At 37.9% G+C, this 62,521-nt stretch overlaps 9 protein-coding genes across 11 annotated transcripts; 4 read left to right on the top strand and 5 right to left on the bottom strand.

The window, feature by feature from the left end:
• Positions 1 to 11,078: 11,078 nt before the first annotated feature.
• On the bottom strand, positions 11,079 to 11,865 carry LOC106452150 (WPP domain-containing protein 2). Its single transcript, XM_013894178.3, has one exon. The coding sequence runs from the start codon at positions 11,744 to 11,746 to the stop codon at positions 11,246 to 11,248; it is 501 nt and encodes a 166-aa protein (XP_013749632.2). The 5' UTR covers positions 11,747 to 11,865; the 3' UTR covers positions 11,079 to 11,245.
• Positions 11,866 to 12,258: 393 nt separating this feature from the next.
• LOC106452151 (cyclin-A3-2) lies at positions 12,259 to 14,462 on the top strand. The gene is made up of 7 exons (XM_013894179.3): positions 12,259 to 12,836; positions 12,961 to 13,193; positions 13,293 to 13,445; positions 13,548 to 13,581; positions 13,672 to 13,821; positions 13,906 to 14,040; positions 14,125 to 14,462. The coding sequence occupies exons 1-7, from the start codon at positions 12,522 to 12,524 to the stop codon at positions 14,194 to 14,196; spliced, it is 1,092 nt and encodes a 363-aa protein (XP_013749633.2). The 5' UTR covers positions 12,259 to 12,521; the 3' UTR covers positions 14,197 to 14,462.
• Positions 14,463 to 36,235: 21,773 nt separating this feature from the next.
• LOC125578939 lies at positions 36,236 to 38,524 on the top strand. Its single transcript, XM_048742089.1, has one exon. The coding sequence runs from the start codon at positions 36,236 to 36,238 to the stop codon at positions 38,522 to 38,524; it is 2,289 nt and encodes a 762-aa protein (XP_048598046.1).
• A 9,039-nt stretch (positions 38,525 to 47,563) lies between these two features.
• Positions 47,564 to 49,650, top strand: LOC106452153 (cyclin-A3-4-like). Of its 2 annotated transcripts, none has more exons than XM_013894182.3 (7): positions 47,564 to 48,040; positions 48,117 to 48,349; positions 48,451 to 48,606; positions 48,700 to 48,733; positions 48,817 to 48,966; positions 49,051 to 49,185; positions 49,276 to 49,650. In XM_013894182.3, the coding sequence occupies exons 1-7, from the start codon at positions 47,732 to 47,734 to the stop codon at positions 49,375 to 49,377; spliced, it is 1,119 nt and encodes a 372-aa protein (XP_013749636.2). In that variant the 5' UTR covers positions 47,564 to 47,731; the 3' UTR covers positions 49,378 to 49,650. The 2 variants fall into 2 exon arrangements, with proteins under 2 accessions (XP_013749636.2, XP_013749637.2); XM_013894183.3 differs by having other exon boundaries at positions 47,569 to 48,040; positions 48,454 to 48,606.
• LOC106452152 (metal transporter Nramp2-like) lies at positions 49,094 to 52,830 on the bottom strand. 2 transcript variants are annotated; one of them, XM_013894181.3, is made up of 5 exons: positions 51,171 to 52,830; positions 50,889 to 51,025; positions 50,164 to 50,816; positions 49,678 to 49,953; positions 49,094 to 49,402 (listed from the first exon to the last, which is right to left on the bottom strand). In XM_013894181.3, the coding sequence occupies exons 1-4, from the start codon at positions 51,404 to 51,406 to the stop codon at positions 49,720 to 49,722; spliced, it is 1,260 nt and encodes a 419-aa protein (XP_013749635.2). In that variant the 5' UTR covers positions 51,407 to 52,830; the 3' UTR covers positions 49,094 to 49,402; positions 49,678 to 49,719. The 2 variants fall into 2 exon arrangements, with proteins under 2 accessions (XP_013749635.2, XP_048599495.1); XM_048743538.1 differs by lacking the exon at positions 49,094 to 49,402 and adding an exon at positions 49,469 to 49,567.
• Positions 51,443 to 52,819, bottom strand: LOC125579456 (metal transporter Nramp2-like). Its single transcript, XM_048743539.1, has one exon. The coding sequence runs from the start codon at positions 52,817 to 52,819 to the stop codon at positions 52,298 to 52,300; it is 522 nt and encodes a 173-aa protein (XP_048599496.1). The 3' UTR covers positions 51,443 to 52,297.
• A 1,113-nt stretch (positions 52,831 to 53,943) lies between the features above and the next one.
• On the bottom strand, positions 53,944 to 54,516 carry LOC125578938. The gene has a single exon (XM_048742088.1). It carries the CDS (start codon positions 54,514 to 54,516, stop codon positions 53,944 to 53,946), a length of 573 nt encoding a protein of 190 aa, XP_048598045.1.
• A 999-nt stretch (positions 54,517 to 55,515) lies between these two features.
• On the bottom strand, positions 55,516 to 56,527 carry LOC125578937 (glutathione S-transferase T3-like). Its single transcript, XM_048742087.1, has 3 exons — positions 56,238 to 56,527; positions 55,880 to 56,105; positions 55,516 to 55,662 (listed from the first exon to the last, which is right to left on the bottom strand). Exons 1-3 carry the CDS (start codon positions 56,525 to 56,527, stop codon positions 55,516 to 55,518), a joined length of 663 nt encoding a protein of 220 aa, XP_048598044.1.
• Positions 56,528 to 60,374: 3,847 nt separating this feature from the next.
• LOC125579454 (proteasome subunit alpha type-1-B-like) lies at positions 60,375 to 62,164 on the top strand. The gene has a single exon (XM_048743537.1). It carries the CDS (start codon positions 61,581 to 61,583, stop codon positions 62,052 to 62,054), a length of 474 nt encoding a protein of 157 aa, XP_048599494.1. The 5' UTR covers positions 60,375 to 61,580; the 3' UTR covers positions 62,055 to 62,164.
• Positions 62,165 to 62,521: the final 357 nt, after the last annotated feature.

Raw genomic sequence — 62,521 nt, 5'->3', positions numbered from 1 at the left:
TAATAATAATTAATGGAATATTTTACAAGAAAAAAAACGAAAGAATTGTACAATAACTAATTACTCTGTTTGGTCTGTCTTTATTTTTGGGTTGCGGCCCAGATGTTTAAAATACGTAGTGGATTTGGGCGAAAAAAAGTTTGCTTGTTCTTCTAAACAGTTGTTTTTTGAGAAATTATCAATAATAGTACATTTAAGTATTACTTTTCATGTTTACACTAATTATTTTTAGCCTCACTTTTAATAAAGAATAAAAGACAATTATACTCTTAGTATTAACTAATCTAGATTTAGAGTTTAGAGTTGAAGGATGAGGTAGGTTTTTGAAATGTGAAATATAAGATTCTAATAAATATATAAATAAATACTTAAAAGATATATAAAAAAATTTTAAAAAATAGTTTTAAGCATAATTTTCGTTTTTCAAAAACAATTTTGAAAAAAATAAAAAAAAATTCGAAAAAGAGTTTCAAAAAAAAATATTATAAAAAAGTTCGAATTTAAAAAAGAGTTATTTATTTTATTTTTATTTTTTTTTCTTTTTATTTAACTAGTGATTTATTATATATATAAATAACAAGGGCATAATAGTCTTTTGCCACTTAATGAAAAATGTATTTTTGAAAATGTCTCTTTAGTGGTGGTAAAAATGAAAAATGGTACCATGAAAGTGGTAAAGACGTAATTTTCCCTTATATTTTTGGTTAAATATATTAAAATTTATACTACCGATTACGGAATTTGCATCTCATAACCAAAAAAATTAAAATTCCGCTACACATATCAATAAAATGGGTCTGATATGTTATATGTTATGTCAACACTAGAAAAAATGACCAGTTTTTACTATCCACATATACAAACTTCGACGATGTAAGATATTATTTCTTAATTTCTCGATCAATTATATACCAAAAACATATAATATAATGATAGACAAGATTACACGCTGTGCTTCTCAAAATTCTCTTTTTTTATAATATGTTGATTCCATAATCTGTATTAATTTTCGGAATCAATGGTTGCTTCTTCCTAGTTTAGTTACTGTTGTAAAAAATATATATATTATGTTGAAAGTTGACAAAAAAGTCACTCTGACAAAACCACCTATAGATTATTTAGCATCATAGGTCTCTTCTCTCTCAAATAAACAAGGAGCTGATGTCATAGTTCCCTCTGCTGCTCCATCGGTCGGGGACCCTCACCACTGCCGGGAGAAATCTTGCTCTGTCTCTTTCTCTTAGTATTGAGAGTCTCTTGAATTCAGTTTTCAACATCCTTGTTTGGTGACTGGTACATATCTAGTTTTGTTGAGAGGTTATGCTTGATCTTGCGGATCTATGCTTGCTCTTGCTGGGTAGGAGAATTGGCTGGTTGAGATCGCTCCGACTTATGTTCGGTGGTCGTGGGCTATTTGGTAGGGTTCATGCACTGGTGAAGTACGAAGATCTCGATATGATATTGAACATCATCTGTTTATACCACTCTTAAGGTGTTGAATTAAGTGAAGCTTTTCTTTAGTGTGCTGTGTTTTAGCATTTGTTGGACTGGTGGTTAGTTGTTTAGAGAACTAGTTTTGTAACCACTCTCTGGACTCTAAAAAAAATTTATGGTGCACGGTGCATGTTAAATCAGCTATGATGTAGTGGGTAACTCTTTCATTGATTCTGTTGTGGTGGCTCTCAAGTCAGTGGTGGTCTATCAAACTTGTATCTCCGTCTATGATTCGGCTTTGGTCTTTTGTAATTTCTCTTAGCCTCAGTTTTTAGGTTGTGTTTGTGTGTTGGACAATTTAATGTCTTTGATATGATGGTGTCTGTTTAGTATGTCAGCTTGTTGGGAAGGTGAGCTTTCTTGGGCCATCGGTTGGTGTTCTCTATTGTGGTCTTTGGTTTGCTTCTTCTTCTTAGAGACGTTTGGTTTCTGCTACGTTGTGGGTTCCAGTATGGTTTTGTCGTTCAGCCTCGTGGGTCATTTAAGATTTCATTTGGTGAAGCATCGATGCTGAGAATTTGTGATGTCCATTGGTTTGCTTCCTACGAGTTCTCTGGTTTACTTGTTAAGGGGATGTGGAGCATGTGCTCCATCGTGATGGTCTTGGAGTAGTCAATCGCCAATCATGTATGTCTCATCGTTGGCTGCTTGGTCTGAATAGTGTTTCTAGTGTGGCTTATTTCAGTTGAAGCATTTGTAAGGGCTTGTGTCGTAGTTCCTATGGAAACGGGTTTGGTAGATCTTTGTTCAACTCTAATAATTTAGGCCTGTTTCGCTTTCTCGAACTATCCTGCTTCATGTATTGCTTAGCCTCGTCTTCCTTGAAGTCCTTTGATATGCTACAAAGAGTGTACGTGAGGAGGAAGAGAGGAAAGGAGAATGAAGAGTAGAGAGAGAGAAGAGGAGTTGTTATGAGTTTAATAAATGGTTACACAAGTGGTATAGAGTTTGTTACAGTTTTTATTGGGCCTCGCACTATATAAGAGGACCCAAGAGGAATATGTGAGTCAGTTAGTTGGTGAGTCTTGAGCTTGCTTCTCTTTGTGAGCAAGATCGTATTGGCTTGAGTCTCTGGTTTGTAGAGATCAAGAGTGGGAGGTTGGGCGGTTCTATCAATATACACCTTTGGTTCTATCAAATTGGTGCGGTGAGCGTGGATCGAACACGCGACCTTCAGATTATTCAACATTATCACCAGCAGGGTTGCTTCAACCTATTGAATTACTGGTAAAGATTTGGGAGGATGTGGCTATGGATTTCATTGAAGGATTACCAACTTCAAATGGCGTCAATGTAATCTTGGTGGTGGTCGATCATTTGAGCAAATATGGTCATTTCATTACGCTTAAACATCCGTTCACAGCCATTGACATCGATCAGAAGTATGTTAAAGAAGTGATCCGCTTACATGGATATCCAAAATCGATCATTTCAGACAGAGATAAGATCTTTTTGAGTTCGTTTTGGAAGGAGTGTTTTCGAATGTCAGGGACACGTTTACGGTTTAGCACAGGCTTTCATCCTCAATCCGATGGGCAAACGGAAGTTCTCAACAGATGTTTGGAGACATTTTTGAGGTGCTTTGCTTCAACTCACCCGAAAACGTGGTCCAAATTCATTCCATGGGCAGAGTTGTGGTACAATACTTCGTATCACACAGCTTTGAAGTGTACGCCGTTTCAGCTAGTTTATGGGAGAGAACCACCTTCTTTGTTGAACTATGAGATGGGTGCGACGCAAAACTTTGAAGTAGAGGCGATGTTGTTGGAAAGAGAGAAGTTCTTGAGTTCCATTAAAGAAAACCTGTTACCAGCTCAAGAAAGAATGAAGAATAATGCAGATAAGCACAGGAGGGAGTTAGAGTTCGAGGTAGGGTCTAAGGTTTTTCTGAAATTGAGACCGTATCGTCAACAGTCGGTGAGTAAACGGTTGTTTCAGAAGTTTGCTGCGAGATATTATGGCCCATTTGTGGTCACGGGTCGAGTAGGGAAGGTTGCTTATCGGTTGCAGTTCCCTGAGACATCACGGGTCCACCCGGTTTTTCATATGTCCCAGTTGAAACCGGTGATCGGTGATTCTATGGTCACAACAGTATTGCCCGAGGCTATGGAGACAGAGCTGGTGATTGAGCCGGAAGAGATACTAGAGACCCGTTATAATGAGACAGGCCATTTGGAGGTGTTGCTGAAATGGAAGAATTTACCGGACCATGAGACGTCTTGGATGAAGGTTGGCGAGTTGAAGAATCAGTTTCCAGGATTTTCACTTGAGGACAAGCTGAATCTTGCGAATGGGGGTATTGATATGCTACAGAGAGTGTACGTGAGGAGGAAGAGAGGAAAGGAGAATGAAGAGTAGAGAGAGATAAGAGGAGTTGTTATGAGTTTAATAAATGGTACACAAGTGGTATAGAGTTTGTTACAGTTGTTATTGGGCCTCGCACTATATAAGAGGACCCAAGAGGAATATGTGAGTCAGTTAGTTGGTGAGTCTTGAGCTTGCTTCTCTTTGTGAGCAAGATCGTATTGGCTTGAGTCTCTGGTTTGTAGAGATCAAGAGTGGGAGGTTGGGCGGTTCTATCAATATACACCTTTGGTTCTATCAAATTGGTGCGGTGAGCGTGGATCGAACACGCGACCTTCAGATTATTCAACATTATCACCAGCAGGGTTGCTTCAACCTATTGAATTACCGGTAAAGATTTGGGAGGATGTGGCTATGGATTTCATTGAAGGATTACCAACTTCAAATGGTGTCAATGTAATCTTGGTGGTGGTCGATCGTTTGAGCAAATATGGTCATTTCATTACGTTTAAACATCCGTTCACAGCCATTGACATCGCTCAGAAGTTTGTTAAAGAAGTGATCCGCTTACCTGGATATCCAAAATCGATCATTTCAGACAGAGATAAGATCTTTTTGAGTTCGTTTTGGAAGGAGTGTTTTCGAATGTCAGGGACACGTTTACGGTTTAGCACAGGCTTTCATCCTCAATCCGATGGGCAAACGGAAGTTCTCAACAGATGTTTGGAGACATTTTTGAGGTGCTTTGCTTCAACTCACCCGAAAACGTGGTCCAAATTCATTCCATGGGCAGAGTTGTGGTACAATACTGCGTATCACACAGCTTTGAAGTGTACGCCGTTTCAGCTAGTTTATGGGAGAGAACCACCTTCTTTGTTGAACTATGAGATGGGTGCGACGCAAAACTTTGAAGTAGAGGCGATGTTGTTGGAAAGAGAGAAGTTCTTGAGTTCCATTAAAAAAAACCTGTTACCAGCTCAAGAAAGAATGAAGAATAATGCAGATAAGCACAGGAGGGAGTTAGAGTTCGAGGTAGGGTCTAAGGTTTTTCTGAAATTGAGACCGTATCGTCAACAGTCGGTGAGTAAACGGTTGTTTCAGAAGTTTGCTGCGAGATATTATGGCCCATTTGTGGTCACGGGTCGAGTGGGGAAGGTTGCTTATCGGTTGCAGTTACCTGAGACATCACGGGTCCACCCGGTTTTTCATGTGTCCCAGTTGATACCGGTGATCGGTGATTCTGTGGTCACAACAGTATTCCCCGAGGCTATGGAGACAGAGCTGGTGATTGAGCCGGAAGAGATACTAGAGACCCGTTATAATGAGACAGGCCATTTGGAGGTGTTGCTGAAATGGAGGAATTTACCGGACCATGAGACGTCTTGGATGAAGGTTGGCGAGTTGAAGAATCAGTTTCCAGGATTTTCACTTGAGGACAAGCTGAATCTTGCGAATGGGGGTATTGATATGCTACAGAGAGTGTACGTGAGGAGGAAGAGAGGAAAGGAGAATGAAGAGTAGAGAGAGAGAAGAGGAGTTGTTATGAGTTTAATAAATGGTTACACAAGTGGTATAGAGTTTGTTACAGTTGTTATTGGGCCTCGCACTATATAAGAGGACCCAAGAGGAATATGTGAGTCAGTTAGTTGGTGAGTCTTGAGCTTGCTTCTCTTTGTGAGCAAGATCGTATTGGCTTGAGTCTCTGGTTTGTAGAGATCGAGAGTGGGAGGTTGGGCGGTTCTATCAATATACACCTTTGGTTCTATCATCCTTATACTCCTGTATGCTTTTAGATTTTATTCTCTCCTTTGACTTAATTAGTCTATCGAGTTTGCTTTAGGCCATTATCTTGTCTCCGGCTGGTAGTTTATACCACACTGTCTTATGGTTTTGTATCTGTTCAGATCATTTCACATCGGGTTGTACCGGTTCTTTGAAGATTTACTAAACCCGATCCGAATCCGAACCGATCCCGAACCAAATTTTCATATAACCTGAATGGGGCTGATTTTAATAAGCCCAAAAAACCGAAACCCGATTGGACTAAACTGAAACCCAATTGGGACCCCAAACGCCCATGCCTACTCAAAACACTAGAAATTCCCTAATACATACTGGTTCTCCATCCAAACATCAAAACCAAAATAATTTCCATGTTAATTATATATATTTTGCATACAATATTCAAAATTATATGTTGCGTTTTATTTTATTTTTTAAGCTTTATTAGGATTTTTTTTTTATTTTTAACATAATTTAAATGGATATCTGAATCCAAACCAAACCCGTAAATATTTGAACCAAACCCAATTTGTTTTTATAAACACCTGAATATGGCTTAAATCTTTAACGGATACCTAAATGCCCACCCTTAGACAAATTTCTGCATCAGTGAGGAAGTATAACTTCGTCTAGGGGTGGGAACAAACCGAGTATTTGGTATTTTCGGTGTATTTGGTACTCGAATTAGCTTGTAAGGTAATAAAATTGTATACCTGTACTTGTTTCAGTAAAGGAGAGTACTTGCACTTTCAAATACTTTCTAAAATTGTACACTTGTCTTGTCTTATAACTTGTTAATTGTAAACTATTTGTAAGTTACTTGATAATTATTTGTAAGTTATTTGATAACTCATTGGAATTCCAAACTAAATAAATTTTATTATTTATAAAGAATATCTCATTGCTTTTTATATATTTTAGTTAATGTGAGGGACAAAATATATATGAAAGTGAAAACTTCAAGATGCGTAAATAAATATTTCACTATATGTTTTAAAAACAAATATTTATGTTTTATAGATTCAACCCGAAAAATTCAGGTGTCGATTACAAGGCTTGATTTGAACAAAATTATCTAAATCGAACATTACGACACTAGCTATGTTCGCCCACCATACTGACACGTTATGCTAGAGCACTCTGATGTCTTTAGACTATCATCAACCGTTATGTTCCATCGATGATAACCACTAAAAGGGTGATGTTTACCTCATTGCCTCAGATGCCAGTTCTTTATGTGTCATCGATGGAGTAGCTATTCTTTGATGATTGCTTCAAGCTCGCTTTCTTCACTGGCCTTAAGTGCTTAACCCAAAACAAGGAGAGAAGAGATAGCATACCTAAGTAGCCAACCATCCTTGCAATCCAACGGAATCATGGATGAGAACCGCCATAGCCGAGGCCACACACTAACTCCACATCCAACGAAGAAAGGTAGGTTGCAAAGGAAGAAGACAGAGAAGAGCCTGCCAGATCAACCAAATGGAATCCCTGAGTTGGCTATTCTCCACCCAAGCCTCCAAGCCGCAAGCAAACCGGAGTGACTCAACCGGAGAAGCTACACGAAACCTGAGAAGGATTAGATAACCTAATCCAATCCGCTTTTGCCATTCAAAGTTCAAACCCGTTGGAGGATGAGAACGAAGCATCAAAATGGGAGGAGGGTCCAGACCTTGCGCAAGGCAGGACCACCTTGAAACCATAACAAGGAGGAGCACAAGTAAAAGCAGAGCACACGCCGGAAGGGGCTTCCTCTCCTATAGAAGACTGTTAAAAATCCACAGACCTTAAGATACACGCGACAAACACAGGGCAGAGATGGCCACACGACAATCACAACCACTGAGAGCACACTGACATAGAGAGACCGCCATCTCCTTTGAGAAACATGGGGACCATAAGCCAAAGCATAACACCCAACTTCGATCGATAGGAACGACGAAAGACTCCACTCCACATCGAAGGCAGACCTTTGGAATAGAACAACAAGGAGAAATCTAGAGAAGAGAACTCCAGACAGCCTCCACGTGCCTCATATGCCAGGACATCAGACATATCTAGCAAGGGAATAAATAAGATCCACCGGCGCCCCACCTTCAAAAGCCGACTCCAATCGACATAGATCCCTCACCTCCTCATCGCATATCCAGATCGAGCAAAAGCAACCGGATTTAATGTCCCCCGGAAGGATCTAGGGTTCCGACGACTAAAGCTTTACCAGAGGGATGGACATATCGGAGGCAAAAGAAGACAAGAGATTGAAGCAAAATAAAAATGGAGAGAGAGGAGGAGGTGGTGCCTCCGACGCCGGAGCTAACGTGCACCGGCGACTGCCGGATCCTCCGAACGTCGGAGCTCAACGATGAACGAGATTAGGCAGATTTTAGGGATGGAAGAGAGAAAGAGGGAAGAAAAACGTCGGCTAAAATATATATCACTTGTATTTAATTCACTTATGGAAATGAAAATATAAAGAAGTTATTTTAATATAATTTAAAGATATTCACTTTTGTTCGTTAGTAAAAACTAGTAACATGCCAACAATGTCAAGTAATTAATTTTGTTTCATCATTAGGCCTACGTGGGCCTCAAAGGAGCACTTAGATGCCCACGAAACCGATGTGTCGCTTCGATCCAAACCAGAATCTACCGAATCACCTGAGCTCAAGAAGCCGAGGAGACGTCTCTCGGTATACCGATTGAGCGTCACGTCTCTACAACAGACCATCTATCCTCCCAAACCATTGACCTTCCAAATTCATCGAGCTCGACAGAACGTTTCTCACCGATGAACTGGTGGGGGACTTACTGTAGAGGATGGATATGACCATCCCTTAAGGCCCGAAGAATAGACGGCCCAGCCCGCGATGACATAACGACAGTTCGGCTCGGCGGCTCGGAACGCCAACTCCTCGGCGCGACCCGAGAGTACTTTTAGTCTATCGCACAATCGACTAGGCGCATGTGGCTTAACGGCTCCCTAAAGCAACTTGGACCCCAACGAGTTAAAAGTCTGCGAAGACGACACAAGCTAGGTCACGAAACAGCACCAAGTCGACTATATAAGGAGAAAGGGGTGGACCGTAAAGAGGATCCGAAATCACTCACACATACTCGGGGCTAGATTAGGGTTTTATCTTTACTCTCTCGCCCTATTGTACCTTTCCGGCAAGCTCTTCGAGCCCCGATTTCCTTTCTTTTACGCATCTCATTTTCTTGTAACCGACTAAACGCTTTTCCGACCATCAATAAGACGTCTTTGCTTAACTCACATCTAAAACCAAACGTCTCACCGTTTAGTACCGTTTCCCGATCAAACAAAAGCGAAGGTGTATTCCTCCTTGCTACTATATTGTGGGTTCCAGGAATTCCTAGATCCTTCACAGAGCTCTTGTGGTCACTTTCCAACTCGCCATATCCCCCCCCCCCGTCCTGAGTTAAGGAAGACTAAAACTACCTGGATAAATAGATCACAAACTAGAAACCCTATTAAGAACGGATAAACGCAGATGTAGAAGATGATCACGAAGATAAGAAGGATGCAAAGCTCTTGTACTAACTTAAGCGATATAAATAGATTGAAGAAAATAGTTTATTGATCGTGAGTTTTGAGATATAAGAGAAGAAAGCTTAAAACCTATTAGGAAAAAGAGAGAGATAAATCCTATAGTAAAAGGAAAACTTAGATAAAGAGATGAATAAGTTTTGTGACTTATCCCATCACAAGCGAAGCCAGAGAAAAAATTAAAAAAAGGAACATTGTCAGTAGTAGTATAGTAAGCCAACATGATACGAAGGTAATACTACAGCCGATTCAAAATCCCTAAATAGCAAATATCGAAACGGATAGAAGAAATCAAGAGTAGTTATGTTAAATCGATTACAACAAAGTGAAAAAAAAAACTAACTATGAATTTTCAAGGAGAATAACTGAAGCTGATAACCTCGAACAACAACAATGGGCACAAAATAATTATAATGAGCTGATGATAGTTCTCGCGACTTTCTCTATGTCTCAAACTCGTTCTTGCTTAACGAAAGAATCCACTTACGTTATCCACTGTATCTTTTCAGTGATAGACTGTTCAATCACTCAATCAACTCCAATTCTCTGTTACAAGATGAGATAGACACGAAGAAGAAGAAGAAAATTGAGCTCAGAATTTTGAATTTGGAGAAATCTCTCTCGCACTTGGTTGGTTATTGTGCTCTGTCTCCGTTTGCTTTTATAACAAAAACTCATACTTGGGCTTGGGCTTAGCTTTCTCCTAATGGATCAGATTCAAACCATATAAACTACTTAGGAGCTCAAATATTTGAGAGAATTAATATGTGGCCTATTAATTAAGGCCTATTGAGAAAATGATCAAAATATCGAATCAACATGCCTGACATTTTGTCTGATCGAACGGCTTTAGATTTGGTCTGGATACCCAGACGATTCATTTTTACAAATGAGAGTTTTAGGTGAACCGGTGAGTGTCACTTTTGTTCTTTACATGGGAAGATGACAATATGCCCATGGGTGGCAATTAATCAAAATCCGTGGGTGGGAGACAAGTACGGATCAGCCGATTTGAAAATTTTGAATTGCGGCGCAGGCTGAGTTTAAAAAATAATATTCTGAAGAGAAAATATTACTCTTCCGCGAGTTGCGTTTCACAAATAAAACAGAGAAAATGTCTGTTTTCTGTGACATTGTTTTGAACTCATCAGCCAAGTAGCTATCATATTACTGAATCTAATGTTGAACTGGATTCTCAAATTGATTCTTGAAATGCTGTCTGGAATGGAGAAAAAAAACAGAGAGAAGACTAGAGAGAGCAACAGAGAATCTGTGATATTGTATAAGAGCACTGGTGAGATTTATTAGTAAATGCAGAGTTCGATGAACTCTAAAGAATACTCATCTAAGCTTAGAAAGAGAGATTCAAACCAAATAAATAGGGTGTCTACTGTAAAAAAAAAATGCTTTACTACAATTAAAGGTAAAATATGCAAAGCATAATGAAGAAGCTAGACATAGAATATAAAAATGCAGAAAAATCCACTTATTTTATGTAAGACGACACAAGAGCAAGAATATAACTTAGTTTAACAGTCAATTAACAATTATCTAACCCAAAAGAAAAGAACATAAAAACAGAACCAAATGCAGTAGCAGCTCCTAAGTCACACACACATCCATGTTCAAAATCTAAAGAACTTAAATCTCTAGCTGTAATATTAAGATTCAAAAAGTACTGCAAACCTAATTGCAAGTAGAAAGAAGATTCAAGAAACTGAACACACTACACCAGCATTCACAAGGACATGACCAAAGGTTACTAGGAGCAATGCATCAGCGCAAATGAATGGAGCTAACCAAACCCAAAAACTCAAGATTGACAACAGAAAAGGAATACAATTTTAACTAACACAGACGAGACGACGATATTAAGCAGCTGATTAATGCTAATTTCATAATCGTTAACAAGCCAAACCAAGCAAGCAGCGAATTAGGAAGAAGGAAGCATCTTCAGACAAGCAAATACCAAAATCCACACACAAGTCATTACAATAACAGATCTCGTCATAAATTCAGAGAACCCATATGAATCTGGCAAAATCAAAGCAAACACTAATAGATAACGGAATCAGACAAGAGTGAGCCAGAACTCAAGCCTCACTCTTTCGTAGCGTCCGTCGCATCCTCCACCGCTTCGTTGTTTCCGTTTCCGGCGGTGGCTGCAGATCGATCTTTCACCGTCTCAAGCATCCTTTTACTAATCTCCTTGGAATAAACCTCAAGGATCTTGATCCCATCGTCATCGTCGGACACAGCGCTCGATGCGACGCCGTACGCTTCCTCCTCGATGGATTTCGCGACGGCGGAAGCTTCGTCGGAGTTGAGCGTTCCGTATCTCTTGGAGAGGATGGACTCGGTGGATAGCGTCTCGATCAGGCGGTTCAAGACGGCGTCGCGAGTTTTCTGCGTCGGCGGCCAAATGCGGAGCGAGATGGATCCTGGCTTCGTCTCTGCGACTGATTCTTCCTTCTTCAGATCTGCGGCTTTTGAGGTTTCATCCGATGTCTGATCCGCCGTGGCGGACAATGTGGTGGAGTCTTCTGATTCAGGCTGCGGATGCGAGACGGTCGTGTTGATTGTTTCGGCGGTTTCTGCCATTTTTTCAAAGTGAATTTTAGGGATTCTGAGATAATTTTCAGAGATTTCTTTTGTTGGTTTGGTGATGTGAGGTAGGAAAGAAGTGAAAATTTTGTCTTTACGACATTCATTGCTTGGTTTGGACTTTGTCACTTTGGTATAACCGAAATACAATAAATTAATATTTAAAAAAAACATAAATATTGCTGTTCTGATTTAATTAAAAAATTATGTATATATTTCTGACAAAAAACACATGATATAGATTGATAAAGTTATTCAGTTTCAAGTTGAATAATTTTAAAATATGATATAATTTAGTCATAACTTTTATAAACTACTGAAATAATTTTTTTTTTATTTTATTTTTCATAAATAATTAGGAGTGTTAAAACGTGATGTGAACTTATAGTTCAAATAATTTTTGTAGATAATTAGAAGGGTGTTTGAGTAAATCTATAATTCTGTAGAAAATAATAATAAACGTGTGAAATATGTTTTCGGTGGCACGACCATAGCAATCTAACTGGGAAAACAAATTTCAGACACAAATCTGATGAAAGTTTGCCGCCAAACAAATTTCAGATGACCTCCAAAATTTTGTTGTCGACTCTGAAAAAACTCAAAAATCACACACAGAGCGCGAGAAACTTTGATTTCACCTCTAAAAATTGCTCAGGAATGGCGCTTTTGCTCAGCCTTTTTCTTCCCCCTTCTCACCTTCACTTCTTCCTCCCACCAAATCTCGATCCTTCTCTCTCTCTCTCTCTCTCGCAATCTCTTCAATCCCTAAGACATGACGCAGCAAGAGATCTGCGTGAGGGTAAAGAGAGCGGCGGCGAAGAGAAAGGCTATGGCCACGGAGGAGGAACGTGTCACCAGGAAGAGAGTGGTTCTTGGCGAGCTTCTGAATCTCTCCAACGTCACGAATCTCAATCAGAAGAGAGAGATCGTTAAGCCCACCAAGAGTCTTGGAGCGAAGCAGAGAAAGGCTGCTCCTGTGGCTTTGGCTGCCGTGGAGTTTCGATCTGACATTGATGCTCGATCTGATGATCCTAAGATGTGTGGACCTTATGTCTCCGACATCTACGACTATCTCCGTGAGATGGAGGTACTAATCATCTCGATTTAATTGTGGGTTTGGTCTGAAGAGTTTCAATTTAAGATTGTTCTTCCCAATTTTCTTGTCATAATCGGATTTGGTTTGTTTTTTTTTTTTTTAAATGTGAACTCAGGTGAAGCCAAAGAACAGACCTTTACCTGATTACATCGAAAAGGTTCAGAAAGATGTGACACCAACCATGAGAGGTGTTTTGGTTGATTGGTTAGTTGAAGTTGCTGAAGAGTACAAGCTCTTGCCTGAAACACTCTATCTCACTGTCTCTTACATAGATCGCTTCTTGTCCTTAAAGACTGTCAACAAACAGAGGCTTCAACTTGTTGGAGTATCTGCAATGCTTATTGCCTCGTAAGCATCTTTGAGATCAGATCCCTCTTTGTCTCTTTTGCTATGTCTAGAACTTATGAGATGATTCTTCTTCTTCTTTTGGTTATTGAAAACGAGTAGGAAGTATGAAGAGATAAGTCCTCCCAAAGTAGATGATTTCTGTTACATCACTGATAATACATTCTCGAAACAAGATGTGGTGAAGATGGAGGCAGATATACTTCTTGCCCTTCAGTTTGAAATGGGAAGGCCTACAGTCAACTCTTTCATAAGGTTAGATTGTGCGATGAAACCATGTCTTATACTGATAATACGTATTGGTTCGTTGTCCTCATTTTGTGTGTGTGTTTCCTTGTTTTTTTTTGTTATGTGCAGACGGTTCACAAGGGCTGCTCAAGAAGATTTCAATGTAAGCTCTAACTGATCTACATTTATATAAAATGCAGAGTCTGAAGAGTGTCAAATGCTAAATATTCTTTTTCTATTGACTTTATTTTAGGTGCCACACTTGCAGCTAGAGCCACTATCTTGCTACTTATCAGAGTTGAGTATATTAGATTACAAAGCAGTGAAGTTTGTGCCATCTATGTTGGCTGCTTCTGCTGTCTTTCTTGCTCGGTTCATCATCCGTCCAAAACAACATCCTTGGGTAAGCATTCTGTTCTCATTCTCTTACATGTACAATGTTTTGAATGGGACATTAATAATCGATGGTTGTGATTGATGTAAACAGAACCAGATGTTAGAAGAATACACAAAGTACAAAGCAGCTGATCTACAAGAGTGTGTTGGAATCATACATGACTTGTATCTGAGCAGAAGAGGAGGTGCTTTACAAGCTGTAAGAGATAAATACAAGCACCACAAGGTAGATGATTAAAAATATTTGTTAATAATGAGATCATTTGAATTAGCATTCTTGATTCTTAATGTTTCTCCCTTTTTGTTACAGTTCCAGTGTGTTGCGACCTTGCCTGTATCACCAGAGCTGCCAGTTACCTTTTGGGAGGATGTGACCATTTGATCTTAAACTTTTCTTTTGGCTGAAATTTTGTTATCTCTGACAAATGTTACCGACTTGCTGGTCAAATAGTATACAGATCACTCTATAGCTGAACCTGGTGTAGTAAGAAGAATTCTTGAAGTGAGGCATCAGAAAAATAATTTATGTATTGTGTAGTATAATTTGTCATTCAAGTATCGTTTTGTATACATGATTAGTATGTATCCCTCGAAGTAGGAATAATACAATAATATGATTTAAGTTGGAAGAACACAGTAAATTTAAGATTTTAGTTTGTTTAAGCAATGAGCATCCTGTGAAAGAACAGAGAATATTTGAAACGCTTAACTGATTCATCTCCAAGACTACAACTAATTAATGACAAGATATCTCGCCATGACTATCTGACAATAGTTCTGCTATGTTGTATATTTCAGATCTGGTATCAGAGCTCATTATAACAAAATTAATCTCTCTCTCCCCCTCCTCCTTTTTATAGGCTAGATAATATATCAGCCTTATGCATTACCCATAAACATAGCCAGAACGATGCTGATGATTAGTTTTGTTAGTTTTCCATAATTTTTTAGCTGATCCCAAAGTAAAAACTTCACACACGTATTAAGAACTTCTATTGGGGATGCACACTTCTCTGTGTTTGCCTTCAATGAGATTGTATCCTAAAAACATTACTCTATGTTCAGAGTTTATGTTACGTTGTTGTAAAGTTAACAATTGTCTCATGTTATGGTTCTAAACAGCAACATTTCGTGATTCGACAACAGATTCCTTAAGGAGGAAGTGGATATATTGTCTGGGGAATTTCATGTGATACCGTTCAACCGGCTTAGAAGACGATTTCAATATAAATTATTTATGTAACAGTCTGCTCCCCCAACGTCCGAACCGGGTTCAGAGCGAGCGTTATGGACACATGTTTACTCATTTCAGACAATTAGCGTGTTCCATTGCTGGTCCCATAAGTCAACGGATGCACTACCTTCTGTGAAATACCAACCCACTCATATCCATATACTTCTACTCACAGTCCTGGGCGTGGTCCTGTACACAGATAAATAGAAAGTATGGTATGAGTAAATTGGTTACTCAGTGAAATGGTTCTACACAAGTCTCTCCGCATGACACTATAATGCGGGAAAGAGGGCTGACTATCTATTACAATCAATCAAATGCAACCTTAAATAACATAACATTAACATTTCCATACATTTTCATTCAAACTAGCATCACACAATACAATGAACTCAATCATTGCTATAAATTGAATTGACCGACTCGACATACTCAACTCCAAGCAACCTATACATAAGGACCAATGCCCCGCTCACAGACGTCCCACCTTGTGCCGGCCTGCCATGGGAGATCTTACGATTACAACTCTCCACCTTGGATTCTAAGATCAATGTCTACTCAAATTCGTTGAGATCTCTATAAATCTACTGAAAACAAGGAATAAATATAAAACTCTTAAATTTTATTAATAATCAAAAACTGAATACAAACTTAAGCATAAGCGGCTATATATTAGAAAGCTATAAAACCCCAAAATAATAAAGATAAGTATCAAAATGACTAATAAAATAAATAATTAATATTTGAAAATATTCAAAATATTTATCTGCATCAAAATGCCCCCAACTTTACAAACTTAGGCACATGCAGCAACCCCTACTCCACCATTGGTTTTCCCTAGTGTAAGCCATTTCACAAATATAAACTATCTTTTTTGGCGAAAGAGCAATATTGAAGTTCCTGAATTAGATAGAGATCCATACCCTTGGATTATATGGTATATTTGGAAAGCGAGAAACAATAAATTATCCGACATGCTGAATCAGAATGACATGCTTGGTTTGAAGCTACTCAAAAACTGGAGGAACCGGCAAAAATTCAAATTTCACATCAAGAGTTAATATCTGAGAGATGCATGATATATGGATCATGGACAAGTGACACACTCTTTAGTGGTTATAGATGAACATGGACAAACTACTCATGAGTTACTCATCTATTGGGAGGCAAAGAACCAACGACGAAGAATTTTACCACTACACTCAGAGCTCGATGCCCTTTCATGGGCCATGGAGTGCATGCAACAACTATCAACGTGCCATAATTTTGGCACCGATTGTAAGGATCTAATCTCGATGATTCAAGACCCCGGATCATGGCCCAACTTTTCTACTTGGCTAAAGGAGCTGCTAAAGCTGAAGTGTAGATTCATGGAGTTCTGTATTGCTTATATTCCTCGGTCTGAAAATGTATCGTCTGATTCATTAGCTAAGATAGCAAGATCCTTTCATAGGGATTTGTACTACATTGGTTGTTCGGTTCCGGTCTGGAAAAACTTCAAGTTTGAGTAATAGAATAGCCGTTTGAGGGAAAAAGTAAAAAAAAAAAAACAAAACACGACAACACAAAAACTTAGTCAAATTTACTAAAATTAAGAGAGAAAACTTAGTCATATTCACAAAATATCAAAATTGAATTTTAAATGAAAGTTGAAGTTTTAAATCTCATGTAAGTTAAAAATTATATCTTATGATCTAAGAAGACACATTAAACAACATGACTTGATATTCTTGAATTTATCTAACACTTTTGAAATTTAAAATAAATACCTTGAAGTGACTTAACACTCTTGAAAATCTAATGGAAAAGATTTCTTTCTCGAATTAGCAAGAAACATTAGTAAACATGAATATTTGAAATCTCATAGTTATCACCAAATAAGTTATGAATTTCATCCATGAGTCCCAGTATTGACTAATATACATGAATTAATAAAAAATATATTAAAAAATCATTCTAACTGTAGAGAAAATGAAAGTTTATTAAACATTAAATAGAAGACTTCCTAAAAAGTTTTCTCAGAGAAGACTTCTACGTCTTCTCAGAAAAAACTTCTACAAAAGTCTTCCATTGTGGTCATATTTGCAATTGAAAATTTACAAAGGAAGATTTTCAGGAAAGTCTACTCTACACTAAACATCTTGAGAAGCCTTCCTTTGTAAATATTGGCTTACTTGTGAATTTGAAAAATCTTCGAAAATACCAGAGAAGACTTCTAGAGATTTCTTCTCTTGTAATCATGTTAGTTTTGCAATTGACCAAAGTTCTGCAGTATTTAACTTTTTCTTAGGAGACTTAGGTCAAGCCCACGGTCCAGGTTCCCAATTGCCATCTCTACCAACTAATCACTTGTTTACAGCTTTTTACTGCTTTATTATTACTTGTCTAGCTTAATCCTAATATCTCTAGTTTATTGTGTTTTCACGCTCCATGTGGATTCAATCTTTAAGTACTACAACTGAATTTCTTATTTGAGAGAATTTTGCTATAGAGTGATTTAAGCGATATCAAAGACCTATTTTAAATATAGCTTCAAAAAGAATTATTGGATTTCAAAATAATTATTTTTAAAGAATTAAAAATTCAAAAAAAATTCAAAAAATTTTGAATTCAAAATATTCAAAAATAAATTTTTATTTTTACTTTTTTCCTTAATTATTTATTAAATAATTTTTCATATATATATAGTAGGAGTTTTTGCAAATATGACTCAAAACTTGAAGTTAAACAAAAAACTAACCCATGTTTTTTTGGAACTTTGACTTGCCTCTTTCACTCCCAAAGTTCAGATTATTCACGAAAATGCCATCACTTTTTTTCTTTTCGAAAATGCATTTTTGACTCTATCACCCTCATCTTCCTCAAGTATTCACAATATTGTCATTGCCATCAATACACCAACCACCATGAACAACCAATTTGAAGCTCTTAATGTACTTAAAAATTGATTTACACTCTTTCTTTCTCAATTCTTATGAACTAAAAACAATGTATCTTTCACTTTCTCTCCATATTCATCCAAAAACCCCAAGATTTTGATTCTAAAATTTTTATGGTTCATACAACCATTGAAGCTCACGATTCTTGGTGGGTCACTTTTGTTTGAGATTTTGGGTACTTGGAGAAGACTTATGTGTGCTAAACAAGTTATCTCACTGGTTGAAACTATGAAATCAGTTTTTTGTTTCAGATCTGTTCGACCAGACGGCTGTAGACGACTTACATGGAAGTCTTCTGGTCAATGCAGAGGGTAGTTTTGCAGTTGACTTTTAAATGTGTTTTGATAGACGACTTATATGGAAGTCGTCATCTTTGTTTGTTAAAAAAAAAATCGAGACAACTTCCATGTAAGTCGTCTAGGGTAAACGGGTTAGTTTTGAATTTGACCAGATTGTGTTAGAAATTTGACTTTTCCTGGACGACTTACTCGTAAGTCGACCAGTAGAAAATTAAAAAATCAATATTTTGTTATACCTAGACGACTTACATGTAAGTCGTCTTAGGTTAGTTTTGCAATTGAAAATAAAACAAAAAAATTATTTTTTTCTAGACGACTTACACGAAAGTCGTCTGTCCGATGACTTACACGAAAATTGTCCATCCGACGACTTACATTGAAGTCGTCCATGATTTTATTTCGAGATTTTGGTCAAACCTTGCTTATCTTGAACGACTTCCATGTAAGTCGTCTAGAAATTTTTTTATTTTTTTTATTTTTCAATTGCAAAACTAACCTTAGACGACTTACATGGAAGTCGTCTAGGTATAACAAAATATTGATTTTTTTTAATTTTCTATAGGACGACTTATGTGTAAATCGTCCAGGAAAAGTCAAATTTCTGACACAATCCGGTCAAATGCAAAACTAACCCGTTTTCCCGAGACGACTCTCGATTTTTTTTAACAAACAAAGATGGACGATGTCCATGTAAGTCGTCTAGGTTAAAAATCAATTGCAAAACTAACCTTAATGGATGACTTCCTAGAAGTCTGCCAGACGACCTCCGTGAAAGTCGTCAGCGTCAATGTTTTATAAACTTTCATTTTCTCTAAAACTATAAAGAATTATTAACATTTTTTTTGTTAATTCATATCTATTAATCAATATTTTAGCTACTGAATGAAATTTATAACTTAATTCGTGATATTTATGAGGTTACCAACATTCATGTTTATTAAAGTTTCTAGGTGATCCGAGCTAGTTTTTGAATAACTTGTATTTTTAAGAGTATTAAGTAACTTCAAGATATGTAAAAACTCATATTTTCAAAATATGTTTTCTGCCTTAGTTTTACTAAATTTGACTAAGTTTTTTAACACAAATTTGTAAGAATTGTGATATGTTTTCACTAGTTACTATTGTTTGTTTTCATCTCTTAAGTATGAACCAATGAAGATTATTGCTATAAGTGGGTAAAATACTTGTTTCGTAAAATGTTGTATCAATAACTTAAGTATCATTATTGTTATATGCATCAATGATGTTTTTTGCTATGAGTGAGTAGAATGGTTAAAATGATTCTTAATATGTTGTATCAATGACTTAAGTATCATTATTGTTATATGTATCAATGTTGTTTTTTTCTAGAAGACTTCCCAGAAGACTTATATTGAAAGTGTTATATCTTTGAACTTATGTAATGGTTTATTTTTTTTGAATTTGACTAAGTTTTTTTGAGAATTCTTCTCCCTTAGTTGTAATAAATTTGATTAATTTTATATGTTATTGTGTTTTGCTATTGAAGTTGTATCAATAACTTCAATTATGTCAAGTAATTTTGGCAAAATAATATTGTGGAATATGAACTTATTTACCAATCTTTTTATTAATATCTCTTCAAATTTACAAAAACAAAAATCACAACTAAAGGAGTACACATGCAAATCACAAAACAGACCAGAAACAAAACTATTATAAATCATTCCTCTACAAAGACAAACTTGGACTCCACTTGATATTAAAGAAGACTCCGCCAGAAGACTTCCTGGACTCCACAGAAACAAAACTTCTAGAAAGTCTTCTGGCGCATTATATTTTAGAAGACTTCCGAGAAGACTTCCCATATATCTTCCAAAGTCTGCTCCAGATCTGAAAAACCTGCATATAAAAAAATGTTCAAATGACTTAAAAACAGAGAAAATGAGTGAAAGATTACATTGATATACTTATATAGAACACACAAAGTACATATCCAAGTGGAAGATGAGAACCATCTCGTTAAAAACCTGCAACAAAAAGATAGATTAGTGAGAAAGCATGAGACAAAAATAAAAAATTCATATAAAGTTTGGTGTTTTCAAGTCAAAGAGATTAGAATGGGTTTGGAGAGTTTTAGTTTGGGAAAAATGTAAGAACTTTATGCAACATGAAGTTACCAAATGAAGAAAAATCAGACATTAAAACTTACAAAAACGCTCATCTACTTTCACTCATCTATGTTGAAAACTATTCAATTTTATTATATCTAAATTTATATTACTTAAAATTGTTTATAATTACATGATTTTAATTTTTTACTCGTCTAGACGACTTATAGTATCTCAGAAGACTCAGACGACTTTCCGGGGTTATATTCGTAAAAATAAGTTCTATTTTTTTTGTTTGATCACAGGGGGCTGACCGTAATTTCACATGGTTTTTAGGTTAGTTTTGCATTTGATTGAAGTTTAGGTAAAGTTTTGTATTTAAAATCAAGTTTTGAGTCATATTTGGGAAATCCCCCTCTATAGTAATGGTAGAAAGATCTTTCACTACAAGAAAACATATTTTTTACGAGGGCAATATACGTTGTAACTTCGTCGTAAACGGGGTGTTACGACGAATGAACCGCGAAACACGTTTCGTCGTAAAACGCCCGTCGTAACCGACGTTTCGTCGTAAATGACTTGTTAAGTTTACGACGAAATATATTCCTCGTAAAGCGCAGGGCAGAGATTCGTCGTAAACGACACGTAAAATTTCGTGGTAAACTCCACGTAATGGATTCGATGTAAAGCACACGTAAACATTTTCGTTGTAACACCCTCGTAAATATTTCGATGTAAACTCCACGTAACACTTCGATGTAAAGACCACGTAAAATCTACGATGTAAAAGACTCGTAATTATTTTCGACGGTAATCAGTTGTAAATGTTTACGTCGAGCCTACATCGACGTTTCGTTTTATAATATATTTTGAATATTATTTTTAACCTCAAATATATATATATATAAATTTGAATTTATTTAAAATTCTGAATTTTAAATAATTTTAATTTTAAAACGAAATATGAAAATAAAAAACATTTATAAAAAAGCATTTAAAAGTCATAATATTTAAATTCATAATACAAACCGAAAATATTAAAAAAACTACATATCATCGAAGTAGTCGGTGGGGTTGCTCGGCTGTTGACGGGTTGGATCGGACTCTTGGGGATCTCGTACTGGCAACCCAAGAGCGGCTCGTCTCTGACTCAACATTCTCTGCATAACCGGGTTTCCCACGGCCATCACGTCTAGCAAATCCTCAAGAGAGTCTAAACGAACCTGCTGGCTATCCATTCGAGCTTTCATCTGAGAAGTCTCTTCATCCCGTCTCGAAGTGTATGACGAAGTTGCCCTTGCAACTTGGTTAACGGAGCCTATACCGACTATTCGGCCCTTCTTTCTAGGAGCCAGCTATAAAATTAAAACATATATTAATATAGTTATTAAAAATAATGAAAAAAAAAATTTTAGTTGTACTACCTCTTCGAAGATTCGGTCGGCTTCTTCGGTGGACAATGTGACGGGTAATCCATCGGGAGACTCCTGAGTTAGTTGCGTCTCCCGTTCTTCAATCCGAGTAGCCACTGCTTGAGCGAGTTTCTCTGATGCAGGATCCACAAAAACTCCGTCGGATGTGGCGTGAGTCATCTTGAATAGGTCAGACAGAGATGGTAAGACTCCCGTCTTCTCCAACTACAAAAAAAAAATATTAAAAGTTATATTAATTGAATATTTTAAAATAAATATTTAAAAACAAAACTTACAACGTCTAGACGGATGCCTGCATGTGGTTTTTGGCCGGTTCTGTGAAGCATGGGCAAATTACCATCTTTATCCTTCGTTCTTCGAGAAGCCGAGCACGAATTGGCCTTTTTGATCGAAGACGGGTGCTTCCAATAGGCGATGAGGCCATCCCACACATCCGTCGTGAGCTCAGTGGGCTTTCCCTCATACCCGTCGAGCTCCCACTTGTCCTTCCAATCGGAGACTGTGTTGCAGAGGCGGATCTTTGCTTTTGCAACGAATTCCGCCTTCACCATCTCGGTGATTCCCAAAGACCAATGCCACTTTTGCTGAAACACAAAAAATTTGAAAAAATTACAATTAATAATAATATTTAAAAAATATATACATATTTAAAAGTTAAAATTTAATTAAATTTAAAAATCTTACCGCAAACATTTTAAACCACGTGATCTTAACGTGATTTGGAGTCTTGCTCCAGTTCGGATATGCCCCGTCGTAGTAACCCTTAATCGTTTTCGAAACGCTCCGGCCAACACGGTTATTAGCCCCAAACCTGAAAGGAAAACAATTTAACCGTTAGAAAATAAAAATATTTTAAATTTTTATGTAATAAAAATTAATAACTTACCAATAAGTTCCTCGGGGTCTATCGGGGTCTAGAACATCCAAACCCTCTCGTCCGGGCTGGGCAAGCAAATCCTCTACCGTATATCTCGCGAATGGGGCATATGAAGGCACACGCAAATCCGGATGAACTGCACCTTCTGGGACAGGCTCAGGTGCAGCCGCTGGAGGAGGAGGTGGAGGCATATGCGGTGGAGGCATTTGCGGTGGAGGCATCTGCGGTGGAGGAGGACTCCAAGCAACTCTCTGAGAAGGCTGAGAGTCTGGAACTGCGGTGGAGGATGATGGACCAGAAGACGATGGACCGGAAGAAGATGTACCGGAACCATCGTCGCCAAACAAATCTCTATAACTAGGTGCTCTGGATTTTCTTCTAGGAGCCATCTAAAAAAAATTAAAATAAATTTTATCAGTTACGACATAATAAAAATATTATTCCGTTACCTAACTAATCACCTAAACTAATTACCTAACTAATCACCTAAACTAATTCCGTTACCTAACTAATCACCTAAACTAATTTAAAAAAAAAAAAAAAGAGAGAGAGAGAGAGAGTTTACCTTAGAGAGAGCAAAGGAATTTGGGAGGAATGAGCGAGGCAGCCTCGCTCTCGGCGTCCCCTTATATAGATTAGGATTCGTCGTAAAATCGACGTAAATTTACGACGAAATTACCAGGCCCGCGTTTTTCCATTTACGACGAATTTACCAGGCCCGTGTTTTTTAATTTACGACGAAATTACCAGGCCCGTGTTTTTCGAGTTACGACGAAATTACCAGGCCCGCGTTTTTCCATTTACGACGAAATTACGACGCTTAACCCTAAACACCGAGAATGAAATCCCTAAACCCCAAAGTGACATATCATCTAACATCATATCTTATATCATACTACTTCTTACTCTTTCTTTTAGAAAATGTTACAATAGAGAAATCCAACATTTGATACATATATTACATCACTCTAAATCGTTTTCGTTCTCATCACTATCATTACAATCATCATCGTCGCTTCTCTCGAACTCGTCTTCACGTGCTTCATCTGTCGCATCTTCGGGAATATCTTCATATTGAAAGTTTTGCGGGTCGATCAAAAGGATTTCATCAGTTGGTTGTTCTGGTACCTCAACTTCAGTGATAGCGTCTTCTTCTTGCAAGGGCGGTTCTTCTCCAACGACAATGCGTCCACGAGGTGTAACTTTGATAGCAGTTACCCAGTTTATCCCGGAAGTTCGAAGCCGAGGATAAGGAAGGAAGCTAACTTGCTCGGCTTGTGAAGCTAAAATGAAAGGCTCAAATTTGTTGTATCTTCTCCCAAAATTGACATCCACAACACCAAATTTGTTATACCGAATCCCTCGGTTCACAACAGGATCGAACCATTCACATTTGAAGAGGACGCATTTTAGCTTCAATAACCCCGGAAATTCCACTTCAATAATCTCCTGCAATATCCCGTAAAAGTCTGTTTCACCTTTCACACATATTCCGTAGTTACTCGTTGCCCGATGTCTCCCATACTCGTATGTGTGAAAGGTAAATCCTCGTGTGAAATACATAGGTGATGTGGTGACCTTTGCAACTGGACCTTGAACCAATTCATGAAACCATACGGGATAATAAGGATCGTCATAATCAACCTGCAAAAAACATATATATATTCTTAAACACTTACTTAATTAATATAATAGTATGAGATATATTACCTGTGATTTTAACCACTTGACAAAGTGCTTATCTTTACGTGTATCCACATCAGTTGCAGATATTCCTGGTATTGCTTCTTCAACTTGAGATACAAACATCCTGCAAATTGAACAAATAATCAAATCATACATAATTAACTTCAATTCATATAATTAACATTCACAAAAAATTTACCTTTCAAAGTAACGGGTCATTGCATCCTCGCAGTTGAGCAGAATATAAGTGTGGGCACTATGTTTATCTTCTTCACATGACCACCATACTTCTTTCGTTTTACCACCAAACCGTCCAATTTCGCAGAAAATGTCAGGAACACCATCAATTGGATATGATGTCGGTACTCCACCATCATCATATCTTCTAGGAACTCTTTTTCTCGTACGAACAGTTGGAGCAAAGTAGTATGATGTGAAGTTAGATGTTTCGGCTGTCAAACTCCCTGCAACTATTGAACCTTCTACCTTTGCAAGATTTCTTGCTTTCCCCTTCAAATGTTTCATCTGTCGCTCATACGGATACATCCATCCGTTGTGAACAGGTCCACGAAGCAATGCTTCATACGGTAGGTGGACAACTAGATGCTCCATGACGTCAAAAAATGAAGGAGGAAATATCTTCTCCAGGTTGCACAATATGATCGGAATGTTCTGATGAAGTTGTTCGATGACTTCTTCTTTGAACGTACGTGTGCTAAGATCTCTGAAAAATGCTCCGATGGCTGTATATTTTAAAAGGAATCAAATTAATAACATTTCGTAACATAGGTATATATATAAATTTATAATTACCTGCAAGTGCTTCGTGGACATTTGCTGGAAGGAGCTCGGCAAAAGCAAATGGAAGCAGTCGTTGCATAAACACATGACAATCATGACTTTTCATTCCGGAGAACTTTTGACCTCGTTCAATACATCTTGACATATTTGAAACATAACCATCAGGAAACTTAACTTCCGATGCAACCCAGTCAAACAAGGTTGTTTTCGCTGCTGATGACAACCGGAAGATGGGAACAGGAACGTTTCCATTGCTCTTGATATGTAACTCACTTCTTGAGCAAATATCAGGTAAGTCCATCCTTGACTTTTTGTTATCTTTTGTCTTCCCAGGGACGTTAAGTAATGTATTCATGATGTTCTCAAAAAAGTTCTTCTCGATATGCATGACATCCAGATTGTGGCGTAAGAGAAGATCCTTCCAATACGGTAGCTCCCAAAATATACTCTTCTTATGCCAATTGTGAGATACACCATACCCATCAGGCATATTTCCAGGAACATGCCAATTTCCTCCAACCTTAACTGTTTCCTGAGCTCCGTAATAATCAATGTCCGCTTCGATCTGCTGGCCGGTGAGATATGGAGGAGGACTGTCTCTGACAATTTTTTTGTGTCGAAACAATGTCTTGTTTCTTCTGTACGGATGGGCAAGTGGAAGAAACCGACGATGACAATCAAACCAACAACTCTTCCTACCATTCTTCAGTTGAAAAGCATCCGTGGATCCAAGACAATACGGACAAGATAATCTTCCATGTGTTGTCCAGCCAGACAACATCCCATAAGCAGGGAAATCACTTATCGTCCACATCAGAACTGCTCGCATCGTAAAATTGGTTTTCAAGGAACAATCGTACGTCCTCACCCCTTCTGACCACAATTGCTTTAGCTCTTCTATCAACGGTTGAAGAAAAACATCAAGAGACCGTTTTGGATGCTTCGGCCCTGGGATTAATATGGTCAAAAATAGAAATTCTTGTTCCATGCACATATCCGGCGGTAAATTATACGGCGTAAGAATGACTGGCCACAAAGAATATTGTCTACCAGACATTCCAAATGGACTAAATCCATCGGTGCATAACCCAAGATAGACATTCCGAATATTTGTAGCAAAATCTCCGTGTACCTTGTTGAAATGTTTCCACGCTCTTGCGTCTGATGGATGTGCAACCTCACCATCTCTCTGGACATGTTCGGCATGCCACCTCATCGACGCAGCAGTCCTCTCAGATTGATATAATCTTTTCAATCTGTCTGTAATTGGTAGGTACCACATCCTTTGGTACGGTACCCTATTCCTCCCACGGCCTTGCGGTTTGAATCGTGGTTTTTTGCAGAATCGACACTCTTCTAACTTGTCATCTTCCTTCCAGTAGATCATGCAGTTGTCGATGCAAACATCAATCATCTCCGAGGGTAACCCAAGACTATAAACCAATTTCTGAATCTCATAATAAGATTCAGCAGACACGTTGTCTTCTGGCAAATACTCTTTAAACAACTCCGCCCATGCATCCATGCAATTCTCAGGTAAATTATGATCCGTTTTAATATTCATCATCCTAGCTGCTAGAGACAATTTAGAGAGACCTTCTCTACAACCAGTGTAGATTGGTTGATTTGCAGCATCTAGCATTTCATAAAATCTTTTTGCATCCAAATTAGGTTCTTCTACATTTCCAGTTCCATCTGCTATTGTTGTAGTTGTTTCTAAAAATGCATCACTAATCATATCTTGAACCCTATCATGATCTACCATCTGCTCCTCTTGATGATAATTATATTCATTATGCACATGATTCGGTTCTTCATTATGATGAGCATCCTCAAAATTAGCATTACTACTACTAGCTTCATTTCCCCCATAACCCTCTCCATGTTGATACCAAATGTAATACTGTGGTGTAAATCCTCTGTTTACTAAATGATTCCATACAGTTTCACTACGTGCAAATTTCGAATTTTTGCATTTTGAACAGGGGCAGAACATCTTACCGCTTTCCTGCGTGATCGGTGTACAGCCCGCCTGGTGCATGAATGTCTCTAGCCCGTTCAGAAATGCATTCGTCACTCTCCCGTCGGAATCTTTGTGCAAATACATCCAACTTCGTAACTCGTAAATACTACCGCCACCGACCATTTTCGAGACTATTTTTTTTAAATTTTTTTTTTTCCGTTTGTGTCTTGTGAGGAAGAGAGTTGTGTGTTGTGAGGAAGAGAGTTGTGGGAAATGACATATATATAGAGAAATTTTCGAGTTGGGTAGTTGAAATATAACAACGATTTTACAAGGGAAAGTTTACATGGATTTTACATAGTTTTTTTACAACGACTTTACAACGAAACTCGATAAGTTTTTCACCTAAATATAACGGTAACATGATTCGTTGTAATATCGATGTAAAATTTAATTTTCGACGTACTTACGTCGTAATATTACATGGCGTTTACGACGAAATTTGGTTTCGTCGTAATTGCGTTGTTACCCCACCAATTACTATTTCTAAAACAACGATAAGGAACCTGTGTCGTTCGTCTGTCTGCCAATTCAGTGGAACGACAAGGAGAAAGTGGACGGAAGTGCAGCTGGTTTGTACTTGAGAGGAACCTTTGACGATGGTCGGAGGTTTCACTCAAGTATAAACCAACTTCACTTCCCTCCATTTTCTCCTTATCGCTCTACTGAATTGGCAGACAGACGAATGACTCATGTTCGTTATCGTTATCTTCGAAATAGTAATTGGTGGTTCGAGAAGAAGAGAGTTGTGTGTTGTGAGGAAGAGAGTTGTGTGTTGTGAGGAAGAGAGTTGTGGGAAATGACATATATATAGAGAAATATGGTAAGTTTTACATGGATTTTACATGGAAAATTTACAACGTGTTTACAACGAACTTAGGTAAGTTAAAGCACTTTCAATACATGTTTTCACCTTTATGTAACGGTAACATGATTCGTTGTAATGTCGATGTAACGTTTACAACTATTTTGCATTCCACGTACTTTCGTCGTAAACTTACATTAACTTTACGACGAATACATTTCGTCGTAAATTACCATCGAGTTTACGACGAAGTCATGTCGCGTCGTAATTGCGTTGTAAAGCTTATGTAAATTTACGAGGAAATAATTTCCTCGTAAAATGCCGTTGTTACTGCTACGTTTTCTTGTAGTGACTATTTGAAATATTAGTAAACATGAATATTTGAAATCTCATAGTTATCACCAAATAAGTTATGAATTTCATCCATGAGTCCCAGTATTGACTAATATACATGAATTAGCAAGAAACATTAGTAAACATGAATATTTGAAATCTCATAGTTATCACCAAATAAGTTATGAATTTCATCCATGAGTCCCAGTATTGACTAATATACATGAATTAATAAAAAATATATTAAAAAATCATTCTAACTGTAGAGAAAATGAAAGTTTATTAAACATTAAATAGAAGACTTCCTAAAAAGTTTTCTCAGAGAAGACTTCTACGTCTTCTCAGAAAAAACTTCTACAAAAGTCTTCCATTGTGGTCATATTTGCAATTGAAAATTTACAAAGGAAGATTTTCAGGAAAGTCTACTCTACACTAAACATCTTGAGAAGCCTTCCTTTGTAAATATTGGCTTACTTGTGAATTTGAAAAATCTTCGAAAATACCAGAGAAGACTTCTAGAGATTTCTTCTCTTGTAATCATGTTAGTTTTGCAATTGACCAAAGTTCTGCAGTATTTAACTTTTTCTTAGGAGACTTAGGTCAAGCCCACGGTCCAGGTTCCCAATTGCCATCTCTACCAACTAATCACTTGTTTACAGCTTTTTACTGCTTTATTATTACTTGTCTAGCTTAATCCTAATATCTCTAGTTTATTGTGTTTTCACGCTCCATGTGGATTCAATCTTTAAGTACTACAACTGAATTTCTTATTTGAGAGAATTTTGCTATAGAGTGATTTAAGCGATATCAAAGACCTATTTTAAATATAGCTTCAAAAAGAATTATTGGATTTCAAAATAATTATTTTTAAAGAATTAAAAATTCAAAAAAAAATTCAAAAAATTTTGAATTCAAAATATTCAAAAATAAATTTTTATTTTTACTTTTTTCCTTAATTATTTATTAAATAATTTTTCATATATATATAGTAGGAGTTTTTGCAAATATGACTCAAAACTTGAAGTTAAACAAAAAACTAACCCATGTTTTTTTGGAACTTTGACTTGCCTCTTTCACTCCCAAAGTTCAGATTATTCACGAAAATGCCATCACTTTTTTTCTTTTCGAAAATGCATTTTTGACTCTATCACCCTCATCTTCCTCAAGTATTCACAATATTGTCATTGCCATCAATACACCAACCACCATGAACAACCAATTTGAAGCTCTTAATGTACTTAAAAATTGATTTACACTCTTTCTTTCTCAATTCTTATGAACTAAAAACAATGTATCTTTCACTTTCTCTCCATATTCATCCAAAAACCCCAAGATTTTGATTCTAAAATTTTTATGGTTCATACAACCATTGAAGCTCACGATTCTTGGTGGGTCACTTTTGTTTGAGATTTTGGGTACTTGGAGAAGACTTATGTGTGCTAAACAAGTTATCTCACTGGTTGAAACTATGAAATCAGTTTTTTGTTTCAGATCTGTTCGACCAGACGGCTGTAGACGACTTACATGGAAGTCTTCTGGTCAATGCAGAGGGTAGTTTTGCAGTTGACTTTTAAATGTGTTTTGATAGACGACTTATATGGAAGTCGTCATCTTTGTTTGTTAAAAAAAAAATCGAGACAACTTCCATGTAAGTCGTCTAGGGTAAACGGGTTAGTTTTGAATTTGACCAGATTGTGTTAGAAATTTGACTTTTCCTGGACGACTTACTCGTAAGTCGACCAGTAGAAAATTAAAAAATCAATATTTTGTTATACCTAGACGACTTACATGTAAGTCGTCTTAGGTTAGTTTTGCAATTGAAAATAAAACAAAAAAATTATTTTTTTCTAGACGACTTACACGAAAGTCGTCTGTCCGATGACTTACACGAAAATTGTCCATCCGACGACTTACATTGAAGTCGTCCATGATTTTATTTCGAGATTTTGGTCAAACCTTGCTTATCTTGAACGACTTCCATGTAAGTCGTCTAGAAATTTTTTTATTTTTTTATTTTTCAATTGCAAAACTAACCTTAGACGACTTACATGGAAGTCGTCTAGGTATAACAAAATATTGATTTTTTTTAATTTTCTATAGGACGACTTATGTGTAAATCGTCCAGGAAAAGTCAAATTTCTGACACAATCCGGTCAAATGCAAAACTAACCCGTTTTCCCGAGACGACTCTCGATTTTTTTTAACAAACAAAGATGGACGATGTCCATGTAAGTCGTCTAGGTTAAAAATCAATTGCAAAACTAACCTTAATGGATGACTTCCTAGAAGTCTGCCAGACGACCTCCGTGAAAGTCGTCAGCGTCAATGTTTTATAAACTTTCATTTTCTCTAAAACTATAAAGAATTATTAACATTTTTTTTGTTAATTCATATCTATTAATCAATATTTTAGCTACTGAATGAAATTTATAACTTAATTCGTGATATTTATGAGGTTACCAACATTCATGTTTATTAAAGTTTCTAGGTGATCCGAGCTAGTTTTTGAATAACTTGTATTTTTAAGAGTATTAAGTAACTTCAAGATATGTAAAAACTCATATTTTCAAAATATGTTTTCTGCCTTAGTTTTACTAAATTTGACTAAGTTTTTTAACACAAATTTGTAAGAATTGTGATATGTTTTCACTAGTTACTATTGTTTGTTTTCATCTCTTAAGTATGAACCAATGAAGATTATTGCTATAAGTGGGTAAAATACTTGTTTCGTAAAATGTTGTATCAATAACTTAAGTATCATTATTGTTATATGCATCAATGATGTTTTTTGCTATGAGTGAGTAGAATGGTTAAAATGATTCTTAATATATTGTATCAATGACTTAAGTATCATTATTGTTATATGTATCAATGTTGTTTTTTTCTAGAAGACTTCCCAGAAGACTTATATTGAAAGTGTTATATCTTTGAACTTATGTAATGGTTTATTTTTTTTGAATTTGACTAAGTTTTTTTGAGAATTCTTCTCCCTTAGTTGTAATAAATTTGATTAATTTTATATGTTATTGTGTTTTGCTATTGAAGTTGTATCAATAACTTCAATTATGTCAAGTAATTTTGGCAAAATAATATTGTGGAATATGAACTTATTTACCAATCTTTTTATTAATATCTCTTCAAATTTACAAAAACAAAAATCACAACTAAAGGAGTACACATGCAAATCACAAAACAGACCAGAAACAAAACTATTATAAATCATTCCTCTACAAAGACAAACTTGGACTCCACTTGATATTAAAGAAGACTCCGCCAGAAGACTTCCTGGACTCCACAGAAACAAAACTTCTAGAAAGTCTTCTGGCGCATTATATTTTAGAAGACTTCCGAGAAGACTTCCCATATATCTTCCAAAGTCTGCTCCAGATCTGAAAAACCTGCATATAAAAAAATGTTCAAATGACTTAAAAACAGAGAAAATGAGTGAAAGATTACATTGATATACTTATATAGAACACACAAAGTACATATCCAAGTGGAAGATGAGAACCATCTCGTTAAAAACCTGCAACAAAAAGATAGATTAGTGAGAAAGCATGAGACAAAAATAAAAAATTCATATAAAGTTTGGTGTTTTCAAGTCAAAGAGATTAGAATGGGTTTGGAGAGTTTTAGTTTGGGAAAAATGTAAGAACTTTATGCAACATGAAGTTACCAAATGAAGAAAAATCAGACATTAAAACTTACAAAAACGCTCATCTACTTTCACTCATCTATGTTGAAAACTATTCAATTTTATTATATCTAAATTTATATTACTTAAAATTGTTTATAATTACATGATTTTAATTTTTTACTCGTCTAGACGACTTATAGTATCTCAGAAGACTCAGACGACTTTCCGGGGTTATATTCGTAAAAATAAGTTCTATTTTTTTTGTTTGATCACAGGGGGCTGACCGTAATTTCACATGGTTTTTAGGTTAGTTTTGCATTTGATTCAAGTTTAGGTAAAGTTTTGTATTTAAAATCAAGTTTTGAGTCATATTTGGGAAATCCCCCTCTATAGTAATGGTAGAAAGATCTTTTATCTCTTAATGAAATTTCTTTTGCTCATTTTCTCCATTTTTTTGGTGAAAAACCTATTTTAATGTTTTTAGAGAATTTCCCTTAATAAAACTAATCTATTTATAATTAAAAATATATTATTTTAATATTTAATGTGATGAATAATGTTACACCGAAAAGATTGATAGAAACCCTAGCCGTTAGTGAGAGGAAAAAAGAGAGATTTATTTGTGAGCCTGCACCCGTGGCTTTTACGCTAGGATTACACCTTTAATAATCTTTTCTTCTTTATTTTCTAATATTAAGGTTTCGTTCTAGTTGTTTTTTCTAAGTTTTAACGGATCTTTTTGTTTTCCGCTGAATTTTTTAATCGGATTTATACTTGTGGTGCTCTAAATTTTTTGTAATGATTATCGTAGATTGTTCGACGGATTCTAGAGTAAATGATCTATTTTTCGGAAGCGATCTCTTTCAGAACAACTTTAACGAGAGAAAATGATCTGATTTTATCTGGAGAACGTTTAACATGTAGGGTATGAAAGTGATTGCACCCCATTGTGATGCGAAAAACACTTTAAATATTAAAAAACATGGAACACAATCATCTGATATTTTAATGTATTAACAACATCCAACCAAATATCGGTCTGGACTTCATCATTGATTTTAATGTATTGGCAACATCCAACCAAATATCGGTTTGGACTTCATCAATGATTTTAATGTATTGGCAAATATCGGTCTGATATTAATGTATTGGCAACATCCAACCAAATGTTAAAAAAACATGGAACAAAATCATCTGATATTAATGTATTGGCAACATCCAACCAAAAATCATCTGATATTAATCGTACTTGTCAGATCATATTTTTTAACAGTTAGATTGCTTCTCAAGAGCTTGTTGTGGCTTTCTTGATCCGATATATTATATCAACTTTTATGTTATCGTCTTTGATGACAATCTTAAATAAAATATTTTTTAGACGAAAAAAGAATAGTGTTATTCACGTTACACTAAATTTGGTGGAATGACGTCGATTTTTCTGTTTACTGGAGATAAAATTATGATATTTTGGTGATTCATTGGAGTGATTTTAGTCAGATAAGTAAAACAAATATTAATATTGTGAAAATGTACAGAAAGGAAAAACAAAAAGAAGGAAATTAAAAAGAGCGGACATGACCTAAAAAGTCCCAAATTTGGGATTGTAAAATCACTAAAAATTCGAAAGCACTTGAGAATAGGGCTGGACATTTTATCCGATAGCCAAACCCGAATCCGAACCTGGCCAAAAAAAAACTGAACCGAATCCAAACCAAAGTAGCAAAATATCCGAACGTGTTTTGTATTGAACAAGTTTGGATAGTCGAACCTCATCGGATATATCCGAAACCCGAAGTACTATCTGAAGTCATCCGAAAGATGTAGTATGTATACTTTAACCCAAATCTACATCTTTCATCCGATATGTAATGATTCGTTTTTCTTAACCGATTTTGGGTTAAATAATATTATATAAAATCAATACTAAATCATTTTTTTCCTAATCTAAATATATGCACATATATATATATATATATATATGAACATGTATCTCTTTCTTAAATGTGAGAGATTTAGGCATGATCTGCATCTCTCATCTTCTCTCCCTACGAGATTTTCTTTCCTATTTTTCTATGTTGATTCCATCCCACTGGTTTTGCTAACTGAACCGGTAGGAACTTGTTCATTGTTTAGCTATATTGTTGTAAAAAAAAAAGATCATCTTTCCTAAAATATTGTTTTTCTCACGATCAATGTAAGATTTTTCAGAGACATTAGTTGTTGCTTTCATCAGCGAAACCCACCATAAACGTCACTGTAATAATGGGAGCCACGTCGAACCATCTTCTCATTCTTCATACGGAAGGGTAGTTTTCCATCCACAGAGATTTTTTTGTTATTCTTGATCGTGTTAAATAACAAAAGAAGAGAAAGAATAAAAAAAATATTGTAAGAATTACGTGGTTTTAAATTTTTTTATTAGTGGTTCAAAAACAAAATTTATCAAATGCTTTGGTTTTTTTCGGTTATATTTAAATACCCAAACCCGAACTAAAAATATTTGAACCCAATCCGAAGTGTAGAAATATCCGAATGAGTTTTATACTGGGAAATTTAGAAGATATGGCAACTTTCAAGTTTGAATTAGAAATTTGGGCAAGCCCATGTTTTAATTAGGTTGTTGGGCAACCTAATAGGAGCGAGAAGAAAAAGTGGACAGTTTTAACCTTTTTGCCCAACAATCTTGAGCTGAAATTCGTGGGACCAAGCTGTCTTTTGCCCAGAAAAACTTGCCTCTGGAAAACCGACACACGCGCGCCGGATGTACGTGTAAGAGACGATTTTAATATTATATTATTTTAATTTCAGAAGGAAACATGGTATTGGGCTTCGTTTTTGGGCTATTTGACCCCAAAACTGGAAGGCCTTATATGTGATGATTTCTCGCGGGAAACAACAGTTCAAGGTGGACGAATGGCCATTAATGACTGGTGACTTTGGAAAACATGTGTTTTACTTTAATTTATTAATTAAAAACAGGGCAAATATTAAGTATTTAATACAAAAACGTACGAACCCTATCTCTTTGCCTGTCTCCTTGTTGATGAGTAAAAAAGGCTACCGAACTCGGGAACTTGAGGCAGCGAATTTTACACACAGAGGCATGAGCTGCATCTGATATGGTGAGGGAGGAAAGGGTATGGCGGATGGTGGGTGTTCTGTATCTAGCATCGAAGGTAAATCATATATAAGCCGTACACCATTGCATTTATGACATTATAGTTATGGCTGAAATCATTTATTACAGATTTGAGGGTGTTCGGAATTCAGGTGTTTTTTTGTACGAAACTATATTTATTGCTTCTGATTAGCACATTGAATTTTTAAATTAATTTATGTTCTATTTTTCGTAAGTGTTCACGATTCATACATCGTTGTAATCTCTGGACGGTGGATTATGTACGACACTGGTGACTGGGATTTTAAACTTGATAGCGACCGTATGGGGAGGGCTGTCTATGCGAAGTTGATAACTTTTGTTGAAGCCTTGAAGCGGGCCATTATTGAGTCATACGGTCTAGTTGGAATGTCTGTTGCCGTTGAGATGTCATATTGGCTTCGTGAACACGGATCTTGTGCTGTTGGTGAAAGAGAAGCTCCTGTTCAAATTTCCAACGACAAGGATTTCGACTTGTTCACTTCGGCACGTAAGGTGGACAAGTACATCAACGTATTTGTCACATTCAAAGAGGAAGTAGATGGGAAAATCCTTTATCTGAGGCCAATGGGAAATCTTTTGAAGTCCAAAGAAGTTGCCAGCAGCAACGAAATGCAAGTTGGGAGTACGTCTGCTGATGTGCACACCCGGAATGAAGTTAATGACGGTGAGACTTATTTGACCGAAGATGAAATAATTCTGATGGGAGTTGCGGAAATTGAAGCAGTTTATGCCTCAAATGGTTTTGGGATGCGTGAAGTGGATGGAACTACATGTGAAGTTCAGAATAAAGTGGACACGACTGAAGATGCTGCGTTAGGGGAAGGCAAAGATGACGACGATGAGGATTATGATTACAATTTATGGCATGATTTTGTTGGACGAAACTGCGAATGGGACGATGATAAGGATGATGATGGAGGGGTAGGTGGTGGTTGTCGAACGAACGTAACATATGGAGGTGTACGTGGTGAGGTGGTGACTAAAACGAGGAGTGGACGAACTAATCCTTCTTCAAACAAAGGCAGTGGTCCATCTACAAACAAACAGCGTACCGCAAACCCACCATAAACTTTCGAAGATTACGTAGATGAGGGTAGAGATTACATAGGCTCATCTAGGATTTCGATGGAGAATATTGAAGAAGCAAGTAACAATTTAGGTGTCAAGTCAAGTGATCAAGTGGCCGACACTGAGAATCATTCAGATCCAAATCAAGAAGAGGACCCAAGTTTGGACAACAACTCCCAAATGTTGGTTCTCCAGACTCCTCCAAAGCCGTTCAACATGCATACTCGGGAAGTTGACGACAGTGATGATTTCGTTGGGCAGGTCCCTCAATGTGTTTCGTCTAGACCGACACATGATACATCTGATGGAGTATACGAGGATGACGACTTTGTCGAACCGGTACCTATGTGTGTTTCGGGTGGTCAGACACATGAAACTCCGGATGGAGAAGACGAGGATGACGACTTTGTCGAACCGGTACCTCAGTGTGTTTCGGGTGGTCAGACACATGAAACCCTGGTAGGAGAAGACGAGGATGACGACTTTATCGAACCGGTATCTCAGTCTCGAAGCCGTGAAGAAGACGCAAGAAGACGTCGTGAAAAGGATAAGGCTGATGACGAATCACTCATGAAATCCGTTAGAGCCGTTGAGCTATATGGATTTGAGGATGTAGAATCTTCGTCTAACAACGAAGCAGTTAACGACTATACCGTCGATGATATTGACTTCACTCTAGCAGATGCTGATATGTACACTGGGAAACTATTCAGTAGCAAGCAAGAATTCAAGATCAGTTTGCACATTTATGCCTTAAAGCAGGTGTTCAGGTTCAAGTTCCACAAACATGCGTTTAACTACGTCGCAGCGAAATGCATTGATAAAAACTGCAAATTTTATGTTATGGCTAAGCAATTGGGGGAATCTTCGGCATATCACGTGAGGAAGGCGCAACTGAAGCATGTCTGCACATCTGATGCTAAAGCGCAATATAAGAAACATGCGACGTCGAAAGTAATAGCTGCACTAATGAGATCGAAATATGAAAGGCTCCAAGCTGGACCGCGCGCATCTGAATTACCCGAGATGCTCCGGACTGAGTTCTTGTTTACGGCCACATATTGGAAATGTTGGAAAGCAAAAGAGTTAGCAACTGTGGCTGCACAAGGAACTGAAGAGAGCTCTTACAAGCTCCTGCCGAAATATTTTTATGTTGTAAAGTATGCAAATCCTGGGTCTATTACTGATATCAAAACTGAAAAAGATGATAAGGGTCGGACAAGGTTTAAGTACGCGTTCATGGCGCTGAAAGCTTGCATTGACGGGTGGAAGCATCTACGGAAGGTTATTGTGGTGGATGGTACTCATATGTTTGGGAAGTACAAAGGGTGTTTACTAACTGCAAGTGGGCAAGATGCCAATTATCAGGTATTCCCTATAGCGTTTGCTGTTGTAGACAATGAAACAAATGAGTCTTGGAATTGGTTTTTTGAGAAGCTGAAAGAGATCGTAGAAGATGGCTCCGATTTAGCTATCGTGTCTGATAGAGCAAGTCAAATATGTGTTGCTAAAGATAAGTGGTATCCTCTTTCACACCATGGGTGCTGCCTCGTACACCTACAGAGAAACGTCGACGCAAAATTCAAGAAAAGGAATCAGAAGCAAATGGTTAGCAGGGCAGCCGAGGTATTCAAGGTATCCCACTTTAAGAGACTTTACGCGGAGATCAAACATACATATAAGCGCTGTTGGGATTATCTTGAGAATATCGATCCTAGGCATTGGACAAGGTCACACTTTGAGGGCGAGAGATACAATCTAATGAGCTCGAATATAGCTGAGTCTCTCAACAAAGCACTAGTTCCTGCGCGCGATTCCCCGATAATGGCGCTATTTGAGTTCATCAGACACATGATTAGTCGTTGGTTTGTGAGTAGACAGCGAAAGATATCGAAAATGAGTGGTGAGATCCCCCTGGCTGTTGACGAGTTGATGGAGGACAATCTAGAAGACGCAAGAGCGTATGCTGTGATGCCTCTGCCTGCTTTTGAATTTGAGGTAACTCTAAAAACAACCGGCTTCGGGAGTTCTGTTAATTTGGAAACCAGGTCTTGCACATGTCTTGAATTCCATAAAGTTGGAATACCATGTCGACATGCCATTGCTGCGGCTATGTTTCGGAACTTGAAGCACTCAGAGTTCGTTGCAGACGCCTATGACGGCGAAGGATGGTCGGGGTTTAAGGACGATGAAGAAGGTGAATACTGGGAGTGGATGCAGATGGAGACGGACGTGGATGACGACGCGTCCGACAGGACCGACGACACGTTGGGTTCTGGGCAGTTCAGGATGGACAACTACCCAGACAGCTCCGGCACCGACTCCAGCACCTCCGACTCCGACTAGGAACCTCCTCCTCTTTTAATATTATTAAATATTTTGAATTTTAGTGTTTTTTTGTAATTATTTTAAACTCTTTTTTCGAACTCTTTATTATATTTTATTTATAATATAGTTTATGATTTCTGTTTATTATTGCTGTCTTTTATTGCATGTTTAATATTGGTAAAATTAGGATACGAATACCGACGGTATACTAATACAGTATACTAATACGGACGGTATACTTAAGGTATTCGAATACTTAAGGTCTATGAATACTGAAGGTATTCGAATACCTTCAGTATTCGAATACTGACGGTATACGAATACTTAAGGTCTACGAATAATTCCATTAAAGGGCTTAATGACCATGGGTTAACCAAGAACAAACCCAAATGGTCTGACCTTTAGATGGGTCCAAAATTTAAAGTTGTGAAATTGGACTGAAACCTATTAAGTCTAAATTAGATGGGCTAAAACCATTTGTGAAATGTTATGGTTATATTTTGGGTATGGACAATTTGGACTACGTACAATTTGGACATACCCATTGGACATGGACAGCCCATTATATTTTATAATATAGTATATGATTTCTGTTTATTAAAGCTGTCTTTTTATGCATGTTTAATATTGGTAAAATTAGGATACGAATACTGACGGTATACGAATACTTAAGGTCTACGAATACTGAAGGTATTCGAATACTGACGGTATACGAATACTTACGGTATACGAGAGATAGCAAATAACATTGACAAATACTTTAGGTATACGAGAGAGAACATATAACATTGACGAATACTTTAGGTCTACGAAATAGAACATATAACATTGACGAATACTTTAGGTCTACGAGATAAAACAGATAACATTGACGAATACTTAAGGTATACGAATACTTAAGGTATACGAATACTTAAGCTATACAATAGAAAACAGATAACATCGAGGATAACATAAATAAAGTCCTAGAGGATGTTTGCAATGTTGACGCAAAGCCAAAATAGCCTGCAGTTTTTGCAATCACCTTCTAAGTTGTCTGCGTAATCAAGGCCATACACGCACCTGGGTGTCTTGATAACGCCATCATCCGGGAACTTGAAAGATTCCCCATACTTGTTGCAGTTCAGGTCTTCCGCTCCAAAGGCTTTCAATTGGTTCTCTATGGATTCTCCCATTTCACAAGTATCATCCGATCGAAGGTCATGGTGATATGCTGCGAACATCTGAAACACTTTGCTCGCTTCCTTGTCGTTGCCAAGACAAACATTGAATATGGCGACAGCTAGGGTTGAGAATCCATGCATTGGGACATTTGGTTCTAATATTTTAATACTCTCCTCAAGTCCTATGCTCGGTGCTGTAAGAAGACCTTCATAGTAGATTGCCTTTATGTTGCCAGCACTGACACATTTGAGATGAAACTCCTGGAACTGACAACCGTGGCGTATTTGACATGTGACGAACCCCTCCTCCATTTCACTAACATCGCACTTCTTCAAGACTGAGGGCTCGTGTGCGAGGGCGTAACCGCGTTTTCCAGCCCGCAGAAAAGGGCCAAGATTGTAAAATGATTCCTCTCCGACAAGCTCAATGATTTTGCACACAATTTCCTGGGGAAGATTTGGGAGTACGTGAGCTTCCATAATATTGGGGTCACTTGTTGGAGTTTTTTTGTGGTCTGTTTTATGGTTGGTATGAGAGGGATTATAGAAATTTAATAGACAGGTTTGTAGAGAAAACGTGTGAGGTTAATACGAGAATTTATTGTCCCACCTACATTTGAAACCTAACACTGTCAAATCATGGTTTAAAGGGTCAATAAAAAATCCATTATTTCGTTTGTCTCGGTATAGGTTCAATGCGTCTACTCAATATAATGACTTATACGGGCGTGACCATCGTAAATAGACAACCCTTCGCTTGCCGCCGTCCGCTCACTATAATAACTGAATTTTGGACATCATTAGCACAACGCTGAAAACACAATCTGGCTATAATGGCAGAGATGACTTTTCTAGATCTCCCTTCCGAAATCCAACAATTGATTGTCTCCTGCGTCGCAAAAATTTCGTTTCAAGATCTGTATAGACTCATATCTACTTGTAAGTCAATGCGTGTGCTGGTAGACACACCTGACGTCTATTCTTCGTTTGATCTGTATAAATACCCTTGGTGGACAGGCTTGCGTAATACGTTGTTGAGAAGATGCTACGATGTCGGAAACCCAAGTACTCTTTACATCAAGGGTGTTGAGTATTTCTACGCCCTACAACGCCACGAAGAAGGTCTTGCTTTGATGAAGAGAGCAGCGGATGCTGGATACGAACGAGCGTTGTATACCTATGCAATGACTCGCAAACTCTACTCGGATGATGAGGAATACTTTGGTCGTTTTACGAGAGAAGCAGTTGGTACAATTGGATGGCTTGTTAGAATGGATGATGTTCCGTGGGTGCCGGTCGTTAACGAGGGGTTCTTAACAAAGAAGTTCATGTTCATGTCAACAGATCGACCTTTGTTTTATAATTGCCCCTGTGCACCTACGTTGAATGTCGATTGGGATCTGTGGCATATAGAGTTCGCCAAGACTGACGACATGTGTAACCGATGCTTCTGGATAAAAGAGGTTGGTCTTTTCCTCCGGGATTTTTCTTGCGCCACGACTTTTTCGCCCTTCGACAGTTGGCAGTAATTATTATTTGTTGTAATGCATTTACCACATTAAGCATTGTTCTAATTCCGTTGTCGAGTATAACATTAGCTGTTATTTTCGAAAATGACGTATACCATCAAAGCTAGGAGACAAACTCCAACATCTGTTTATCGTTTCTTTACTCATACAATTATCATGAAAAGATAAGACTCGGTGTACAAATACTGACGGTATTCGAATACTGACGGTATTCGAATACTGACGGTATACGAATACTGACGGTATTCGAATACTGACGGTATACGAATACTGACGGTATTCGAATACTGACGGTATACGAATACTGACGGCCCAAAATTTAAAGTTGTCCAATTGGACTGAAACCTATTAATTCAAATTAGATGGGCTAATGTCAATTTGGACTTAAGAAAAATAATGCCCAATTTGGACATACCCAATGGACATGGACAGCCCAATTGACATCTCTATTCATAATTCCATTAGTATTTATCTTTACTCACTTTTGATTGATTAAACGGTATACGAATACTGAAGGTTTACGAATACTTACGGTATACGAGAGAAAACATATAACATTGGCGAATACTTTAGGTCTACGAGAGAAAACATATAACATTGACGAATACTTAAGGTATACGAATACTTAAGGTCCACGAATACTTAAGCTATACGATAGAAAACAGATAACATCGAGGATAACATAAATAAAGTCCTAGAGGATGTGAGAAATGTTGCAGCATATCCAAAATAGCCTGCAGTTTTTACAAGAACCTTCAAAATCGACTGTGTAATCATGGTCATAAAGGCAGCTTGGTGACTTGATAACCTCATCATCCGGAAATTTGAAAGATGCACCATATCTGTTCATGTATGGCGCTCCAAATGATATCAATCGCCATTCTAGATCAGCTCCTAGTCCAACTATCGCATCCGAGCGAAGGTCATAGTGATTAGCTGCGAACTGCTGAAACAGTTTACTGGCTTCCTTGTCATTGCCAATACACACGTTGAAAATGCCGACGGCTAAAGTAGATAAATCATGATTTGGGACATTTGGTTGCAATAATCTAATACATTTCTCAGGACCTACCATCAGTACTGCATAGAGCCTTTCATAGTAGATAGCGTTTGTGTTGCCAGCTGTTACGCACCTGATGAAAAACTCCCGAAACTGACCACCAGTGCAGATTTGACATGTTGCAAAGGTGACCATTGGCTAAACATTACACTTCCTTAAGACGGAGGGTTCGTGGACAAGTGCATAACCGCGTTTCCCAGCCCGCAAAATACCACCAAGATAGTAGAATGAATCCGCTCCCACCATCTCTATTATTTTACACAAAATTTCTTCTGGAAGATTGGGGATGTTTAGAGATGCCATACTATTGAGTTCTGTTGGAGATTTTTATCACACGCATTGAATATGTATGTATAGAATAAAGAAATAAACAAAGGAGTCTTATGAGTTAATAGGAAAGTTATTGTCCCCTCCCACATTTTGTACCTAACACACTCAGAGAAATAGTTATTGCAATCAATTTTTAAATTTTACACTAATACTTATTAAATGAAACAGTAAAAACACCAACTACTTCTGAAATTGTTTTCCTTTGAAACAAATAACTAACCTAAACCCTATACCCTAAACATGCAACCCTAAACCCTAAACCCTAAACCCTAAACCCTAAATATATAAAAAAGACGATGTAAAACCATCAAAGATAAACTGATCTGTTTGAATTATAGTGTCTGGATGAATGGAAAGATACAATAACCGTTTAACAATTCGATTTAACAAACGAAATGAAGCAGGCAGTATACACGTCTTCAACCATTGTTTTGAACTTTTGCGTTTCCAATAAATTCTTCATAGGTATCCATCGCGTACTTTTGACGGAATATGTCCACCATTTTGTCATCGATCTGCCCCATATCCTCATAGGAGTATCCCGCTGCATGCATTTCCAGAAATTTGACCGCGCATGGTCTACAGTCGCCAGACCTTTCGTTGAAGTAAATATTGTCTGGACGCACCCATGAAAATGCTTGGTCTTCTTCAGGATGACTACTATCGGAAGGAGGCGAAAACGCAGCTAAGACATGAGGCAATGCGCGTAGAAGATAAGCCATGTGCTTGTTCACCTCATTATCGGACTCATTATGGGGAATGTTGCTGTCCAAAATCTCCACTTGTCTGCATGTCAAGTTGATCACAAGACCAACCCAATGATCTTTTCCCCACATCATTGGGGCGTACACCCTGTCCACATCAACCAACAACCCCTTCTTGTCATTCCGACGCGGCGTTTTTCCGGTGAAACTGTAACTGACAAGCCCTCCCCAGTTGAATCCCAATTTATCTGAGGCCTTCTCGAACTCTGCGAACTTTGATATGATGCCCGCAATACTGAAGTAGTCTACAAATCTGCACCTCCCACTCAGGTAATTGCGTCCATGTCGCCTTACTAGCATACCAATTAGCACAGAAATGTGCTGAAAATTATGTACAAACCATTAGAACATTAAATCGGTGGAAATCCGTGTTGTAACTTGAATAAAACAAATTAAGTTCTGATGATTTGAATACCTCGGTACTGACCCAATTTGTTGGCCTCGCCAACGACAGGAAGAACTTATTTGAGACATGGATCCCAATAACAATTTCAAATTCTCTGAAATTTGAAAACAAACCAAAAGTCAATATTAAACATTTGACAGTCCAAGAAATTTATACAGTATATCCAAACAACTTACTGTGCCGGATTCTCGCGGAGAATTGACTGAAACTCTTGAAACTGCGCTTTCTCCAAGTCTGCTAAGAGCGTATATTTGGGTTTCTTGCAGCTTTGGAAAAGCTTCTTCAGTCTCCTGTCTGGGGTGTACACTCCTCCAATCTTTGTTGAACGTCTCGGAATACGCTTCGTCGGGATGTCATCTTTTTTGGTTGAGCTTATTGGAATACATTTCCCTTCTAGCTCTGCTTTTTTTAATGACCTAGTCAGATATCGACTCAGCTTCGAATTCCCAACGTCTGGTGTGCGAGATTCAGTCATCGGATCATCCTCTGGCGGTGTCTTGTAATCTTCAGAATTTATCGGTGACGCTTTACCACCTTGTTCCTCTGGCGGAAGGACGTAAGATTCAGGATGAGACCAAACGGTAAGCATCCTACAAGTGTTCTCCTGTGGATCTTTATACACATTGTCACTCCGTGTCCCCTTTTCAACCTCTTCTGCTAACAAATTTAGCCCTGATATTGGAGACCCATCTCCCCCCTCGCCCTGACAACGTTCAGATATAGCTCATTCAAATACTTCGATTCAGATGTAGTTTATATGTTCACCTAACAACTTGGATGTATACCTGACAAACTCAACTGAACTCCTGATAAAAAAATCTGAACACCTAATCAACATAATCTGTACACCTGGTAAAATTAGCTGAACACTTGACTAACTAAGATGAATACCTCTGAAACTCACCTGAAAACTATCAAACAGATCTGTAAACCTGACTACTTAAGCAAAATACCTCTTAAATTAACCTGAATACCAGACCAAACAAATCAGTATTCCTGTACACCTCATAAATTAACATGAATACCTTAACTAAATAACCTGAATACCTGACCAAACAAATCAGTATTCCTGTACACCTCACTAGCTAAAACGAACAACTGATAATCTACGCTGAATACCTGGCCAAACTAAGCTGAACAGCAAACATAATATATCTAGAGCCTATAAATTCATTGTTATAATCTATTTACCTCCAACGGTTCCGGGAGAGTTGGTTTAGCTGGCTTTGATACAGTTTCTGGTCCAATAGGCGTTGAAACATCGACTTCTGGAATCTTTGCCGACTTCGAGAAAGAGGGGCCTTCGCCCGCCATTGAATCTACCTACACGTTGAATTTCCTCAAAAAAGTTAGACCGGGATTCAGGCATTGTTTATCATTAAAAATTGTAGGAGCAGTTTGATTACCTTTTCCCAGAAGCGAGCATTTGGCGTACGACCATCACAATGATTATCATGCATTCTCATCGTCTCCTCATCGCTAAACCCATCGCCGTTGTTCTTCTTGTGTTTCTTACTATCAGACTCAAATATTTCAGCTTCATCATTACCATCACCACTGAACGGACGTCGTTTCTTTGGAACTTCCATGCCGGTTAGGTCAGCGTGACCGTTGTCTCTGTTTGTTTTACCGGCTGCTGTGTTTTGCGGAACCGTGGACAAGCCTCCCCTATCATGATGCAACCAGTCAAAAATCTCGTTCCGCAATTTACCCAACTGGGTTTTCAGTTCAACTCGTATCCAATCTTTCAGCTCTTGCTCCTTATCTGATAAGTTCCCTGGTTCAGCATGTTTACATATCCCACGACGAGGTCGAATAGGACGCTCAGGCGCCTGAGTCGAACTTCCAGGTTCATCACAGGCTTTCCCAAACCGCCTAGACGGCTTTTGACACTTTTTTTTGACACCAACACCTTCAGCCTTTTCGGCTGCCTTCAGAGGTGGAAGGGATGAATCACCTCCTCTAAAGTCTGTTGCATTGAACTCGTGCCCTTCCCACATTCGACGAACTAAGTTATCTATTCGGGGATCGATTATTTCTTTCTTCCACTTTGGATCCCCACCTTCATCTGGGATTGAATACGTAACAATAACCTCAAACAAAGAACACAAACATTCATAAGTACACAAAGTTTGAGCGTCTTAACTTATGTTTTGCAAATAAGATAGACAACAACATTGTACCTCTCTTTGGGTTTCCACCAGAAGTATGTCTTCAAAATTCAGAAGTGCATTTGTTGAGTCGCATCCTTCTGGTTCTTGCAAGAAAGAAGTGGTTTTATTAGGTTCGGGAATTTTCTCAAGCAATGAGGGGATAACTTTAAAAGCAAAAAGTTGCAGCGCCAGAGGGAACCCATAACACGCTGTTGACTGCTGTTTCAAACGAAGGCGCATGACCGAAATGGATTTATCCATTTTAGAAGGATCAGAAGGTTGAGGTGGTGTCAATCTAGACAGAGTGCTGACGAATGCCTCTCTCCCCCATGGATATTGAAGAAATGATCCGGTGTCTTCCAGCATCTCGACGTAAGCAGGCGTCACACGAAGAAGTTTGTGACCACAAACTAGGAGCCCATCTACAAGCGCAATGAGAGCTAGTGGCAACCGCTTCCACTCAGGAAGACTAGGCTGTTCAAGCATACGAAGAACATCTGGTACAGTCACGTCTTCATGTTCAGTTTCAAACAACTCTTTCCACATACGTCCAGGTGTGGCATCGATAGATTCTGACCCGTTTCCTACTTTTTCCCTTTCAGGCTCGCATTTCAGCCCTGTGATGTCTCCGAACTCACGTAGAGAAAAGCGTAGTGACTTGTCTGCAAACAAGAACCAGAGCTCATATAGGCGCATCGTAACCAGCTGACGGCTGAGGAGAGAATGTACAAGTTTCGCAGAGTTAGAGCAGCGCGCTACAGGTAAGTGGAACAGAGCTCTAAACTGACTTCCTAGCAGACAATTCATTTCAGGGGAGCCTCTTAGCAACTTCACTAACGATCCAATGATACTCGCCTTTGAATAGATGTTCAGTCAAGGTTTGGCAGGATAGCAATTACGTGCGAACAGTCTTTCCGGGAAAGTCGGCGTGGTGACAATAAATTCCGGCTCGGTGGATGCAGCTTCGTCTTGTTCAGTGGATGCAGCTTCTTCTTGGTCGGTTGATGCAGGTTCGTCTACTTCTGACTCCGTGGTCATTACTAAAATACAATGACCAAATCCAGACATTTGCCCAATGCTATATTTTTAAAAACTTTTCCCAAAGAATTTCACAGCGGAGCTTAGCGAAAGGAGATACCTTCATAACAAGTTCTAGTTTTGCCTTCTCGGAGAATTTTCTTGGGAATTGCTTCTCTATCACTGGCGGATTGACTACGAGTCACCCTCCTCGAGGGCGTTACGCTGGACGGGGATACCATGCCGATCTGGGTTCAGTCGAGGGTGGTTCTTATGTGAAAATCTTCTTATGTTTAGTTCTCAATTGCAGTTGTTTAGAGGTGGTTCTGGTATATTTTGATGGGATGTTTTTGTTTTTCTAATTTTTAATTTTTTTTTGCTTTTATTAGGTTTTTTTTTGATTTTTTAAATAAAAAAATAAGCGGTGGCACGGTCGTAATATTAAAAATCACGCGCGCCCTCTGTCGATATTTCACACTTCTCGAAAAGGCGATTTGCCCAATTTGCTAATTTTAACTTGAGGTGTCCAAACTCCCTAATATCAAACTTGCGATTTGCCTAATTTGTCAATTTTTTCTTTTATAATTCTATATGAAAATACCCGAACATCCGAAATATCCGACTCGTACTTGAGAAAAGGAAAAGCTGCGTGACCTAAAAAAAAAAGAACTCGATCACTCCCCCAAGGAAATGGCGCTTTTACACTTTTCCATTTCATTTACATTTCTATATTCAATCCAATCTGTGTCTCCTTTTCTCGCAATCTCCTCCCCCCACTCTCTCCTACCACACACTGAGAAACCATGTCGGAGAACACGAGGATGACGAGGGCGGCGGTGAAACGAAAAGCCTCCACAGCGTTTGCGACGGCGGACGAAATCACAGTTAGCAAGAAGAGAGTTGTTCTCGGAGAGCTTACCAATGTCGTTGTACCCAATCAGGAAAGAGAGATCCACAAGCCTAAATCAACTCTCATCCCCGCCAAGAAACAGACAAAGAATGCTCCGATACCTCCTCCTCCACCCGCCCTGGATTTCGAATCTGGATCCGTCGATCCTCAGATGTGTGGACCTTACGTCGCCGACATCTGTGCGTATCTCCGCGAAATGGAGGTAAACAACAGTTCGCTCTTATTACATGTAATGCTGAATGATTGTTTTGTGTTTTATTTTGTTTGATGAAATTCAGGGGAAGCTGAAACAAAGACCTCTACATGATTATATCGAGAAGGTTCAGAATGATATAACGCCTAGCATGAGAGGGGTTTTGGTGGACTGGTTAGTTGAAGTTGCCGAGGAATACAAACTTGTCTCCGACACACTCTATCTCACTGTCTCTTATGTCGATAGATTCTTGTCTGCAAAGCCTATTCACAGGCAGAGGCTTCAGCTTGTTGGAGTTTCTGCTATGCTTATTGCGTCGTAAGCATCCTACTCCTTTTTTTTGTTTTAGCGAATTTGGTGTTGTATACAAAAGCTTCTTCAATGGTTGGCTTAAGTAACTCTTTTGCATTGGAAAAAAGTAGGAAATACGAAGAGATAAGTCCTCCTAAAGTGGAAGACTTTGTGTACATCACTGATAATACGTTTACAAGACAAGATGTGGTGTCCATGGAGGCAGATATACTTCTTGCTCTGCAGTTTGAGTTAGGATGTCCAACCATTAAAACGTTCCTAAGGTTCGATTTTGATGTAATACTTTGGTCTTTATTACTTAATATCTTGTTCTCATTTTCATTGTTCTGCGCTTTTTCTATGTTGGGTTTTTGCAGACGGTTCACGAGGGTTGCTCAAGAGGATTTCAATGTAAGCTCAAAACCCATGACCGTTTGCAACTTAAAACAGTTTCAATTGTTAATCCTTGGTGTTTTCCATTGCCTTCTTTGCAGGAGTCACTATTGCAGATAGAGTTCCTCTGTTGCTATCTCTCAGAACTGAGTCTGTTGGATTATACCTGCGTGAAGTTCTTGCCATCTCTTTTGGCTTCTTCTGCTGTCTTTCTTGCCCGGTTCATCATCCGTCCAAAACAACACCCTTGGGTAAGCCATTAGAAGATCCATGACTGTTTCTTTTACAGAAAGGTGTTGAGTTCTAACCTAAATCTCTTTTGGTGATGTAAACAGAATCAAATGTTAGAAGAGTACACAAAGTACAAAGCGTCTGATCTGCAACAATGTGTGGGTATCATTCATGACTTGTATCTAAGCAGAAGAGGGAACGTTCTTGAAGCTGTTAGAAATAAATACAAGCAACATAAGGTTAAAAAAATCATCATTAAAAATAATATAACATAGACTTAACAACGACATTTATATATGGCTAATATCTGATTCTCTTGCGTTCTACAGTTCAAGTGTGTTGCAACCATGCCTGTTTCACCTGAACTGCCTCTTGCTTTCTTTGAGGATGTTACCATCAGAGACTTGAAGCCTTGTGTTGGAAGTTGTTAGTGCCTGGATTTGGGTTTGTATATAACTGCCATTAGAGTCGGCAGTTTAGTATTTTTTTTTTGCTAAAAGTAGTCAAGGAATTCCTTTTTGGTTGGCCATTTATTTCAATGGCTGACTATGAGCTGGTTGATTGTTTTTTTTTCTGCTTTTGTACGATGTAAAAGCCTCTTTAGATTATATTGGGAATATACTATTAAAAAAAAACAAAACAAAACAAAAAGTACAATGTCACATTCGCAAAACCTAATAGACTCGTTAGTTTTGCGTTTTGAATACGTATAGAGGATGAAGTTTGTTTACCGTTGTACATATGCGGCCTGAAGGGCAGTTATTTTTGTGCAGCTAGCTATTGGAAACTGTCACTCTTTTGGGAAGTTCTATGGAAGAGGAAGAAGACCAAGGAGAAGGAATAAAGTTGCTGTGTGAAATGAGGTAGACTATAAAGGCAACATAAGCGGTTGTCCAGACGCAGACCGTAACTCCAAACATAAACCCGTTCACTTCTGATACAAAGAAATCCAACAGAAGGTACCCATTGATGATCATTACAAGTGCAGCCACAGTCCAAGCTATTCTCTGCAAGATGAACCAATAAAATCCAATCAATTCACAAAATCCTAGACTTATGACATCATGCTTCTCTATTCCATTAAGGACACAAACTTGAGGCAACTATAAAAGGATATATAAGATGAAGTCATCCACTCATTCATCTATTGTAACCTATGTAGGGTCATACCAAGTGAAAATCTCAGAGCTTTTATGGTAAAAGAATGTGAAACTAACCTGGAGAATAGGTCCAATCTTGAAGTCTCCCATAACTTCTTCTTTAGATACCAAAGTTAGAAGAGGGAGAAGAGCAAAAGGAATCTGTACAGACTGAAGCACATTGAGCCATTCATTCAAAACATCCAACGAAGCTTCAGAAGTGTTGAACACGATTGCTACAATCATGGTCGGCACAATAGCACAGCTTCTTGTTATCACTGCCCTCATCCATTTCTTAAGGCGAAGGTTCAGAAACCCTCCCATTATAAACTGTCCAGCATATGTACCGGTTATCGTACTGCTTTGTCCGGCTGCTAACAGCCCTATTCCCCAGATATAGAGAATCGGAAGAAGCCCACCTCCAAACTTCTCTTGAAGATACTGACCAGCATTAACTAAGCCAATGTTATTAGCTTTCTCGGTTCCGTAAAACCCTTTTGCAAAGACAGTAGTCACAAACAAGTTGATCATGAAAGAGATGAAGAGCGCGAGAGATGACTCGATCAAATAGTAATTTAGCGCCTCCTGGACCCGTGATTTCCTCTTCGGGTCTATTTGCCTCGACTGTACAAGAGCCGAATGCAAGAACACGTTGTGAGGCATTATGACACATTCAACAACACCTACAGCTTGTCTAATCGTCTTTGAGCTAAGTCTTGGAAGTAAAATACCTACCATGACCACAAAGATCTGAATTTTTTAGCAAAGAGAGTAGAGAAAGAAATGATCATTCTGTTTGTTACCTATCATAATTTCTTTTCCACTTGGCTTGGTTTCACCAAACATCCAAGCAAAAGACAAACCCATAGTTGCAATCAAAACTGCAAAAACAGCTTCTAACTTCCTCACACCATAATTCTCTAGAAACAAAAATAAAAAACTGTTTGCAAACAATCGATTAGCACCAAAGGAAAAGCAATTGTTCTTAATTTCAGACTGAAACATAGATATCTCTAGAGCATGTTTTGTAGCTACAAATTTGTATCATCTTCTTAGCCAAGTTTCTTGATATTTGGAAGACTAACCAATCCGACGCCGTAATGACAACAGCGGCCCAGAGAGGCAAGACGCCACGGCTAAGAATCTGAATCGCTATTGCACTACCGATGACTAGAGCTGTCAAATGGTCCGTCCATGGCCCAATTGGGCATGACCATTTGGACCATTTCAGTTTTGAGCAGTAATGGGTGGTCCATATTGGACAATGGTCCAACAAATATCCAAGACCAATTAAAGACCATGTCCAAATGGGCATGCCCATGGACACCCAATAATATTTATAATTATTTTTTAATTATTAGTTTAGATTTTATTTCTAAAATTTTGAAATTATTTTTACTTTCTAAAATTATAAAAGTAATTTTTTTCTTGTCGAAACTGTAAAACTATGTTTTCCTCTCAAAATCGAAAAAATTCATTTTTCCGTAAAAACCGTCAAATCGCGTTTTTTCGCCAAAACCGAATTTTTTTTTATTTTTCCGCCAAAACCGAGAAATTACGTTTTCTTGCGAAAACCGAGAAATTGCGTTTTCCGCCAAAATTGAGAAATTACATTTTCTCGTCAAAACCGAGAAATTATATTTTCCCGCCAAAACCGAGAAATTATGTTTTTTTCCGCCAAAACCGAGAAATTGCGTTTTCTTGCGAAAACCGAGAAATTGCGTTTTCCGCCAAAATTGAGAAATTACTTTTTCCCGCCAAAACCGAGAAATTTTATTTTCCCGCCAAAACCGAGAAATTATGTTTTTTTCCGCCAAAACCGAGAAATTGCGTTTTTCGCCAAAACCGAGAAATTGGGTTTTTCCGCCAAACCCGGGAAATTGCGTTTTCCGCCAAAACCGAAAAATTAAATTTTCCCGCCAAATTTATGAAATTAATTTTTCCGTCAAAATTGTGAAATTATGTTTTCCGTCAAAATCGTTAATTTTTTATTTTAACGATAAAACTGTTTTTTTTGGGTTATATTGTAAAGTTATGTTTTTTTTATTAAACTCATGAAATTATGTTTTATGAAGCCCATGGACACCCATTGTCCATTTGGTCTTCGCCCAACTGGACCATGTACTAATTGGTTTTTTGTCCAGTTGGACCATTTATTAATTGAGCACATCTATAACCCGCTCAAAATGAATTTGACTGGACTAGCCCATGGTCAGTCCGCCCAGTTGACACCTCTACCGATGACCTCTTGAATATCAGCTCCGATCAGAGCGAGCTCAGCCATAGACCAAAGCACATACCTCGCCCAAGCCGGATACTCGTCGCGGCAGAGCTCAGCCAGATGTCGACCGGTGGCGACACCGACTCTAGCGGAGAGCATCTGAATCAGTAACCCCATAGCGGTGGCCCACATTAGGAGCCATAGGAGAGAGTAGCCAGCGATGGCACCAGCTTGCAGATCTCCTTCTAGATTCCCTGGATCTAAGAAGGCTATGCTCATCAGGAAGCCAGGGCCGGTGAACAGCCACAGTTTCCGCCACGAGAAAGGAGGTGCTGCGGCGGGATCGCCGGCTGATTCGAAATCGACGATCACGATCTTGTCACGAGATTCGAACGCGGCCTCTGATTCGGATTCGGATTCTTCCTCGTCGGAATTAGAGGGAAGAGACTGGGGAGGAGGAAGAAGGCGGTCAGCTTCCTCCACTTTCTCCGCGACCTTGACGTCATTTTCCATAACCTAATTAATACTAACCAGGAGACGAGGAATATACTCCCGGCGGAGAGAAAGGGAAGAGCAAGTGGAGGTGACGTCGTTTTTGTCCGACTTGGATAGGAAACAGATTGCATGCAGTTCACCACTTGAGCATCCTTAGAGCATGAGCATTGGTGAACCCCAATGGGGGGGTTCACCCAATTTTTTAAATATTTTTTGGTGGGGCCATAAATAGTTATGAACCTGTATTTGTTGTTTTCTGCATTAGTGAACCCGTAGAAGGAGTTCATAGGAATAAAATAAAAATATAAATTAAAAAAAAGTAAATTTCGAAATAATTCAGAATACATGAATAAAATAGTAAAATATATTATAAAATTATGAAATTTTTTTATTCAATACATTAAGAGTAGATTACATAAATAGAGAAATTCAAAAACATACAAAGCTTATTCATCTTCATCACCAAACTTTTGCCAAATATTTTCCACTAAATCAGCTTTCAATCGAGCATGCGTCTCTAAATCTCGAACTTCTCTGCGGATGCCTAACATATCACCGACATGAATACTATCTCTGGTTCTCACCCTTGAACTTCTGCTGGACTCTCCTGACTCAAACTCAGACGTATTAATTTGAGCGTATCCGTGTCGTTCGTTCTCTACTATCATATTGTGCAATATGACACAAGTTTTCATTATATTTCCTATCTTTGCCTTGTCCCATTGTAGAGCTGGGTTTTTAACAATTGCAAACCTCGATTGTAATACTCCAAAAGCCCGTTCGACATCTTTTCTGGCGGATTCTTGTTTTTCCGCAAATTTCTCGGCTTTACGACCTTGAGGAAGTGGGATGGATTGGATAACTGTTGCCCAATTTGGATAAATTCCGTCAGTAAGATAGTAGGCCATACGATAAGTGTGGTTGTTGACCTTGAACTTAACTTTAGGTGCTCGACCATGTAAGATGTCATCAAAAACATGTGACCGATCTAGAACATTGATATCGTTGAGGGTACCTGGTAAGCCGAAAAATGCGTGCCATATCCAAAGATCTTGTGATGCAACAGCTTCTAAGACAATTGTCGGCTTTCCTGAACCACGTGTGAACTGACCTTTCCAAGCCGTTGGGCAGTTTTTCCACTCCTAGTGCATACAGTCGATGCTGCCTATCATCCCCGGAAACCCCCGTACCTCTCCAACATCGAGTAATCGTTGAAGATCCTCGGGTGTAGGCTTGCGTAGATACTCATCTCCAAACAACTGTATTATTGCATCAGTGAAATTTGCCAAACATAAACGTGATGTACTGTCACCAAGTCGGAGATATTCGTCATATGTATCTCCCGACTGACCATATGCGAGCATACGTATAGCTGCCGTACACTTTTGAAGGGGAGAAAGCCCGTACCTTCCCGCAGCATCTCTTGTTTGCTGAAAGTATGGAACTTCACTACTTAGACGCTCGACAATGCGAAGGAACAGTGGGTTGTTCATTCGAAAACGCCTCCTAAACATTTCAGGTGGGTATGTAGGATTTTCCATGAAATAGTCTTTCCATAGTTGATTGTGTCCTCGCTCTCGATCTCTTTCGATATAAGCTCGTTTCTTCCGGTAGTTGGTTTGACCATCAACTACTGTGTCTATGAAATTATCAACAACTTCGTCGACCATTTCATCAAAAGCTTTATCTGCTTCATCGCTTGATGAGGAAGACATTGTTGATGATATTTATTGATCTTTTTCTTGCTACAAAAGAAGAACTTATAGTTAAATTTTTTTAAATGGTGGTCATTTTTTTTCTTTTCTATATGGTATGTTTATCTTTTTAATAATTGTTTTTTGGATTTTAAAGTTATAGTTCGATTTTTTTGGATTTTAAAGTTATAGTTCGATTTTTTTTCATAAACTATAGGGAGTATAATATTTTTTCATATAATCCATCTTTTTTCTTTTCTATATGGTATGTTTATCTTTTTAATAATTGTTTTTTGGATTTTAAAGTTATAGTTCGATTTTTTTGGATTTTAAAGTTATAGTTCGATTTTTTTTCATAAACTATAGGGAGTATAATATTTTTTCATATAATCCATCTTTTTTCTTTTCTATATGGTATGTTTATCTTTTTAAACTATAGGGAGTTTGTATAAAGTTATAGAAATGGAATTCATTTTTTCATTGTTTCATTGCCTCATAAAACTATAGGGAGTTTGTATAAAGTTATAGAAATGGAATTCATTTTTTCATTGTTTCATTGCCTCATAAAAACAAAAGAAAAGTTTGTATTTTACCTCTATGGATTGGTTTTTGACAAGTAGAGGTGGTGATGTCGATGCAATCGTGGTGAACCCCCGTGGTGATGGATGAGAAGTGGTGAAGTTTTGGTGAAGTTTTGGTGAAGTTTTGGTGAAGTTTTGGTGAAGTTTTTGACAAGTAGAAGTTTATCAACGAAGTTTACAAGTTTAGAAGTTTTGGCTTTCAAGTTTACAACTATTGTGAAACACTTTGATGCACAAAAATAATAGAAAGACATAGTTTATATATATAGAGATACATGAGTCAAGTTGCTCGGGTACATACACCCGTCAGTTGAAAAGGCAAGTCGTGGGGACATACACCCGTGACTTGAAAACACATCCTCTGGGTACATACACCCATATTAACCGAAGGTCCTAAAACGAGTGTAGAAACATACAAAATACTACACTCTCCCGTGATTCAATCTGACATAATACTACAACTACCATCAACCTTACCCGTGACTTGATATGATACATAAAGATACCGAGACCTACAACCACGTCCACACGCATCCTCCTCCTTGAACCCGTGACCTACAAAGAAAAATGGATACATATCAATAATCTAGATACCAAATCATATACAAACATTATCAATATACAGAAACCAAAACATATTCAAAAAAGCAACTGATAAATGCACAAAAAAGCTTCCACTCACCACGTTAAAGCATTTCTGAAATGAGTTTGTTTTTTAGAGCTCTTTCTTGATCAGATAGAGTTTCTTCATTTTTTCCTAGCAACCTATCTAGGAGTTTTTTTTTGGATAAGTTATTCTTTGCCTCTAAAATGCTCTCTATCTGATCAAACGCTGGTTCATTCAAGTGTTTCTTGCGTTTTGCTGCTTTGGAAGCCTTCACACCGGGAGGCCTAACATCTTCCTCGCGACCCACCTCCTCTGCAGGTTCCTTCCTCTTCTCCTTTGCACCATCTCGTGTCGAAGTGTGGGATCTCCATTTTTGATCAAACCGAAGCTCCCTCCAACAATGTTCAAGAACGAACTTGGAACTGTAATCATTAAAGAAGATGTCATGAGCCGCCTTCATGACATCATTCTCAGTTTGTCCACTGGCTTGCTTCTTCAAAGCAGCTTCGTGACATCCCACGAACTTGCAAACCTGTTCGTTAACCCTACCTCACCTCTGCTTACACTGACTCCACTCCCTAGGAACGGAGCCAACGAGCAGAGGGCTTGCATTCAAAAACTCCTCTATGCGCTTCCAAAATGAGCCAGCCTTCTGCTCATTACTCACGATTGGATCCTTGCTGGTGTTCAACCAAGCACTGATCAGCACCACATCTTCTTTGGTTGTCCATTTCCGCCTTTCCGCAGATTTTGGAACCTCAGAACAACCAATATCTATTGGTTGACTGCTCTGGGAGGCAAGGAGGTTAACGAACCCGTGAGAGTTAAGGGAAATTGGTTCCATTTAGTTTTAGATAGAAGTTTTAAAAGTTTGGTGTGTTTTGAGATGTGGATCATGCCTATGTTTTAATACTAGTTTTAGTGTTAGAAAGTACAACAAATTGATTACGTGTGTGTGTTTGTCTAACTACCAAGCATTGATTAAACTAGTTTAAGTATGGTGTGTGTTTTTGGTTATAATTACTATATACTAGTTTTAGTGTTTGGTGTGTGTGTGTTTTAATGACTCTACAACAAGTACAACATAGGTATAACTACACAGATTTCATTGAATGAACATCAAATAAATTTTAAAAACTCAACTACACCGATTTGAAAGACAACCACTCACTACCATTGAATTCGCAACTACCTATAATTTTTAAAACTCAACTAAGTGTGGTTAAACTCTAGCTAGCTACCACTGTAGTTAACCAGTGTAGAGTAAGGGTTACCTTTTGTTTTCAGTCGAAGCAGAGCTTCTCCAAGACCTCAACCTGCACAGAAAGGTTGTAAACCTGCCCAGTGAGGTTATCAACCTCCCGAGTGAGGTCTTTCACCTCTGCCTGTACAAGAAAGAACAATCATACAGTGTTAGTCAATGCATAAAAAATTAAGAATTTTTTTACAGAATTGAAATCAAATTAGAATCTAGTTACCTCCAGTCTCTGAATGTGGTTATTGACCTCCGGCACCCAGTTTATCACCTCCTCCACCTCCTCCAGACGCTTAGTGAGGCGTTCGATCTGCTCCTCCACACCAATGACCCAAGGCTGACGATAATGAAACCCATCAGCCTTGGTACCAAAAAAAAAAAAATTTGAATCAATACTCTATCTCGTTTAAAAACAGAAATTTCAAACTGCAATTAACAACAACCGTACCTCGTAGTTTTTGCAGGTGAAGAACCGCTTCCCAGGAAGAGTGTTGTAGTCGTCCTTCCCACGAACCTCGTGAATGATACTGCCACCGCAGGGACACCTCGTCGGAATCCCGTACTCTGAATCAGCCACAGAAGAGAGCATGTTGATGTACTCCTTAGTCCTCTTTGAATCTCTTATCTCTGTTGCGGGATCCATCTGCATCACAAAATACGATTCCTTTTAGAACCCTGACTATAAACTAAATCGATTTTACAATAAACGAACCCGCATGACGATTTTAAACCACAAATCTATACCCCCTTTTTGATTTCGAACCCTACGACAAAACCCCCAAAATCATAAATCAAAACCCCCAAATCGAATTTTAACCTAAAACGCTTTCGACCCCAAACGATTGAATCAATCGGTGAAACTAGTGGATACTCACCTCAGATCGTCTACGAGAGAGTACGACGTTGATTAGATCGAAGAAAGAACAGAAAATGATCCGGCTACCGCGTCGCAGGAAAAATCGCCAGAGAGAGAACAAAAACCCTAGCTTTAGAAGAGAGAACTGAAAATGAATGATCTATCGCGCAACCCTTTTTTCTCCGTCTACACGCGGACTCGCGTGTCCACTCTGCTTTCGACGCGTGGATTGACTCCGTATCATACGGGTTCACCCGCAAGAGACGGATCACGATATTAAACCCAATAAACATTTTCTTTTAATCGAATGGGCCTAGGATCCCGAGCCCGTGATCCGGTTATAAACCGTCGATGCGGCTGCTCTTACTTTTCCTTATGGTTATGTTTTATGTCACACTTTTAGAAATTAAAAAAGCATTTCTTTCTTTTCTTCTCATCTTTTTATACCAAATTATATCAAGGCAATTCTATATCTTTTTAAATTTTTGTCACAAAAATAGACATCAAAAACTAAAATAAATAAAATATCATTTTTTATTTTTAATTTTTATTTTGAAAATTTTAAATTTTTTATATTTAAAAATTTGAAATCCTATCCCAAAATCCCATTTCTCAGCTCTAAACCCTAAACCCAAAATCTTAAACCCTACACCCTAAACTCATGTGTTAACTCTAAACTTTAATGTTTAAATTAACCTAGTGGTATAAGTGTATATTTATGGAAAATTGCCACAAATACCACATTCATAGTATTACTTTTCATGTTTACACTGCACTTCAGGTGTGTTTTTTGAATGTCCTCCTGCACTTCAGGTTTGGGCTCTCTCCAAGATACCATCAAATCCAACTATGTTCCCAACGAGTTCCCTTTTTACAAATATGGATCATCTCTTCTGGAGAGTCTCTCCACCGATGGAGGACCATCAATTTGCATGGATACTTTGGTATATTTGGAAAGGAAGGAACAATAAAGTGTTCAGTAATATGGACATGGATCCAAGAGACACGCTCAAATTAGCAGAAACAGAGTCAACACTTTGGGCTAATGCACATGTATTGACCGAGACCAGGATAGGGTCCCATGTTGAGGTTACGACTCTCCCATCAATTCCGGGGAGATGGTGTTTTACAGATGGTTCTTGGAAGGAGAATGAAGTTTTCTCTGGGCAAGGTTGGCTAAGTACTTTAGAAGGCTTTGATGGGTTGTTAGGAGCAAGGAATGTCCGAGCTTGTCTATCCCCTCTACATGCGGAGATAGAAGCACTACTTTGGGCAATGGAATGTATGAAAAATTTACGCCAGTTTCAGGTTACATTTGCAACGGATTGTTCTCAGTTGGTGAAGATGGTTTCGGAACCAGAAGAATGGCCCGCATTTGCAAGTTATTTGGAAGATATTAAGTCCCTGAAAGAGGTTTTCACACGTTCGGAGATTATCTATGTACCAAGGATGCAAAATTCAAGAGCGGATAGCCTAGCACGCAGTGCCAGGAAACAACCGTTATTTGTCGTTCACATGGATCAAAATCTACCGGAGTGGTTTACAGAGTCAGTATGAGTCTGTATTTGATGACAAAAAAAAAAAAAAAAAAAAAAAACTTTTCATGTTTACACTAACCACTTTTACCCTCACTTTTAATGAAGGATAAAATACAATTATACCATTAGAGTTAACTAATCTAGACTTAGGGTTTAGAGTTAAGGGGTGGGGTAGGGTTTTTAGAATGTGAAATTTATGATTCTAATAAATATATAAATAAATACTTAAAAAATATATAAAATTTTTTAAAAAATAGTTTCAAACATAATTTTCGTTTTTTAAAATAAATTTGAAAAAAAAAATAAATAAAAAATTCAAAAAAAAAATTCAAAAAAAAAAGTTTGTAAGAAAGTTCGAATTTGAAAAAGTATAATTCGAAAACATAAAAATAATTTACATTTTTTTTGTTTTTTAATTTTTAATTTTTAATTTTTTTTAATTTTTTTATTTAATTAATAATTTATTATATATATAAATAACAAGGACATAAGAGTCTTTTGCCACTTAATGAAGAATGTATTTTTGAAAATGTCTCATTAGTGGTGGTAAAAATGAAAAGTGGTAAACATGTAATTTCCCCTACTTCTTTTGATAAAACATTTAAGTATATTTTGGTCATTTTTATTTTTAAGGTCTATATTTGTTACAAAAACTCTTTTTAGGTCTATTCTAGGGAATTTCTTATTATACTATTATCTAAACTATTAATTTAGGATTCTAAATATATATTTTCAAAAATATTTTTTTCATTAAGAGGTGAAAGACTCTTATACTCTAAATATATATATAAAAAATAAATAAAAAATAAAACCAATTTTTACGTTTTTAAATTATACTTTTTCAAATTCGAACTTTTTATAAAAAAAAAATTGATTTATTTTTTGTTTTTTTCAAAAAAAATTTTGAAATTCGAAAAATTATTTTTGAAACTATTTTTAAAAATAAATTTCATTTTTATTATTTATTTAGATATTTATCAGGACCCTAAACTCCACATTCCAAAAACCTTATTGTATCCCTCAACTCTAAATCCTAAGTGTAAATTAGTTAACCCTATGATTATAAGTGTATTTTTTCCTCTTCAATTTATTTTTATTTATTTATTTTTTGTTAAAATATTAAATATTATAACATTTTTTAATTTTGACAGAGTTTACAGAGAATACTAGTAGCAGAATTGCATAAACAAAACTAAACAGACGGACAAAAGCAACAATGAATTGAAACCAAAGAAGATCGACCAACCTAATAACTAGCTAAACAGCGAGACATGCTAAGACCAAGCGGAGCCAGAAAGTCAGAGATAAATAGCCGGTTGCCACGAGCTACCGAGAGATAGGCGCCCTCAAACCTAGAAGCTACGGCTCCTGCAGCTTCCAACAACCATCCCAACACAACCAACTCGAAGAATTATAGCACAAACTTACTACCAAACCAGACAGACGCACCACCGACGGCACGAGGGAGAGCCTTCACGCGATGATGCCGTCGTTCAAACGGCAGACCTGAAGATTGCCGTTTCCAAACCCGAACCTTTGTGACCGTATACTCCCTTTGAACCAAAATCTCATATAGAGAGAACGGACCGCACAAAAGCTAACCCTCCGGAAGTGAACCTACAAGAGAAGCAGCAAACCCGAGAGCCAAACTGCCGCACAGAGACAAGGGAATGGCCGCATCGACCATAGGAAAAACAAGACAATGTCACCATTAATGGGCAGAACAAGGAAGATGAATGACCTCACCGCCGAGGGCCCCAAGGAAGAGACGAGGTATACAACCGGGAACACCGGAATGCCGCTCACAAGCGAAGCCAATGAAGAACAACCGACTACACGCACCACCACCACGTAACGCCGGACCATCACACGCCGTCACCATGCGCCGTCGCTAGAACCAAACGCTGCCACTGGAGAAACCGGAAGATCGAGTGGAACGCAACCTCCAAAGAACCCCACACGCCTCTATCAGAGACCACCGGTGGAGATAAAGGGGACGGACCCTAGACTCGCGAAATCTCAGATCCGAACCGTTACCGAAGCTTTGCGTACCACCGGGAAATCTCAGATCCTCTTCAATTTGTTTTGTCTTCTAATGTATAGTTCTTAAGTTAGGTAATGTATTCACAACTTTAGAAGGTTTAGTTAGCTAATGTATCAACCCCCATGCATCAATCTCATACTTTGAACAAGACTCTTTGCTTGTCTCTTATTTACCCTCTTCATACTTCTCCCTCCTTGAGTAGGTATGCACCCAGCGATCATGGAAACGGGCTTATGGTGTGGGTTTGCTGGTAGGTGGACTGGACGAGTCAGGAGCCCACACATCTACTACAACTGCCCCAATGAAAACTACTTTGAGTATCAAGCTTTCGCTATAGGGTCTCGCTCACAAGCTGCCAAGACTTATCTAGAACGGAGATTTGAGAGCTTCAAAGAGTTATCGAGAGAAGATCTGATAAAAGATGATATCTTGGCTATAAGGGAAAGTTTGCAAGGGGAATCACTCAAGAGCTCCCTCTGCACGGTTTCTGTTCTAGGAGTCAGTGAACCATTCTATTTCTTGGACCAGGAAAGGATACAGAAAGTGATTGACACGTTTGAGAAGGTTCCCGAGGAAGAGGAGGATGATGGTGAGGGTGAGGCCGAGCCTGAAGCTGTTGCTGCATATGGAGAACAAGGTGGTTCAGGTGATCAAGATGTTGCGCCAATGGAAACGTGAGCAAGTGAGTATGATTTACATGACACTGACATATAAACAAAACATGTTGGGTTATAACCTTTTTCGTGTTTAGCTGTTATAGTGTCAAGTGTCAACGTTCCAAGTATTCATCTTTGAGTTTAAAAGTCGGTATGTAGTTCAAAAGACAGCAAACTAAGTCATGTTTGGTTTGTTTGGAATTTGTGTAAATAACATATTACTAGATTTACAGACCTGTAAATCCTTGAGAAATCACTCTATGAGTAAGTGTAAACCATGTCACAATTCTATACCTACGTCTTAACACGAAACAAAACCTAAGGTGACAAACTCGTGCCTCCAAGTCTTTAAAGCCAAAATAGAATGCATGTTTGAGGTATCTACTTCACACAAGACCAGACTTGTGTTACACATTGGGTGTTTTAAGTAGATAAATGCAAAATTCAAAATATTTTCATAGACAAGCCATCAAGCACATACTATGGTAC

The sequence above is a fragment of the Brassica napus genome, chromosome A10, assembly GCF_020379485.1.
Source record: "Brassica napus cultivar Da-Ae chromosome A10, Da-Ae, whole genome shotgun sequence".
In the NCBI taxonomy this organism is placed as follows: Eukaryota; Viridiplantae; Streptophyta; class Magnoliopsida; order Brassicales; family Brassicaceae; genus Brassica; species Brassica napus.
This window is presented reverse-complemented; position numbering and strand designations above follow the sequence as displayed.

Bases quoted from the DNA above. Each gene is read 5' to 3' on its own strand.
- LOC125579454 (XM_048743537.1), top strand. From the start codon at position 61,581: ATGCACCCAGCGATCATGGAAACGGGCTTATGGTGTGGGTTTGCTGGT.
- LOC125579456 (XM_048743539.1), bottom strand. From the start codon at position 52,819: ATGGAAAATGACGTCAAGGTCGCGGAGAAAGTGGAGGAAGCTGACCGC.
- LOC106452151 (XM_013894179.3), top strand. From the start codon at position 12,522: ATGACGCAGCAAGAGATCTGCGTGAGGGTAAAGAGAGCGGCGGCGAAG. The intron at 13,446-13,547 runs GTTAGATTGTGC...TGTTATGTGCAG, and splicing joins ACAGTCAACTCTTTCATAAG to ACGGTTCACAAGGGCTGCTC. The intron at 13,822-13,905 runs GTAAGCATTCTG...TGATGTAAACAG, and splicing joins GTCCAAAACAACATCCTTGG to AACCAGATGTTAGAAGAATA.
- LOC106452152 (XM_013894181.3), bottom strand. From the start codon at position 51,406: ATGGGCATGCCCATTTGGACATGGTCTTTAATTGGTCTTGGATATTTG. The intron at 51,026-51,170 runs GTTAGTCTTCCA...GTTTGCAAACAG, and splicing joins GTCATTACGGCGTCGGATTG to TTTTTTATTTTTGTTTCTAG. The intron at 50,817-50,888 runs GTAACAAACAGA...TGGTCATGGTAG, and splicing joins TGGAAAAGAAATTATGATAG to GTATTTTACTTCCAAGACTT.
- LOC125578939 (XM_048742089.1), top strand. From the start codon at position 36,236: ATGGAGAATATTGAAGAAGCAAGTAACAATTTAGGTGTCAAGTCAAGT.
- LOC125578937 (XM_048742087.1), bottom strand. From the start codon at position 56,527: ATGGAACCAATTTCCCTTAACTCTCACGGGTTCGTTAACCTCCTTGCC. The intron at 56,106-56,237 runs GTGAGGTAGGGT...TAATGATTACAG, and splicing joins TGGAGTCAGTGTAAGCAGAG to TTCCAAGTTCGTTCTTGAAC. The intron at 55,663-55,879 runs GCAAAGAATAAC...TTTGGTATCTAG, and splicing joins AGATAGAGAGCATTTTAGAG to ATTATTGATATGTATCCATT.
- LOC125578938 (XM_048742088.1), bottom strand. From the start codon at position 54,516: ATGTCTTCCTCATCAAGCGATGAAGCAGATAAAGCTTTTGATGAAATG.
- LOC106452150 (XM_013894178.3), bottom strand. From the start codon at position 11,746: ATGGCAGAAACCGCCGAAACAATCAACACGACCGTCTCGCATCCGCAG.
- LOC106452153 (XM_013894182.3), top strand. From the start codon at position 47,732: ATGTCGGAGAACACGAGGATGACGAGGGCGGCGGTGAAACGAAAAGCC. The intron at 48,041-48,116 runs GTAAACAACAGT...GATGAAATTCAG, and splicing joins CGTATCTCCGCGAAATGGAG to GGGAAGCTGAAACAAAGACC. The intron at 49,186-49,275 runs GTTAAAAAAATC...TGCGTTCTACAG, and splicing joins ATAAATACAAGCAACATAAG to TTCAAGTGTGTTGCAACCAT.